General features: G+C 40.9%; 2 protein-coding genes and 1 long non-coding RNA gene across 3 annotated transcripts in view; 2 read left to right on the forward strand and 1 right to left on the reverse strand.

Annotated features, from left to right (window-relative positions):
* Positions 1 to 6,754: 6,754 nt before the first annotated feature.
* Positions 6,755 to 45,339, reverse strand: LOC144086527 (aryl hydrocarbon receptor-like). Its single transcript, XM_077616398.1, has 12 exons — positions 45,201 to 45,339; positions 44,583 to 44,877; positions 39,455 to 39,645; positions 22,744 to 22,847; positions 20,254 to 20,343; positions 20,027 to 20,135; positions 19,658 to 19,776; positions 19,366 to 19,568; positions 19,173 to 19,282; positions 18,903 to 19,044; positions 13,498 to 14,897; positions 6,755 to 9,567 (listed from the first exon to the last, which is right to left on the reverse strand). The coding sequence occupies exons 2-11, from the start codon at positions 44,639 to 44,641 to the stop codon at positions 13,529 to 13,531; spliced, it is 2,496 nt and encodes an 831-aa protein (XP_077472524.1). The 5' UTR covers positions 44,642 to 44,877; positions 45,201 to 45,339; the 3' UTR covers positions 6,755 to 9,567; positions 13,498 to 13,528.
* On the forward strand, positions 44,406 to 53,716 carry LOC144086528 (uncharacterized). Its single transcript, XR_013304506.1, has 2 exons — positions 44,406 to 44,858; positions 53,215 to 53,716. It is a non-coding gene; the product is annotated as an uncharacterized LOC144086528 (long non-coding RNA).
* A 2,795-nt stretch (positions 53,717 to 56,511) lies between these two features.
* The window catches only part of ndufa10 (NADH:ubiquinone oxidoreductase subunit A10), a 26,399-nt gene continuing 10,821 nt past the window's right edge, over positions 56,512 to 72,089 (forward strand). The window contains exons 1-5 of the mRNA XM_077616570.1: positions 56,512 to 56,690; positions 59,979 to 60,147; positions 68,333 to 68,548; positions 69,449 to 69,535; positions 69,615 to 69,736. Coding sequence (XP_077472696.1) covers positions 56,616 to 56,690; positions 59,979 to 60,147; positions 68,333 to 68,548; positions 69,449 to 69,535; positions 69,615 to 69,736 — 669 coding nt within the window. The 5' untranslated portion in view covers positions 56,512 to 56,615. The remainder of the gene's footprint in view (positions 56,691 to 59,978; positions 60,148 to 68,332; positions 68,549 to 69,448; positions 69,536 to 69,614; positions 69,737 to 72,089) is intronic.

The raw sequence follows: 72,089 nt of genomic DNA on the forward strand, positions 1-72,089 counted from the left end.
TACGCTGGAAGCACGGCAGCAGACAGAAAGGCCATGCAGAGAGTTATCAACACTGCCCAGAAGATCATCGGCTGCTCTCTGCCCTCACTGGATGACTTTGCCAGCCCCCGCTACCTCAGCAGAGCCAGGAACATTATCAGGGACCAATACCACCCTGGTCACAACCTGTTCCAGCTGCTGCCCTCCAGCAGACGGTACAGGTCTCACAAAGCATGGACAAATAGACTTAAGGACAGTTTCTTTCCCACAGCCATCAGGACTCTGAACTTGCGTTAGCACGACACACAATCCCTTCTGTGCAATAACTTCAGGGTGTGCAATAACAATGTGCAATATCTTAGATTGTGGAATATTTTAGAATATACCTAGCCCGGATGTGACTTTTTATACTTTTATATTACTATTTATGTTTTTTTAACTGGGAAAACGCACTTTCTGGAGTAGCACCACCAATTTTGTTATACGCAGCTGTGTATGATGACAATAAAGGCTTTTGATTTGATTTGATTTGACAATTTGTATGGTCAGCCAAATAAAATCTGTTGGAAAATTTCAACCCAGTTAAAGAAAACATCTACCAACGTCAACTAAGTAAGCATGAATGACTGCTGTCAGTGGCTGTGATTAACCCTTTGTTTGCCAATAATGCACTAATTGGCAAAATCGCGACAAATTGAAAACACCAACACACACACACACACACACACACACACACACACAAACAAACATACAAATAACGTTTGTATGAATTGTATTCTCCTTGTTTGCCTTAAGTTATACACCTTTGTTAATGCTATCAGTTTAGCTGTTTGTGCATAGAAATGAGGTGGTAATAGTTCTGCTTCAAAAAAATTAGTAGCGGTCAATATATTGTATCCTGTTCAGGTTTTGCCCATTCCATTAATTCTTAGATAACCCGTCTACATAAAGAATTTTGCATTACTCAGAGGTTTATATTTTATAATTTGGAAGTATACTAATGTTGACCAGGGCGGCCCAGCCACTAAGTGGTTATTGCGTCGGCCTCACAGTGGGATACCTGGGTTCAAATCCATGTCGGTCCACCTGTGTGGAGTTTTCATGTATCTACATACTCGTTACATTTATACTCTAACATTTAGCTAAATTAAACTCTGTAATTGCAATGCCAAGTCTATAAGTTTTGACTGAAGTTCTCTGAATTTATATGCCTCAAAGCACTAGAAACAGGTATTTTTTTTATTTGTTCCAAAGGGAATTGGGGAAGTCCATTTCAGTAATTGGAGTAGGGGGGAATGGTCCTGATCAAGCCATTCATTCTCCATCTATTAGTGTAGGAATTAATGTACTTTAGGAATCTGTGTTGGGGATGAGTTCTGTTTTCTTTTTGGGAGCTTTATCTTCAGAGTCTGTCTCATGATGTTGCTTTGATTGATTGTTTGCTGTCCCCTTTGTGTTTCAATGGTGCCGGCCATCTGCTATATGTATCCCTGTGTTTTGTGAATGAGTTAGTCTACGTTGTCTTGTCTAAGTGCAACCATGCTGACGACTGCATAATAAAACTCTGCTGGCTTACAAACCTCCCTGTTTTTTTGCCACACCCACAATTTTTGGTGAAACATGCTTGGAGTGCTATGCACAGCATGTCCCAATGATACATTTTACGTTTGATAAAATGACTCACAAATTATTGCCAGTATGCGATAATAATAGTCCGTTTTCTCTTCCCTTTTTTCTCTAACCAACTAATCACTAATGTTAAGGCATTTTTAATAAACCACCCATTCAAAAACATTATTAATAAATATTGTTATCACCCAAAAGCTAGTTTAGCATTAAATATGAAATAGGTGGAAAACTCAATGTAAGTTTTGCTTACTCCTTCTAAGAGCCCTTTGAAATCAACAAACTGGTCCAAAATGACTGACTGTCTTGCTCTGTTCCCAATTTTGAATCCAAGTTAACCAATCTTCCACCAAACACTTTTTATTACCTACATATTCTTGTGTAAAATCTGAATTTTTTTTAAGTAACCGCAGAACCCTGCAATTCCTGCAGACCATGATTTGCTCTTACTTTGACATGTTCAACAAAAGCGCGCTCTTTAGACTCGCTGCCAAAAGCAGAATTTCTTCTAACACACAGTTTATCTGTCATACATTTATTCTTTGATGTTTTGCTCTATTTACAAATGCCTCCCCAGTTAGCTATCATGTTTGAAATGTCACTTTTTAGACACAAGCAATGTTCCCTCTAAGCTGCGCACGTCTTCTCCGCGCACAGCAATCATAGGGAGCGCACAAAATAAAATCCAACCTTTTTTTTTCTTCCCATGATGGCGCCGTTCATGCGGCAGCCAGTGGCAGTAGCTCTGTCCACCTCTTTTGTTTTTCGTGTTTTACAGCCCTTCTATCTTTTTTTAAATTACATTTTAATATTTCTTAATATATTGCTTTTCACTTTACTGTGCAAATAGAAGAACAAGCGGTGAAATTGGGTGAGAACTGTCTAAATCTGCTGTGTGTGGTTGTGTGCATGCGTGTGTGTCTAGTATGTTTGATCGTTTGTCTTCAACCTACACAATGGACTATAAATGGAAATTAGCCCTTGGCTACAATCTTGCCTATATATGTTCATTAACATGAATATAAATATGTTCATTAATATGTGCTATCCCTTATTAAAAAAATCTATGCAAAATCATGGAATAGTATTGCATATAAACGGAAACTTGACTATCTCAAGTGACACATTCAGCAGAAAAGTCATTTGAACGAGAATGCCAATCCGCAACAGAATATTGACCAACAAACGCTATTGCTCAAATTCGAATATATCTGGGTGCAAACTAACCAGCGTCAAAATTGTGTTTACTTTTCCAGAAGTGACCACTCAAATAACAGCGTTTTTCCACAATTTAACAATACGTTTTTAACATTTTTATTTTCCACACAGTCCTAAGCAAATCATACGTTTACGGCACGCTTTGTTATATTTATCGCCTTAATTCTTCTTTGCCTGTCATCTGCTAAAGACACGCACGCACGGCAATTTAAACTCTTTGAGTTGTAGTGTACATTAATACACACAATTATTTAGTCAGTTCTCATGTCGTCTTTATGACTAATTTCTCAAATACAAGCTGTCTTGGACACTCATAGGTGGGTTGACTCGAACCCACAAATTATTTTTAGGCGCAAACCAGGATTGATGGTGCGTTTCCTTCTGACGCATTTTTGGGGGTTGTGACTACAATTTCACCGACGCGCTACACATGAAGTAACGTTCAAACAGACATTACAATTAAATTACAGTCGATGGCTTCATCTAACCATTTAACACTTTTACATTAGCTTCTGGACCAAAAGCACTCAAGTTTTCCCATGAGACAAGCAACTCAGGGTGACGGCCGTGAGCCAGATGCCCTCTTTTCGAAACTATTTTATTTTCTTCCGAGATTCCAATTAGCTGTGTAACAGCTTGACTCAAGTTTTATTTTTTTAAATAAAACACACGGAGACTTTTGGTCTCTCTGCGAGTAAGGTCTTTCCTCCTATCTTTTTCACCACAGGTCCTTTTCGCCTGGGAAGTTTAGAACTACAGCATTGACACCAGCCACTCACACATACACTGTATGGCCAATCAAATGGTAAGAAATATTACCTTTTTTACGGCCGTAGATTCGAAATACGGTGCGCGTGGAGCAGCCAGCATTCAACGCCTCTCCCTTCGGCTCCCGATTCAGTGACACCATTTATTGGAGTTTGAACAAAATGCAAAATAGGTTCTGGTTCCAGGCAGGAGGCAAAACCTACTTTATTGCACAACTTGGTGTCTTTTATAAGAGGAGCAGAGCACAGTGAAAACATGAAGGACATCTGACCTCCTTTGTCATCATCATCTGCTGTTTTGACCCTGGCTAATAAATGATGCTATCTGCGACTCACGGCCACCTGGTAATTCCACAATAGGTGTTAGACTAACGGGCACGACAATATTCCACAATAATTACAAGATTCCTTAAAAAAGTATTGTAATCGTCCTATAATGCTCGCTCATGCAAATTAAAAACTTTGCCTGGGCCATTAACAGTCAGATTTTGACTTAGGTGGATGACACACTGCTCCATAATAAATACAAATTCAACATGAAAAGTCTAATTGATTACTAAATTTATCTACAAAATATTGAGCAATATTATGATGATGTTGCAGAAGCGTAATTTTTGGAACACATGTTGTTCTGGGGTCGTAAGTTACGGGTCCTCACTGAGTGAAGTTTGCATGCTCTCCCCAGGCTAACCCAGATCCCCAAAATATGCAGGCTAGGCTGGTTGAACAATCTGAATTGCCCTAGGTATTAGTGTGAGCGTGAATGGTTGTCCGTCTCCTTGTGCCCTGCGATTGGCTGGTGCCAAATAAGGGTGTCCCCCACCTGGTGGGATTGGCTTCAGCACCTCCCACAACCCTTGAGAGGATACGCGGTACAGAAAAGGAATGAATGAACTAAATTGGGAAATGACTAACTTGTGTTCACAAAGAGGAATTAAAAGCCTTTTGTGAGCATAAGCAAATCTTGACATTGAGCCAATCGGAATTGTAGTCGTAATATTGTGTTATAAAACCTCTGTGGTTGAGTGCCATTTGTAATTATGTTAGTACAGGTTTATTAACTTGGTTCTTGTTTTGAAGGGTCACTATATAATGCATTACAAATGATTAAAATTGTTGTATCCTAAAATATAACTGTATTATAATGGAATTTTGAGTTTACTTTTATGTCATGATGTTTATCACAGGGCAGCGGCAGCTGAGTGGTTAGCGCGTCGGCCTCACAGCTCTGGGGTCCTGGGTTCAAATCTAGGTCATTCCTCCTATCCCAGAACCACACGGGGGGACCTAGTGAATGACCTACAGAGATCTGGCACCACAGTAACAAAGGCTACTATCAGTAACACAATGCACCGCCAGGGACTCAAATCCTGCACTGCCAGACGTGTCCCCCTGCTGAAGCCAGTACACATCCAGGCCCATCTGCGGTTCGGTAGAGAGCATTTGGATGATCCAGAAGAGGACTTGGAGAATGTGTTATGGTCAGATGAAACCAAAATAGAAGTTTTTGGTAGAAACACAGGTTCTCGTGTTTGGAGGACAAAGAATACTGAATTGCATCCGAAGAACACCATACCCACTGTGAAGCATGGGGGTGGAAACATCATGCTTTGGGGCTGTTTTTCTGCAAAGGTACCAGGACGACTGATCTGTGTAAAGGAAAGAATGAATGGGGCCATGTATCGAGAGATTTTGAGTGAAAATATCCTTCCATCAGCAAGGACATTGAAGATGAGACGTGGCTGCGTCTTTCCGCATGACAATTATCCCAAATACACAGCCAGGGAAACAAAGGAGTGCCTTCATAAGAAGCATTTCAAGGTCCTGGAGTGGCCTGGCCAGTTTCCAGATCTCAACTCCATAGAAAATCTGTGGAGGGAGTTGAAAGTCTGTGTTGCCTAACGACAGCCTCAAAACATCACTGCTCTAGAGGAGCATGGAGGAATGGGCCAAAATACCAGCAAGTGTGTGAAAAGCTTGTGAAGAGTTAACGAAAACGTTTGGCCTCCGTTATTGCTAACAAAGGGTACATAACAACATATTGAGAGGAATTTTGGTATTGACCAAATACTTATTTTCCACCATGATTTGCAAATAAATTATTTTAAAATCAAACAGTGATTTTCAGTTTTTCCCCCCACATTCAGTCTCTCATGGTTGAGGTTTACCCATGTTGACAATTACAGACCTCTCTAATCTTTTCAAGTAGGATAACCTGCACAATTGGTGGTTGACTAAATACTTATTTGCCCTACTGTATGCATCATCACTGGTTGAGGAGTTATGCTCTGTTTGCTAATCTGGGACAGTCTTTATTATGTGATGAACTTTCATTGGGTTCCATCTCGCTTTGCATTGTGATTGTTTTCTGTCTATGGATATGGAACGGGATTGGCTTGGAAAATGATTTAATTTGGGCGGCCCGTCGGATGAGTGGTTAGCACGTCAGCCTCACAGTTCTGGGAGTTGCGGGCTCTCAATAGTCCCTACTTGCAATATGGGGCCCTTGAGAAAAAATATTATAGAATTATGTATTAAGCCGTCAAAATGAAAACAAAAAAATTAAAGAATAAAGATTCAAAAACATTTTCTATTGTTGAAGGGTGAGTGCATAGGTAAAAGGAGGAAGCAAACAGTTTAGCACACTCAAAAAATATAAAAATAAAATAAAAACTTCATGAATCACCATGTTGGAACTCCATAAGGACCAATGTCAAAAGCAACACAAAAATGGAGTAGCAGCTGCCTTCGAGGCAATGGGACACTAGTCGGGTGTTAGGGGACAGTCAATGGGAGGCCACCAAGGTGTTAGGAGCAACTCAATCACAGCAATCTCAAATAAAATACAGGAAGTGTATTCATATTTCAGTGAGTTTTTTTTAGATTTTTCATTTTGTAACCTGATTTTTTTTTGTATCAAGAGACAAAATTTTCCCATCAAGGAGTTTCGCAATCTGATTATTTCATATGTAGAAGTACGACTGTATTTGAATTGTACACCTTGGCAATTATATTTTTTGCATGTCTGCATTTTTTAGGGCTGCCTTTGTCAAAGGGTGAAATAGCCCCCTCATTTTGGCTTGTGACTCTCAGAAAGAGAACTTCTTGATTAATCAGAGAAATTTATGTTATTAAATGGTGTATAAAAAAGTCACACTACGCCATTTTCAAATGACCGTATGTATTCATATTTATTACAAATGTCATACAGTAGGAAAAAGTTTGCCATTCCTTGATACAGACATGAATATAACTGTATTGAATAAAAAAGTGAAGCAGATTAAACATATATTTGGCTGAGGTGTCTTAAGTGGCTCGAGTCTCCTAACAGGATGTCCCTTAGCTGTAGGTTTTCATTTTAAATATGGGATCACACATCAACATGTTGTTCCTCCATCTTGCGCATACACACTGAGATGGGGATGGATAGCTAACTACCTTATTTATTCTAGTATAACGTGCACCCATGTATAATGCGCACCCATAATTCGTGACTAAAATTGGTATAAACATTTTTTTTTAGTTTTTCTCAGATCACACCAAGGTTTGCACCAGAACTGGTAAGTGGCAAATGAGGAACACGTCGCTATGACAAAACATTTATTCACAACATATGATATGGAAACCTGGTAAAACAATCTACTACCAATATTAATTCAATTCTCAAATGGAATATACAATTTTAAATCCTTAAAGTCTAATTCATCATCATAATATTTAAACTTTTTCAAAGTCTGATTGATCATCATCAGATTCACCAAACAATTGATTCCATTCTTCTTGAGCAAGGATAGCGCTCCCTGAGCAGACTCGTTTCCCTGCACTAAAGTTTTATTTTTTACAACCCTATACGCATTATCCTATAAACTTCCCAAGGCTATTTGGGAGAGGGCCGGCTTTTGTAAAAGGTAGACTGTTGCCATCTGGCGGACAAAGACAGGTTCTACGTCTCCTCTTATTCATAACGGATGCGTGGGGGCTTTTTCACCGGCAGAGAGCAGTGTTTCACCAGGATTAGTGTATAACGCGAACGCGAACTTTGCTAGTTTTTTTGGTACAACATTTGGCGCGTTATACTCAAATAAATACGGTAGATAGATGGATACTCCAATTCAATACTGGTCAAAGCTGCCTTGTTGTATGAGTACATTCACAGTGGGATGCATAATGGGGAGTTCTGGCATATTACTCGCCAATTCTTGCTAGTGCAAAAGCCAATGAAGAAAATGTTCCCTTATTGAAGTCTACAAAGGCAAAGTGTTCTTGCCTTGGCCACTGGTGAACACTATACGTACTGTATATTATGCATAAATTTCTCTAACATGAAGGCAAAAGCGAAAAAAAGGCATAGCGTGTCAAGTAACACTAATTTAAATGTACTAGCATGATTATTTACTATAAAAGATCGCATCGCAATAGTAGAATGACTAAAACACATAGTTTGAACTATTTCTTGTTAGTACATTTCTATCATCCTGCCACTGCACATGGGAATGTCAGCTTTTATACAAGCAGAACAACTACCACTTATGCTACAATAGTGAGGCAAAACTATACTAGTTGCTACTTAAAATGTGCTGGATGACTTTAGGTAATTTCATATCACCAGTAGTGCTAGTTTTAGTGTAGTTATCAACTCGTGCAGAGTTTAGCATCAGTAATGGTGTCTGAATAGTATGGCAAAGATATTCTACTAGTTCAGAACAATAGCACTGCCATACCTGGTGGACCTTAAGTTGAATATCATATGCTTGCATAATGCTGTTTGGGCATTTCTTGCAGGGGGAAAGGACAACACAGACTTGCCTATCTTGTACATGGCAAAGATCAAGCTTATAGACCTCCCACTTCAGATGTTCTTAAGTGGACTGTACGCTAAGTGCAGCATTGCTTCAGGCATTTTAGGCATTTGGATGGATAGCTATAAATGCGGTCATGCTCATATATTGAAATTATGCACTAATACATATATAAGATACTTACACACCATACAATATATTTGTACGCATGTACATGCATATAAGTATAGACACAGTGTGCACTTAAAGTCCGGGTGCACTGTGATTGTGTTAAAATTGGCATAAATTATTAGAATTTTTATTTACCCACCGTAGTTTTGAGCGATAGCAATTGTATACAATTTTGAATATTTTTTTTGTTGAATTAAAAAAAAAATCGTTAAAAATACGATGTGTGTGCATAGTATGTACAGGTTACTAAACTCCCTTAAAGCTGGCCTTACTGCTGGCACGTGATTTTTGGACTCATAGTTGGCATGTTTGCGTCCCATAATTCAAAATATGCACATATTTAAAAACTCTTGAATGTATTTGTCTGTTTGACTACATGCTCTGTGGGATGGACTGGCAAACAGAACATACTCCAGATTGTAAACTCCCTCGCACCCAGTCAAAACAAATAGCTTGAGCCAACACATGACCCCAATTAGATGCACCACTGTAGAAAACGGACAGCTGGAGGGATACATGCTTTTTAACATTTTTTTTCCCAGGAAGTTAAGGAAACTTTTAATGATGAGATTGAAAAATGTTGTATGTATATTTTTAGGAAGAATCAATTGTCCCATGTTAAGTGTAGGAACAAAGTTGCAACAAATGCTGGTTATCACTTGTATAAACAAAAACAAAAAAACTACAACAAAAAAACTAAATCTTTGGTTGTTTCTGTTCACTTCTTCACACTTCATTCCTATTATAAGGCAGTTTCAAGATAGTTCATCTGAGCTAGACACAAGAGTGGTTATATATATATATATATATATATATATATATATATATATATATATATATATATATATATATATATATATATATATATATATATATATATATATATGTGACAGTAAGTGTGAGGCTCAAGAAATAAGCGCTGATACTGCATAAAAGGTGCTGCTGGTCGGTTGCCATGGCAAATCACCGGCAGATGCATCGACGACAAGCAAAAACTGCCTCATCATCTATGAAGAAGAAGAAAAAAAGTTAGTTTTCAAAGCACATTATTACCGCTCAATGTAAACTGCTACCTGATTGCTACGTGCAACTAAAAAACACCCCTGGTAGGGTAATAAAACAAAAAAACATTCCAAATTCAGCAAGCGTATTAAGAAGAGTTATGAAGAAGGGACAGCTGGTTTTCTTACAAAACTGTTCAAGCGGACAGCTTTTTTTGGTGTATTACAAGTTTATCAGTTGACTAGAATCATGTGCAGCTTGTTTCAGCAGAAACCTATCTCTTTATGCATTTTCAACACTGCTTTGCTATGTTAGGGTCACAGGGTGCTAGGGCAGATCCCAGCTGATTTCTGGCTAAAGACGGACTACCCTCTAAAATAATCATCGGTCAGATGTAGGCCACAAGCGCGGAAACAAACTAGCAAGTGGGAATCGATCCCACATTGCCCACACTAAAGTCAGGCGAAAGAAAGAAGAACTGCACCATATAGTGGTGAGCTTTTGGTACCCGTTTCGTCAACGGTCACTTGGTCCCTGGACGTTTGGTCGAACGGACGTTTGGTCGAACGGACGTTTGGTCGAACGGACGTTTGGTCGAACGGACGTTTGGTCGAACGGACGTTTGGTCGAACGGACGTTTGGTCGAACGGACGTTTGGTCGAACGGACGTTAGGTCGACGGACAGTTTGTCGAACGGACGTTTCGTCGAACGGATGTTTGTCAATGGCAGCCGGACGTCCGGGTGCCATTGGCGGTGGTAGACGTCCGATTCATGTTGACTGTTGCGTTATATATCCACTTGATGGATGTCTAATAACAGAAATAGCATCTGCACCTCAGTCAACATGAATCGGACGTCTACCGCTGTCAATGGCACCCGGACGTCCGGCTGCCATTGACGGTGGTAGACGTCCGATTCATGTTGACTGTTGCGTGATATATCCACTTGATGGAGCTCTAATAACAGAAATAGCATCTGCACCTCAGTCAACACGAATCGGACGTCTACCGCCGTCAATGGCAGCGTATTGATAATGTGTTTATTTGGGACGATAATAGAATAAAAGAGGCAAGTTTGTCTATACCAGAGGTGGGCAAACTTTTTGACTTGCGGGCCAGAATGGATACTAAAATTTGACAGCATTTGGACACGCAATGTAATTTATCAAACCTGGGGATTGAAATGTAAGAAAAAAGACACAATTGAAGGTGAACATTTATTTTCAAATTTACTTTCAACATTAAGAACATATTATTTAACGAAAGAAAGCAGTCTTTAAATTGAGAGTGACGAGCGGCATGTTGTTCTCCAAGTTACACTCCAACAAAGGTCTAGACTAGTGCGTCATCTATCGGGGAAACGAGGGTATTCAGGGCAAAGGGAAATGAATGAGGTCATTGATTTTTACTGTAATTTGGACAACGTCGGCGGGCCGGATTAAAAAGCCTAGTATATGGTCCGCGGGCCGTAGTTTTAAAAACATGTACACGCCAAGACGACCGAATCCGGCGACGAATAACATGTACACACACGCCAATAATACGCAACTTATTGATAATTTTGATATTAGATATTTAGATATTAATGCTCTGACATTTACAAAGTCTCTCTCTCTCATGATTATAATTTTGAGAGCGAGCGAATCCGGCGACGAATAACATGTATACACAAGCCAATAATATGAAACTTATTTACAATTTTGAGAGCGAGCGAATCCGGGAGCGAGCGAGGGAATGCGGCGACGAATAACATGTACACACAAGCCAATAATACGCAACGTATTGATAATTTTGAGAGCGAGCGAATCCGGTGACGGATAACATGTACACACGCCAATAATACGCAATTTACTGATCATTTTGAGAGCGAGCGAATCCGGCGACGGATAACATGTACACACGCCAATAATACGCAACTTATTGTTAATTTTGATATTAGATATTTAGATATTAATGCTCTTACATTATCAATGCAATTACAAACTCACTCTCTCTCTCTCTCTCTCTCTCTCTCTCTCTCATGATTATAATTTTGAGAGCGAGAGATTACCTGGTTGATTGCTTTCAACAGTAAACTCTCTGTCTCTCTCTCACAATAATAATTTTGAGGGCGAGCGAATCTGGCGACGAGACGTCCGTTCGACGAGACGTCCGTTCGACGAGACGTCCGTTCGACGAGACGTCCGTTCGACGAGACGTCCGTTCGACGAGACGTCCGTTCGACGAGACGTCCGTTCGACGAGACGTCCGTTCGACGAGACGTCCGTTCGACGAGACGTCCGTTCGACGAGACGTCCGTTCGACGAGACGTCCGTTCGACGAGACGTCCGTTCGACGAGACGTCCGTTCGACGAGACGTCCGTTCGACGAGACGTCCGTTCGACGAGACGTCCGTTCGACGAGACGTCCGTTCGACGAGACGTCCGTTCGACGAGACGTCCGTTCGACGAGACGTCCGTTCGACGAGACGTCCGTTCGACGAGACGTCCGTTCGACGAGACGTCCGTTCGACGAGACGTCCGTTCGACGAGACGTCCGTTCGACGAGACGTCCGTTCGACGAGACGTCCGTTCGACGAGACGTCCGTTCGACGAGACGTCCGTTCGACGAGACGTCCGTTCGACGAGACGTCCGTTCGACGAGACGTCCGTTCGACGAGACGTCCGTTCGACGAGACGTCCGTTCGACGAACCGTCCGTCGACCAAACGTCCGTTCGACCAAACGTCCGGTCACAGAGCTTTTATTCAGAACTTCAAAATGTGACAGGTCATTGCACTGAAAATAAAATGATCAGCTTTCATCTCTCTGGCAGAAAAAATAGTCAATTTGGGAAATAAAAGACAAGAATAAGAATAAAGAATGAATAAAATAAGGCAAATAAGTCTGTTTCACCTGTTGAGGATGACAACCTCGAGTGCCTCACACTACAATCATTACCGTACTTTTCACACTATAAGACGCAACTAGGAGACTTAAATTTCTCAAAAGCTAGCAGTGCGCCTTATAACAGGCAACAGCCTCGGCTATTGTTTACGACCTGTCACAGCTCCCTGTTAATGCTTCCCTTTGATGTTGGTTCTTCATTTTGGCCCACTTTGTTGTTAATCACGCGTCTGAGCTGCCCTCCTAGCGAGTGCCGACAATCCACCCTTCCCTATATAAAATAAATAAATACATAAGAAGCCATTACAGACCTCAGCAAAGGCTCAAATTTTAACACAATAGTTAACAAATAATAAAAAACAACTAGTTTTTCTTGTTAGCTAGCTTTCTAGTGCTTGTAGTTTAAAACGTTAGGGCAGTGCTTCTTAACTTTGTTGGAGCTACCGAACCCAGCCAGTTTCATTTGCACATTCACCGAAAACCACTAGTTTCATATGCGTATTCACCGAACCCTACAAAGTATCCCTATAAATTCCTCGCAGCACTGATTGGCCAAGCATCTGCACATGATCATCTGCAAACTGTGATGGTCAAGCGGGGAATGCTATGATGTATAGATATGATGTGTCGATCTGTCTTGACATCCGCGGCAGAGGCTCCATCAAACCCCAGAGACCGACTCACCAAAACCCTAGGATTCAATCGAAACCAGGTTAAGAACCATTGCGCAAGGGTATTCTCATTTAGGGTTTCACTCAGAACTATGTACCACTCTCAAAGTATATTCTCTTTTGCTCTAACCATCGATTTTAAAACATCATGAAGTGCCATGTTTTCTTCTCTGTTCTGTCCGTTTGAATGTTTGTTTTTTAGGCTACTTTCTGATTATTGGAGGACGACATTAGACAGTTTGACATATTAGTGTTGCCCCAGATTGAAATACAAATATATTACATGAATAAATCCCATCACCAAACTCATAAGAGCAGGTAACCTCTGCCAAACTGATGTATTCAACAAATGCAAGATGTGCCGAAGCAAGGATTTATACCTGTGCATATAGTTCCTGGTAGCATTGAAGATTATAGACTCTCCGTTGTAGGTAGAAAGGTGGAAGATGCTGCCATCGGACTGATGTTGGTGTTGTCCTCACTGATGGCCAACGTTCCCACCACAGGTTGAGGGCTATCCCATTGAATGTAACAGCTGCCATGTGGGTGACGCTGGTGGGAGGATTGCACATGCGTCAGGGGCAATGAGTACATGCAGCTGCTTTGATCTGCCTGGTCGTATGCCTGCCCAGCCTGCTTTGCATTGTGTGGCCCACTAACGACCCTTGTTGGGCTTTTTAAAACAGGATTGTTGTGCGAGATAGCCTGATGGGGAACCTTGTACTGGCTATGTGACCACGGCGAATGAAAAGTCTTAAGGTTGGATACTACAGCATTTTGGTTATTAAAATCATTGCAAGGAACTGGTGGCACCATAGAGTAGCTATTATTTTTATGGTGTTGAACCGGCTGCAGCTGCTGCTGTCCGTAGCCTGAAAAGGGAACCGGACCACCAATAGCGGACATATCAGGCACGATAATTTCTGGGAGTTCAATTTCTTGGCTGAAAATGTTATGGAGTTGTAGTTGTTGATGAGCCTTGAGCTCGATTGGAGGAACTGGCAGGGGCTGACAGTGGGAAAGTTCCTTTGCACTGATGAATGTCCGAGCTGATTCTGCCAAGTTTTGCTCCAAGTAGAAATTATTTTTTTCTGGAAAAATCTCATTTTGTGGTGTTGTCGGGAACTGCTGTGGTTGCAGCATGATGGCATCTTGCTTCAGGCAAGTAGAAGGGCCCTCCTGGCCCTCCTTGTACAAAACAGCATCAATGTAGTCAAATATCTCACACAGGAGGACGTTGTCCAGCTCAGGCCGCATGCTCTCTTGTTGGTCACCCTCCTTACCCAACTGCATGAGAGACTCTTTAATCTGCATCAACTCAGAATCGTCTAACACCAGGTCCTTCAGAGTCCTGTTAAAGTCACCCTTATGTGCCATATCCTGCAGGCTGTCAATCACAGCCATCACTGAATGCTTGGCCTCCTCTTTAATTATGGATGGGGCGCTAGAAGTGGCTGCCAAACCAGTTTCTTGCCAAGCGTTGCAAGGGACACTCACTAGCGCTCCACTCTCCCTGAAGATCTCATCGACTGCTAAGGTCATCTCTTCTGTCTGCCTGTAGGCAGACTCGTCCTGCCTGAGGAAGCAGTCCAATAGTGAGCGGGGGAACTCCGTGTCCTTGCCGGCGTCCATGTCATCATTATTGTTGAAATGTTTGTTGAATTGTGTCTGTGCGAGGTTTATCATTGGGCCACTGTTGTAAAGCACTGCCTCGCCTGTGGTGAAGCTAAAGGGCAGCATCAACCTCCTCTGGCGGAGGTACTCCTCCCCCTCGGCGTTGCTAGAACACAGAGCATGTTAAATGTTCAAATAATTATTTTACAAAGGCATCTTAAACTGGACAAATGGAGGAATTAAATCAAACGGCATTATAAACAACCTATTTCTTCTGCCAACAGAGTTTTGCAGACAGCTAAAGATAAACTTGTCAAACCCTGAATTTAACACAAAAGCTGAATTTCGCACTGCGCAAATCACCTGTGGAGAAATACTATACTTTTGAGTCGCCGTTGAAAATGCCTACTTAATATTGACGTTCCTTAATATGCTAAAGGCTTAGCACGCCATTACGGCATTAATGAATCTACACTGTGGCATTTTTTAGTACATAATTCAGCTGGTAGGAACCGTGTTATTGTTAATGGGCTTCGCTATGCGGTTAAGAGTGAGACACACGGGAAGTGAATGTTATTCCCCTCTGGAGATGCATGCATGCTGTGGCCTCTTAAGCCTCAGTGAAGCCTAAAAAATGTATATTACCGTATTTTCTCGCATAATATCCGCCTACGCGAATAAGCCGTACCCTGAATCACATTTCTCACCTCCATAGTCATGGTTTTAATAGGGATTAGAAATGTGTTACCTTGAAGGGAAAATCTTAAGAAAAATAATCGCACGTGGTATTTCTGAGATACTGTATGAATCAAAAGGATCGTCTGCTGGATTGAACATTCCAAAAGGCTGTTGCCTACACGTAGACAAATTCAAAAAGGAAGTCACATGAGCAGTACAACCAGTAAGTGTGTCTAAAGCAATCTAGTTTGCCATCCCTTGGTAAGATGGCGGCGCCCTGAGCGAGCAATGGCAGGCAAAAGTAAGTGAGTTTTTTTCACGTTTTATGGAAGATACGATTAATTTTTTTCTTGAATTTCATTCACAGACAAAATAAATTGTTTTTAGCGTTTTATCTTTTTATCTTTTCTCCGTTTTGAAATAAATGACTGTATCGGTTTCTTTGTCTTGCGTTATGCCGTTTTGTCTTTGTCACCTTGCAGTTTTGTGCGTGCCAAGTCTAAATTGTGCGCATATACGCTGTTCCCTTGATTCAGTCATCATTTTTTAGCGACAACTACGGCGTGTATGCGAGAAAATACGGTAATCCAAAAGGCGCGGCAACCAGCCAGTGTATTAACACCAATTAATAAGTCCACTTTGTTATGTCCCTGTAGATTAGCTACACAACCGCCTAATCATATAGTCATAGTAAACAGTCACGTGCACTCATGTTTACATTAGCACGGCTAATATTGTCATCGTATCTAAACGGTACACCAAATTATTGCACTTCAATCCGGTTTCTTCAGAATGAATAAACTTACCGCATTTACTCGCATATAAGCCGCATTTGTAGTTCAAAAAAATGATGACTGAATCGAGGGTATGGCTTATAAGCGCATAAAAAGGCGCCATGATCCAAGACAATGCGGCCGATACGGACATTTATTTCAAAATAGAACAAAGATAAACAGATAAAACACTGAACAAAATATATTTTGTGCCTGCACTGCACACTCAGGGCAAAAATGTCAAAATTCATGCTGGAACTTGCAAGAAGAAGATGGGAGGAAAAAAAGGCGGCAGTTAGGGCTCCGCTTCTTCGGGGCTGAATTGGGCGACACGCAGCGCTGAAGAAGCCATATTTCACCATAGAAGAAGAATGATATAAACAAAGTCGAGAGGGAAGACATCTTGCCTTCTCCTGTTTTGTTGCGAGTGAATTTCCCTTTGCGCACTTCACCTGTAGAGAAAGACTACGCCGAGCCCATTCCAACTTTGTTTGGATTTTCAGTCACCGTTGAAAGTGCCTCCTAAGCGTCCTGGCTTCCAATGAGCTCAGGAAAAAATGAGACACATGACAATGACCAAAAAAGTGACGTTACTACATATGCTAAAGGCGTAGCACGCCATTGCGGCATAAATGAATCTACTATGCGTTTTATCAAGAAAGAAGAAGCGAACATTCCAAGACGGCCACAATGTCCTTATCCAAGGATACTTAGCGAGTGGTAACCACTATGAATTAAATAATGAGCCAGCATTATGAGGGAGTTACGACGTAGATAAGTGAAGCTGGCATGATGAGAGGACGTCAACACAGGAGTGCGGAAGAAGAGGCAGCAGACAAGGACGAGGATGAGGATGAAGAACGTGGTCTTCCTTCTGCAGGAAATCTTCAACTGGTGCAGACTTAAACAACAGTTCACGGAGAATGATGACAACATGGTCTGTGCCATTGAATTTGGCAATTGTCTTGACAGTGTCATGTCCTTGTACAAAGCCTATTTATGGCGGTCGCCATGTTCCTTGTGCACCGAAAACCGCTCACAGAAAGAAGCTCCTCCTGCTCCATAAATGATCCAAAGCCTCTCGAATCTGATGGACTTGACCTAAAGATGCCAATAACCTGTTAATTTTTCATTATTATTTAAATCAAGCGGAGGAACTATTTTTACTGGAAGTACAGTACTTAAAGTATGTGCAATATTTTGTAATTAATAGATATATTTAGATATCAATACATGACAGACTTTTCATATACCCATATTTGTAATATTTAATGAATAGACTTCTTGATAATTGTACTTTTGTACCTGTATTTTGTATAGGCGCAAAACATGTATGTTATGTAGTGATAATAGGAGTGAGCCCACTTTGCGGTTTTTCAATTATCGCGGTCATGTCTGGTCTACATTATCCGCGATATTCGAGCGATTACTGTATACATATTAGTCCCCAAATGCGTAACATCAAATAAATCACCAGTATATAACAATAGCAAACATAGGGAAAAGCTCTTTTTGTAGTTTTCGATTTAGTACTTAATAGTAAATAAAAAAAGTGATTCAAAGTACATAAATAGTAGCGAAACTTCGCAAAGTTTGCCTCATTTGATTGATTTTAAGTAGGGAAGAAAACATATTTCACTGAAAACCCAATGTGCATGATATAACCAATATTTTCTTTCAGAAAACATACTATCCTATGTCATATTTCGTCAAATGGCGAACAAGAATATTGACTGTTATGTCTTATCTACAATTTATCCATAATTAAAAAGGAGCCAATATTTTCATGCCTCTAGCGTGCACTCAAAAGTCTAAATTTTTCTCTACAATGAGCCCAATCAGTTGGTGCGCCTTGTGTATGGACTAAATTGAACATTTTGTTTGACCCCAATCGCTTTTAACCCTCAAAAACACTCAATAGTCAAAGAAAAAATACCTATACAGAGGAAATGACTGACGTAAACGACAACATAATGCGGGTGTGAACGCTTGGAAGATGGACTCAAGCCATGGATCGATACCAAAAGAACAGTCAAGAGAAGCAGCGTTGCGAACGGCTGGAGCTATGGATGTCGGATGAGAAACATAGAAGTTTCATACAAAGACAGGCCGGCAGCGCCGCACAAGTTAAGTGACGATTTAGAATGGATCGTCGATGCCTGGGCCAAAGCAAGCACTGTAGTTGGAACTTTCGGCGACGCTGGAATCACCATTATGAAACCCCACGGCGACAACTCTGACCCTGACAATGAGATGAAACCCACCATTGTTGGCGTCAAAGCCCCGGCTGATGCCGCGAGCACGGGCCGCCGAAGCTCCGGCTGACACCGCGGGCCGCCAAAGCCCCGGCTGACGCTGCGGGCACGGGCCGCCAAAGCCCGGGCCGACGCTGCGGGTAGGGGCCGACGAAGCCCCGGCCAACGCCGCCGGCAGGGGCCACCAAAGTCCCGGCCGACACCGCGGGCACGGGGCGCCGAAGACCCGGCCGACGCCGTGGGCATGGGCCGCTGACCCCGCAGGTAGGGGCTGTTTTTCCAATATCGCGGGCATGTCTGGTCCACATTAACCGCGATATTCGAGGGATTACTGTAAATTATTTTAATGTTACTATTATTTTGTTTTGGAAAAATGTTCTAAAACCTATAACATAATAGAACATAAATCTGCATTACAGAGTATAATTTGTACTGTGAAGTAGTACAAAGTAAAGCAACACTCACAGCATCGCTCGCTGATAAGCGATGATGAACTCAGGTCTTCCTCCTTTGTAGATCAACTTGGCGTTAGATTTGACCCAAATCCAACTTCCTGACTTAGTCAGGAGACGAAAAACTGTCAGGCCACTTTCACCAGTTTTTATCACTATAAAATGTGCAAATGCAAACACACAGACACACAAACACCCAAACAGTTTTCTGAAGTTAGAAATTGCATCAATATAAGTCTGTTCTAATCCAAGTTGCAAAATTGCTGGAAAATGTCTGACATACTACGTGTGTGATTGTCAGCAACGTGCATCATGTCGGCTGCATGGATAAACTGGTAGCCTGAGCCTTTCATGCAGAGCTCCGTCTCTGAGTAGCCCAAAATAATCTTACCCCTGCAGAGAAAGATCCAAGGTCAACATTTCCCAAACGAAATGTACAAACAAAAAGCTTCAGGAACTGACGCATTCTATGCCACCTGTTGTCGACACCCATGGGCGTAAAATCCAGTTTGTGCTTTGTTTGAAAAAGCAACATTTTTGAACGTATCTCCACAATGGATGGAGACTGGACGGGCATGGCGATGGAGAAGAGTGCGAGCTGCGGTTTACTGTGTGACCCATTGTCCCTGAAAACACTTTGGCCATGCAGGTACTTGAGTCGACCTTGGAACTTGAGAGCCTGGCGGAAAGATGATATAATGCAACCATACAATTACCATGAATAAAGCTACAGTGTTCAGGATCTTTGCATCTGATGGCGTTTCTCACCAAAAAACCAGACGAGTTGTCCAGGAGACAACGAAAGCGACACACAAAGGTCCTTTCCAGAAATGAGGAGTTCTCTGGAGGAAGTTGTTCAGGATTGTAGTACTCTCTACTCAAGCAGTCTTCGAAGCCCGTCAATGCAAGAAAACAAGCAAACAAACAAACAAACAAAAAAGTTACATTTCCAGTTTACAATATAACAATTAAACTTTGTTAAAAATTGTACCATTATACTTCTAAAATTCCATCAAAAGTTGTAAAATAGATACAAAATAATCTTTGCAATATAACAGCCTCCTAATCTCTCGAAATACAAAAGTTCTCATGCAAATTCTTGTGCCTGATCATTTTAAAAGATTCAAGGTCACGTACCTTCTCCAACAGTGTCAGGTGGGTTTAGTGCAAAGCGGAGGTTCTGCCTGAATGTAGTGCGGTCATCCGTGTGGATGAGCTCATACACGCTCTGGTGGACGACGTCCGACTGTAGAGGGAACGACTTCAGACATAGTCTACCTAATTCTCTACTACACCCTTGGTCAAAAGGTTTGAGACTCTCTCATTCAACTGAATGTGGGTAGTTACAAGAGCTTTACATCTACCTGCTGGAAGCCCAGGTACTCCTTGATGGTGGATGACGTGTAGAACACGAACCCCTCAGATGTGACCACCAACACAAACCCATTCAGCGCCTGTGACGTTAACCGTTATAAGTTAAAAGATGTCATGTCTTGTGGACATTCTACAGTTAATCAGATGTGACCACCAACACAAAGCCATTCAGCGCATGCGACGTTAACCGTTATAAGTTAGATGTCATGCTTTGTGATATTCCACAGTTTATTACCGTATTTACTCGCATATAAGCCACTTTTGTCGGACAAAACAAATGATGACCGAATCGAGGGTACGGCATATGCGCATAAAAACACGACATGCACGAAACTGCAAGTTGACGACGCCATGACGCGATGACATCATGCGGCCGATACAGACATTTATTTCAAAATAGAGAAAAGATAAACAGATAAAATGCTAAACAAAATGTATTTTGACCTCTATAAATATAATTCAAGGAAAAAATAAACCATATCTTGCATAAAACAGCTCACTTGTGCCGGTCACTACTCGCTCAAGGCATCGCCATCTTATCGTAGTTAAACGTGCTCTGACTGGCCAGACGCGAGTACATTTACTTGTGCCTGCTATTGCTCGCTCAGGGCTCCACCATATTACCGCAGTAAAACGTGCTCTTACCGTAGCGTTGATCATGTCAGCACATCCCAATATTTAAGGCTGATCGTTAAAATATAAACCTTGATACATGCTTAATGTGTATGCTATTATCGCATCCAGAGACTTGGTGAACACTATGTATGGGCATATTTCCTGGTTGAGCTTACATTACTTCCTTTTTGAATTTGTCTACGTGCAGACAACACCCTCCCTTTCGGAACACAGAAAGGAAATGATTGTACATTTGTGATTTTGAAATAAAACAAAATTCCGCTCTGATTTTCTTCTTTGTATTTCTTGTTCAAAAGAGACAACTATTGCAGTAATATGAACTTCGAAAAAACTTGAGATATTTCGACGTTAGAAGCATTTTGGCTGCCACAACATCTTAAACTTCTGGTAAGAAAATTGTAATTTATGTCATTAAAAAGCATCGGGTTCTCATCAAGATAGACTTTTCTTTTTTCAAATTGAATAATTTGATATTTTGCATTACAAAGACAGTCATATTAACTTATGATATTGACCCTAATAATATGCTTTTGATTCATACAGTATATAAGAAATACCACGTGTCATGATTTTTCTTAAAAATTTCCATTCAAAGTAACACAATTGTAATCCCTAATAAAACCATAAATATGGAGGTGATAATTGTGAATCAGGGGGCGGCTTATAAATTAGAAATTATAAAGTTTAACAATTTTAAGGGTGCGGCTTATACGCGCATGCGGCTTATTTGAGAGTAAATACGGTAAGTAAAGACCTTTACCAAGACAATGCACGGTTTTAACTCACACTGTCAAAGAAGTATTTCTTTTTGCTAAATAAGGTACCCACATTATCAAACTACAGTACTTTATTTTATTAAGAAAGTTTATTATAGAGCTCTAGAGCTAGACAGATATACTCTAAAATCCCATACAGTGAAACCTTGACATACGAGTGCCCTGACATACGAGCAATTTGAGATACGAGTAAAATTCCGGGCAAATATTTGTATTGAGATACGAGACAAATTTTGATACGAGCATACAGCGGATGCGAGAGGCTGCTCATAAGAACATAATGGGCACTGTCTTTCTGGTCACAACTCCCACGTGTAATATCTCTACGAGCACTGGCCGGAGCATTGCATTTTTTCAGTGTTTTTTTCCCGTTAGTCAGTGCGAATGGCGGAGCTTGTTCGCTAATACGACAGGAGTACTACTTGCCGGGCAAGTTGGCAAGTGGCCGTGCGTTATCCTATTGTGAGGACATTTGTGTGCATCATTTTGAGAATACTTTGAAGGGAAGACAAAAGCAAACAACCTTCGATAGGTTTCATCTGAAAGTCAGGGTGGAGGCGGGCAAATAGAGCCAACCCGGGAGAAGAAAGGTATAAAAATGTAAACCAAAATTAGAATTGAGTTTAGTGTAAGGTTAGATTGAATTTATTTTGAGTGTGTCTGCATCGTAATCCAAGGTCATTTAAATTTGTTTGTTATGTTACGAGGGCGTTGCCGTGCAAAAAAATCCCCCCCACCCCCCTCTCTGTCACTCTGTCTCTCCCCTACACGAAATCCATCTAATTTTAGTACCATTAAACACATTTTAGTACTATTAAACCACTAGTTATTTGTTACTTTGTTACTAGATGTTGAATTAAAACAAATAAAAATGTTTTTCCAATCCAATATCCTGTTTTGGGTGTTTTGTCAGAGGTTTGGAACGAATTAATTTGTTTTTGGTTCATTTTTATGGGAAACATTCATTTGAGTTACGAGTAAATCGACATACGAGCTCAGTCCCGGAACGAATTAAGCTCGTATCTCGAGGTACCACTGTATTGGCAAAACCTACAATCCGTTGATTACCTGGAGCAGAAGGTCTGTTTCAGAAAAGCCTCTGGTGACCAAATTGTTGCTAGTAGTTCCATTGCCTCCTTGAAATCCATGGCTGCTGCTGTTCTTTATTGTCGCTAAAAGAGAGGGAAGGGTATAAGTCACTGGGGGGTGTGTATAAAGGCTGTAATGTTTTTTTCCAACCTGACTTGAGTTTTGAAATTCAAAGATTATGACCGCTTGTATAGTTATTGTGATTATCCAGGCACTGCCAGGAGGATAAAAATGTGCCTTGACTTGTTTGGAAAAAAAAACTTGTCTTTCAAGGGATATCTTAAAATGAGATTACGAGCAACATCTGACTAAAACTTTGCATGCGTTTTTACTGTTACCCATTGAAACCAATGTCATTGGCACGTTGTATCACTATTGTAAAATACGTTCACCACTGTTATACTGTACGTCCTGTTATACTATACTGTGGTGCTGCTTATATGTTCATTTGAAGGACTTCTCATAAATTCAAAAGACTATTGTAACTTGCAGAACACAGAGATATGTGCGTATCCTCCACAAAGCACAATGCTTTGTGTTTTGATAACCATAAACCGACGGCTGAGTTTTACATCATGCCCCCAAGCTCAGCGAAGTTAGGCAAGCGGTGAACAAGGCAAAGAACTCATCAGCACCAAGCCCCAATGGAGTAGTTATTGCAATTTTGTTGTTTTATCACAGAAGATTGGTTAATTTACATTTCAAAAACCAGAAGCCATTCATTTACTGATTACACTTTAGTTTTCATATTTAATTGTTCAGATATGAAGATGTGATAGACAGATTTTGTGTGATATGAATGAGGAAAAAATCATGTTTTTTCTTGATTGTAATGTTATATTAATTTTATTCAGATGTAGTGTTATTTATTATTATTATTTTGTGAATAAAAATTGAATTTGGTGTTTGAAAACTCTTTTTTTTCAAAATTGAGTCTTGAAAAAGAGGGGTTCATTTTATATTTGGCCAAATACGGTAAATTCTGTAATTCCTTTCAGGGTCCTCAAAAAACTACCAACTATATTAATGTATTACAATGAATAACAAGCATGCAAAAACATGTTCTATTCGTGCAGTAGTACAGTACAGGAAGGAGGAAGCTAACGTTAGCAAAAGAACACATGCACATGCATTTTCTATTCTTGCAGGTGCAGTAAAGAGGAAGTTATTGTTAGGCAACAGACAAAGCACATGAACACATTCACATGAAGACACATTGAATTGGATTGGATAACTTTATTCATCCCGTATTCGGGAAATTTCATTTTCACAGTAGCAAGAGGGTGAGGATGCAGATACAGGAAAGGCATTTTAGAGATAAATATTTAGGTAATAAGTAAATAAATAAATACATGAATATATAAATAAATAAGCGTGTTGCTGAAAAAATATACATATACGCATACATACATATATAAATATACATACATACATATAGATGTACATGAATACAAACGTTAGGTCTTCACATTCAGCCATTTGTTTTGTTAAAGAGCCTGACAGCTGATGGGAGGAAGGATCTGCGGAAGCGCTCCTTCCTGCAATGAGGGTGCAGCAGTCTATTGCTGAAAGAGCTTCGGAGGGACTCCACAGACTCATGTGGGGGGTGGGAGGTGCTGTCCATGATGGACATCTTCCTGGTCAGCATCCTCCTCTCTTCCATTTCCTCCACAGAGTCCGAAGGACAGCCCAGAACAGAGCTGGCCCTCCTGACCAGCTTATTCAGCCTGGTCCTGTCCCTCTCCGTTCTCCCGCATCTCCAACAGACCACTGCATAAAACACTGTAGATGCCACCACAGTGTCGTAAAAGGTCCTCAGCAGTGTCCTGCATACTCCAAAGGACTTGGAATTCAGTTTTGTGTAGTTACATTAAACATGTGTTTGAGTGGGTCTGTATATATTAATCCAAGTTAATTTAAATTTGTTTGTTCGGTTACGAGTGCATTGCCATGGAAAGTCCCCCCCATGTCACTCTCTGTACCCTCCGCGAAATCTGTCTAATTTTAGTTCTATTAAACACATTTTATTAATATTAAACCACTTGTTGTGTTACTTTGTTAATAGATTGTGCATTAGAAGAAATAAAACATTTTTTACAATCCAATATCCTGTTTTTGGTGTTTTTTCAGAGGGTTGGAACGAATTAATTTGTTTTTAGTTCATTTCAATGGGAAACGTTCGTTCGAGTTATGAGAAGATCGACATACGAGCTCAGTCCCGGAACGAATTAGGCTCATATGTAGATGTCAGGAGTGGCCTGTTTTGTCCCTCCTGACGTGCCGTCAGGGAAGCAGCTGCAGTCAATCTGCTGATTGCTTCCTGGCTTTATTATTTAAGGAGCAATGTGTCAGAGGACCATGGCCGGATCGTCTCTTTTGTTTGTGCGTGCGCGTAGTATGCTGCCGTTCTGTTCCAGGCCATTGTGGATTTGTAGACCTTTGTTTATTCATTAAAGAATGTAGTTAGAAGTGAACTGGCTCGAGTCAACTCGCGTCTCCTGCGCATGGGTCCCCTAAGATATTCCCGATCGCGCCGCGTCGATGCAGCGTAGAGGTACCACTGTACCGTATTTTTCGGAGTATAAGTCGCACTGCAGTATAAGTTGCAACAGCCAAAAAAAATGCATAATTAGGAGGGAAAAAAAACATATATAAGTCGCATTTTTGGGGGAAATTTATTTGATGAAATCCAACACCAAAACATACGTCATCGTGGAAGGCAATTTAAAATTGAAATAAAATAGAGAACAACAACAATAATAACGTACCTGGTAATGTCAGTCTTGATTGGATTGGATAACTTTATTCATCCCGTATTCGGGAAATTTCGTTGTCACAGTAGCAAGAGGGTGAGGATGCAGGAATAGGGAAGGCATTTTAGACATAAATAGATAGGCAATAAGTAAGTTAATAAATAAATACATGAATAAATATATAAATAAATAAGCGCGTTGCTTAGCACATATATACATACATACACAAATGTACATGCATGCATATGGTAGGTCTTAACACTCAGCCATTTTTTTGTTAAAAAAATCATTGAATCCAACAAAATCTTCATCCTCTGTGTCACTTTTAAACAACTCCCCCAACTCGGGAGGTAGACGATGCGCCGCTTCCTCTTCTAAGTCGCTTACGTCAGATTCATCGTCATGCTTTGTCGATTCATTCAATGACTTCCAGGAAAGTTGCATGGCGCATTCTCCCGGTTGCCGTGAAGGCTAGAGTATCCAACCTTCCTTTCTGCTGCTTGATTGCTGTTTTCGGCTGCATATTTTACTATTTCCAATTTATAATCTGCAGAATAAGATTTTCTTTTCGGTGACATTTTTGTTCAGCCTTTCCAAGTTGTTGTTTTTCTATATTGCTGGCAATGTTGAAATTACAAGAGGTGACATTTGGATGCACTTGGACGGTCCAAGGTAAGTATTATTAAGGCTGACTAAACCACCAGTCTAATTTTTGAAACAAATCCTGTTGTTCTAAAGGAAGTAGGCGTACAGAGCACTGGTAAGTCAATGACAATAAAGCTTTCAATTCAATTCAGTATACCTCCTTGGAACAAGTGCACAATGGATCGCAATTTTGATGAAAATGTAAAGAAATCCTATCCCAGCTGACTCCGGGCCAGAGGCGAGGGACACCCTGAATCGGTGGCCAGCCGATCGGAGGGCACAAGGAGACGGACAACCACGCACACTCACACACATACCTAGGGGCAATTTAGAGTGTCCAATCAGCCTACCAAGCATGTCTTTGGAATGTGGGAGGAAACCAGAGTACCTGGAGGAAACCCACGCAGGCCCCGAGGAGAACATGCAAACTCCACACAGATGGACATAACCTGGATTTGAACCCAGGACCCTAGAGCTGTGAGGCCAACGCGCTAACCACTCGCTGCACCGGGCCACCCTTTGAATTTTATTTTTTTTTTTGCCGTGGGCTTTATCCACGGCAACAATGCACTCGTAAATGAACAAATTTAAATTAACTTGGATAACTATATACAGACACTCAACGTTTAATGTAACTTCAAACAAAACTAAATTCTAAATTTGTTGTAATCTTTTTTACCTTACGTAGTTCTACGGGTTGACACCACCTGGCCGCTCCGCCGATGTCTTCAAAACGAACGCATCAAGAGTTGTTTGTTTTGGTCCACCCTTCAAAATATTTCGATGCCGCATACAAATGTCATCACAATAGGATAACGCACGACCACTTGCCAACGAGAAATAGTCTTTAAAGAACGATCGCGCGAGCATCTTTCCTTAGAAAGAATAACAGGAAATACAATAGTTGAGCTTACCCACGTATTGATTGTGGGTAATAAAGTTTTATTCTGAGAAAGGTTGCCATTGCCTATGGGTGTTGTGTGCACGAGTATACTTCATTACCCAGAAAGCCCTCTTTTAGACCCGCGCGTTGTGCGTTTCCTGGTCGTATGAGAAACTTGTCTGAATTAATCGTTCCGTGCTCGTAGATATTGTTATACACGAAAGATATGCAAAAAAGACCTGGCTTGGTCGCATCACGAAATTTTGATCGCATGACGGGCGAATTATTCGATCGAAATTTCCCTCGTAAGACGAGAATTTTGTATGACGAGCGGTCGTATGACGAGGTACCACTGTATAGAACAGTCAGCTGTTGTTCTCTGAATGTTCGCAAGTTGGGAACTAGGATACACATTTGGGCAACAAAACATGACAAATACTATATCCAACAGCATCGTGGACGAATAATACCATTGTAATCCAACGTTGCTAATTCAGAAAAAGTATAATTTACATTGAATTCCCTTCTGTTATTATTCATGCATCAGTTAAACAATACATATGTATTTTCCATGATTTTCAGCCAAGACCCCACAAGACAGGCAAAGACATATTTATTACCATAGAACTGTAAACATATAATACCTTAAGTTCTACGTCAAATAAGAGGTTCAAAGTCAACCAAAAGCGAATGAAGACCTTTTTTTTAAATTGCGTTCTGAAATTTTATTGTGGCTTCCTACCCTCAAATGAATCTAGAATATAAGAACACCAAATTGCTGATGTGATTTTAATGAACAGTCGATCATATAAGCAAATTGTGCAGTATTTTTAATAGTGATACTATCTTTTCTGAAACTGGGACAAAAGGAGAGTCAGAAGATGAGAAGTGGGGAGGGACAAGGGGGAGGAAATGCAGTCACGGCCTGGAGTTCTGCCAAACTGCAAGCAAGTATAAAGCATGCCGGCAATGTAAAGAGGGATATTATCTTGATTTGAAAACATTTAGTTCCAGCTGATCCTGTACAGAGATTTCTTTTCTCACGCATATGTTTAAGGAAAAGCCTACAAATTGTCGACAGCTCTGTGACTGGTCACTCGTCCTACATATATCCACCCTCCCTTAAATCATTTGAAAAATTAGACCAGATTTTGGAATGACAAACAAGTTTTACTTTTGGTGATTTCACAAGAGTGTCATGCAGTCGTGTCAAAAAAGACTGGGGGGGGATAGGAGTGTTTATATTGTTCCAATTTCCTCTAGTATGAACCATTTTCAGATAAAATGCTATAAATTCTTGAAAAAAAAGAACCCTAAAAACGCTGGTCGCCATAGTAATGAACACTATCGGAAGAGAATGTGGTGCGTGAAAACATCATCCGTCTGTGACGTCACTCAGTAGTAGTACTGTAGTATTCTGGCTAATAGCGAAATTGGATTAAAACTGTTTTTGAAGCTTTTTTTGTTTATTTCATAAACACAAGAACTACCTGGTTGTAGCTCAGCGAAGTCCAAACTATCGTATTCATTGAAGTACCCCTCCAAACATAATACAGTGTCTGTCTGACAAGACATTCAGCTAGAGCTGTCCCGACTAGTCGACGTTGTTGATGACGTAACTGTGTCGGCGACCAAAATATAATGTCAATAATTGATGATGCAAATACATTTCAACGTTAAGTTAATGCGTTTGCAAAGCTAAAATGTTCAGGATATCAGCGTTTTGGGTGATTTGGCACAATCCATTTGAGCTGGCAGGTTTGGTTAATACCTAAAACTCCTCCAATTTATATTAAAATTACCAATTTCTTTTAATTTTTGCAGGCACTGGATGCACAAAAAAGAATCCTGCAGGGGAGCATTTTTCCCGGCCAATGCCAGGAAAAGCCATGTCCAATATTAAAATATTTTAATTAATTGTAAATATATATAAATAAACTACTTGCAGCGAAACTGTTTGGTTGCCCATTGGACTTCCTTGTATTCTTCAGGTACTTACCCTTATGGTTTAGCTTGATAGTGTATACTTAGTGTTTAAAAAAGATTACCGTATTTTCACGACTATAAGGCGCACATAAAAGCCTGAAATTTTCTCCAAAATAGACAGGGCGCCTTATAATCCAGTGCGCTTTATATATGGACCAATACTAAAATTGTTATCACGATAAAATAAAATAAATCAGTCGATAGGACAACTATGGCAAACAGCCCCCGACTCTACTATTTTCCCGTAGATAAAGTACTGCGCAGTGACTGCTGGGATATGTAGTTTTTTTTGTCAATACACCCAATGGATTGTGGCCTGCATATCGGCATCAATACTAGTTAGCTACTATTTGCAAATGGATTGTGGCCTGGCGATCGGCATCAACACAGTTGCGAAGGATGGAAGACAGCCTTGGAATACTAGTTACGCTAGCTACTAGCTAGCTACTATTTGTGAATGGATTGTGGCCTGGCGATCGGCATCAACACAGTTGCGAGCCATGGAAGACAGCCTTGGAATAGTTACGCTAGCTACTAGCTAGCTACCATTTGCGAATGAATTGTGGCCGCCTGGACGAACGTATTAAACTCAGCGTTTTCGATGGACAATTGTTCAATTCGGACACAGAAAATGAGGACTTTGATGGTTTTGTGGGTGATGATGACGTAAGTACATTGTAAAATGGCTAAATAAAGTACAACCGAACTCAGTCTTGCTTCCGTTGCCTTTTTAAAAGCGTGTTCTTAGCGTGCGGGTGTAGCGTGCATTTGGTACATGTAGCACCAAATTAGTGTGTTCGCCGTTGTAGTATATTTATACTATAAGTACAAAGTTATCACAGCCGTCAACCTGGGTGTGTATTGACAAAAGGACTATTTATCCCAGCAGTCACTGCGCACCGGAAATAGCGTCTGGGGCTGCTTTCGTAGACAGCGCTATTACGGTTCGATAATCATCCATAAAACGAAAAGTGGCAGGCAGCGCCGGTCTTCTTACGCTACGATTTGTGAATGGATTGTGGCCGCCTGGGCGAACGTGTCTGCTTGCACGGTTGTTCGAGCTTTTGCCAAAGCCGGCATCATTTCTAAGGAGCCACATGGAAATGACGGTGACTCTGAGAACGAAGAGAGGGGACCCGGCTTTTGGGAAGGCTCGTTTGGGCAATTGTTTAATCCGGACACAGAAAATGAGGACTTTGGGGGATTTGTGGGTGATGATGACGCGAGTGAGTTGTAAAAGGTCTAAATAAAGTAGAACCGAACTCAGTTTTGCTTCCATTGCCTTTTTAAAAGTGTTTTTAGCATGTGGGTGTAGCGTGCAAGAACTATATTTCCCAGCAGTCACTGCGCACCAGAACCCGGAAATAGGCTGCTTCCGGTAGCTAGCGCTATTGCGTTTCGATGTTCATCCATATATAATATATATGCGTCTAATAAAACGGTGCATGCTTTGTGTGTTTAAAATACAGAAATAGCACTTGTTACTGACACTGCGGCTTAAAATACGATGCGCCGAATAGTCGTGAAAATACGGTAGATCTTTTCTCTATTTTGAAATAAATGACCGTATCGGCTGCATTGTCTTGCGTTATAGCGTTTCGTCCTTGTCACATTCTAGTTTTGTTGTGTGCATATGAGCCGTACCCTCGATTCAGTCATCATTTTTTAGCGACAAATACGGTGTATGAGAGAAAATACGGTAAGTGGAAAAAGCTGTTTTGAAATCCAAAGCAAAGTAATCAAGTATCATAGAAATTATTTAATTTGACTGTATCGCCCGAACTGAAATAACTAACAAAAAAAATATTTTTGTCTTTCAATAACAAACTTCTTAAACCCTCAAATTGGGGCTGGCAAGAATGTGGAGTAAGCAGGCTGACCGTAAGCATCCTCCACACAATGGGTGTATGGAAACAATGAAAACATGATTAGAAGTACAGCGGTACCTCGACATACGAGTGCCCCGAAAGACGAGCGATTTGAGATACGAGTAAATTTTTGGGCAAATATTTATCTTGAGATATGAGACAAATTTTGATATACAAGCATACAGCGGACGCGAGAGGCTTCTCATAAGAACATCATGGGCACTGTCTTTCTGGTCGCAACTCCCTCGTGTAATGTCTCTACGAGCACTGGGCGGAGCATTGCATTTTTTTCAGTGTTTTTTTTCCCCATTACACAGTGCGAATGGCGGAGCGATCGCGGGGAGTAAATACTACGAGAGGAGTTTATACTACTTCTCGTTGGCAAGTGGTCGTGCGTTATCCTTTTGTGAGGACATTTGTGTGCATAATTTTCGGAATATATTGAAGGGAATACAAAAGCAAACAACCCTCGTTGCATCTGAAAGTCAGGGTGGAGGCGGGACAAAAGAAAGGTATCAAAATTTAAAACAAAATTAGAATTAAGTTTAGTGTAAGTTTAGATTATACTTATTTTGGAGTGTCTGCATCGTAATCCAAGTTCATTTAAATTTGTTTGTTATGTTACGAGCGCGTTGCTGTGCAAAAAGTCCCCCCCTCTCTCCTTCCGTCTCTCTCTGTCCAGCTCTCTAACCTTCGTGAAATCTGTCTAATTTTAGTACTATTAAACACATTTTAGTACCAAACTACTAGTTATTTGATACTGTTAATAGATGGCGAATTAGAACCAATAAGAGTTTTTTTCAATCCAATATCCTGGTTTTGGTGTTTTTTCTGAGGGTTGGAACGAATGAATTTGTTTTTAGTTCATTTCTATGGGAAACATTCATTTGAGTTACGGGTAAATCGTCATACGAACTCAGTCAAATTAACAAATTAAGCCCGTATCTCGAGGTACCACTGTATTTACTTGCATTCTTACGCCATCCTGAAAAAGTCATGAATTAAGAGGAAACCCCGTTACTGGAAGTTCTGGGAATTTACAGCATTTTCAAGCTACATCTCCACAGAGTGGGCTTCTCCCTGTACACCTCCCTCCAAAGAGCCACCAGTACAAAACAAACTGCTCTTTATTTCTGTTTCCATCTGTACATGTTTCAGATATCCCAAACACCAGCGCACAAGGCTCTGTTACCACATTGTCTCCGATTGTTAACAGGCCCTAGATGTTTTAAATCACACTTTTTTTCTTCTCTTTTAACACAAATATCTCAGCAGCAGCGAGCCACAGATTTTCAAGTCTTTACAAAGTTTACAGCCAAACAAGGTGGTCGTACACTATAGTTCTTCTAATCTCCAGCATGTCAGCCGCATCTCTCCTTTATTTTCCCACTTAGCAGTTTTGCAAAATGTTAGTTTGAGGTTTCAGACATGTCCCCACATGAGCACACACCCATGGCTAGTGATTTGACCAGATAGCAGTATCGTGGAAGGGGAGATACTGTATATCTTAAGACCAGTCTTATATTTCCCCCATGTTAAAGCCTTATTACATATACTAAGGAATGTTTGTATTATTGAAAATTTGATAGGTTTGTTAACAACACTCTTTTCTTTGGCACATTAAACTAACACTGCCAAACAAATTTTGAATTCACTGACTGATTTAAAATCTTCCATCAGTATTTTATTTTGCTTTCGTTTTCATGCAAGTGGCATTTATGATATAATTATACAGTAATACCTTGACTTACGAGTGTCCCAACATACGAGAAATTTGAGATACGAGGAAAATTCTGAGTAAATTTTTGCCTTGAGATAGGAGACAAATTTGAGATACAAGCATACGAGAAGGATTCGGAAGCCCCCGCCCGGGTGGCCGAGTATGAGAGAGACTGCTTATGAGAACAGCATCACTGTCTTTTTCGCTGCATCTCCCTCGTTGCAGGTTGCATTTGTTTAGGAGATAGCGTGACTGAGTTGCTAATCTGTGAAAAAGCCAGCAGAATCTACATGACCCTAAAAGCAAAGCAAGCATATGAAAAAGACACCAGCGAAACGCTTCAAAGAGAGTCGTGGCTGGTTTGATAATTTTAAAAAACGAACTGGGATACGCTCGGTTTGGAGGCATGGAGTCTCTGGGTGCAATAATAGCATACACATTACGCAGGTATCAAGATCCGCAAAACCTTCGATCAGCCTAAACTATTGTGATGTGATGACATGGTAAACGCTACGGTCTGAGCACGTTGAACTACGGTAAGATGGCCGTGCCCCGAGCGAGCATTGACGGGAACGTGAGTTTTTTCACGTTTTATGCAAGATCCGGTTTATTTTTTCCTTGAATTAAATTCATAGACGTCAAAATACATTTTGTTTAGCGTTTTATTTGTTTATCTTTTCTTTATTTTGAAATAAATGACCGTATCGGCCACAATACTGTAAATAAAGTTAAAAATAATAATTCTCTACCTCCAAGAAAGGCTTTATTGCATTAATATATGCAATTGAATATAGTGGATACATGAAATGCTGTGGCACATCATCGCATTGCTAATAAAACTGTTGAATTCTTGCTTGTAATATGACTGACTTTTGGCTTATTCCCTGAAGGGTTGGCCACAGTGAAACAGTCCATCTGCATGATAGATTTGGCACAAGTTTTATACCGGATGCCCTTCCTGACACAACTAACAGAAGCTGGAATTTAGTGGTACAGTAATCCCTCAAATATCGCGGATAATGTAGACCAGACATGGCCACGATGATCGAAAAAAAGTACAATCAATCCTATTATTAGTACCATACTACAGTCATACCTCTACTTACGAATGCCTCTAGGTACGAAACTTTCAGGTTACGAAAGCTTTTTATATGCAAACGAGTGCCTCGAGATACGAAAAAGATCCAAGTTCCGAAATTCCCCAAAAACTAAATGCATTCCTTGTCCGTTATTTTATTTTGAAAATATTGTCGCGGATGCATTGATTCTAGAGGTGAGGGTTCGGGTCGGGCCGGGCCGAGCTTCTCGTTCGCTGAAAAAATTAAAGTATACTAAAATGATGTGTGGTCTCTCTCGCTGACTTTATAAAAAAAATAAATGTATGTTTATAAAAATGTATACTAAAACGACGCAGGGATACTAAACTATGGAATACTTGTTATAAAAAAAAAAACTTTGAAGAAAACAGAGAAGGCGCTGTAATGTAATTGGAATTGGAGCCACAGAGCCAGCATGCTCTTCCCCTCCGCAAATCCGCATTTATTTTGACTTAGAGCAAGAAGTTAAGGATAAACTCAATACAGGAGAACTGAAAAGACAAACACGCACCGTTAAGAGTGAGGTGTGGAAAAGCTTCAAATTGATTGTTGAATATGCTAGAGCAGTGGTCTCAAACTCGATTTACCTGGGGGCCGCTAGAGGCCAAGTCTGGGTGAGACTGGGCCGCATCAGGATTTCCACAAGAAAAGCGCTGAGAAAACATTCCAACGTTATCAAATATCTTTATTTTTTGAAAAAAAATAATGAATTAAATAAATTAACTTAAAGATGAATAAAAAATAAATCAATCAGTAATACAAAAATAAAATAATAATAATGAGCATACAGTAGATATACACTGGCTGGCTAAGTAGAGAAAATGAATTATTTTTATTCCGTTTCAAATGTCTGTATTAACAGCTCTTTAACCTTAAACTTTCTGAACTTGAATGTAACATTGAACATGAAATATTCTGAACACGGCTTCTCTTGCCTACTTCTTGCTGCTAGAGACCTGGCAGCGCTTCTTCTCACATAGCTGAGTCATTTGGCTTGAGGGAGGAAGCAGTGGAGACCCTCAGTAGAGCTTGAATATGCTCATCAGTAAGTCTGGACCTGTACTTGGACTTATTGAAGTTCAAGGTGGAGAAGAGCTTCTCACACAAGTATGTGCTCCCAAAAAGGCACATGGTCCGCTTGAACATTCGGGAAAGTTCAGGGAAGCTGGGGGTCAACTCTCTCAAAAATTACCCAAGCTTGTCTGCTTCTCCACTCACCTCCCTGAACTTGGCTTTGAGTGCAGAGTTGCACTGCAGGTCAATGAGCTCCATTTGAAGCTCAGGAGGGGCATCTTGCACATCAAAGGAGAAGGGGTCCGCAAAAATTTGAAATGTGGCTTTGTGTGTCTTGAAGTCTGCAAATCTGTGATCAAATTCCTCCTGTAGCTTCGAAATGGCCTCAACATACTTCTCACCACTGAATGGTGTGCCTGCATCCACGAGAGCCTTGCATGCTGGGAAATGGCAAAGGTTTGTCTGAGAGAGCTGGGCTTTCCATAACACAAGTTTAGTGCAGAATGCTCTCACGTTGTCATAGGCAGCACTGACAAGTTGCCCCTGGCCTTGTAGCTTCTTGTTCAGTACATTAAGCTCATGTGTGATATCAACAAGAAAAGCTAAGTCCATGAGCCATTTGGGATCACTTAGCACAGGAACAGCAACCCCGTCTATCTCCATGAAGTCTTTTACTTCTGCTCTCAACTCAAAAAATCTCTTCAACATGTTTGCCCTGCTGAGCCAACGTACCTCAGTGAAGTAGAGCACATCCCCATAGTCTGACTCCATTTCCTCTAAAAAAGCACGGAACCTTCTGTGCTTTAAGCCCCTGGATCTGATTTGGTTGATGCATTTCACAACGACAGACATCACATTGTCAAACTTCAGGCATCTGCTGCAAAGGGCCTGATGATGGATAATGTAGTGCAGAGCTATGGCCTCCTCCACACCCTCCTCTTCCAGTTTTTTTTGAACAAGTGCTACCAGTCCATTCTTCCTCCCTGTCATTGATGGGGCTCCATCGGTTGTTATTCCAACAAAGCTCTTCCATGGCAAACCGGCATTCTCAATGGCATCACACAGCTGGTGAAATATTTCCTTAGCGGTGGTCTGGCCATGCATTGGAATTACTGTGAGCAACTCCTCCATTACTTCAAAATTGTCATCAACACTACGGACATATATATTGCGAGCTGGGCAGTGTCTGTGATGTCTGTGGTCTCATCAAGAGCCACTGAATATACACTGAAACATTGTGCTTTCTCACACATTTGATCATAAATGTCACTTGACAGGTGAGAAATGCGCTCTGCCACGGTGTTGGCAGAAAGGCTGGTGTGGTTGAACTGACTTTCCTTTTCTGGACAGACAATATGTGCAACCTGTAATATGCACTTTTTGATGAATTCACCTTCTGTGAATGGCTTTCCTGCTTTAGCAATCAACTCACAAATGGCATAGCTAGCTTCGACTGCTGCATTACTGTCTTTGGTAGCCTTCTTGAAGAAATCCTGTTGCCTCAGAAGACGTGTTGTAAGACTGGCAACCTGGTTGGCTCTCTCATCTCCTTGGTATTTTTCGTACTCCTCAGCATGTCTCGTAGTATAATGACGTTTCAAATTGTATTCCTTGTGCACCGCAACTTTTTCAGTGCAAATGAGACACGTCGAGGTGCCCGTGTTCAACAAAGAAATATTGCACTCCCCACTTTTCTTGAAACTGTCTGTGCTCATCACTGACCTTTCTCTTCACGGCAGGCTTTGAAAGAGACATCTCTGGGGCTCTGTAATATGTGTTTCCACTTGGAATGAGTCTCGGGTTGAACTTAACTTTCAGTCGCGCGGGTCTGTGGCGCATGCACACTTTCGCTCTCCGATCGTATTGGATTACGGCAGTTCTCCAAATTTCTCAAGTGTCATGTTAACACACTTACTGTTAAGTTTAAGTTTCACTCGCGGAGATGGCTACTGACACTGACACAGGTTGGATCACGGATCATAGCGCCTCATTCAGTTCTATGCTGAGAGCAGCGGAGGAGTGTGCGCGCCGAGCGGAGTGATCGGCTTCATGTATTCTCCTCCGCCCAGCTGATTGGAGGAATGAGTGAGTGAGCGAGGCACTGGACAGCCTGGCCGATGTCCCGCCCTCCAGAGCCGTATACCTCACCGTGATTGGTCCATTCAGCTCCGAACACAACAAGTGTCATTCATATCAATCTTGCGGGCCACACGAACATTAATCTTTCATATTACGACGGGGGCCGCAAATTATCGTCCCGAGGGCCGCAATTGGCCCGCGGGCCGCGAGTTTGAGACCCCTGTGCTAGAGAAACTTCCTTTGGCTTTGCTGAATGTAGTCAATGTTGCGCTTTGCTTTAATACGCGAGCAAAAAGATCGGGACCTCGACATTGAGCAGGCATTTAAACAGCTGAACCCGCAAAAGTGATGGTCGTCAAACATCTATATTATCATATAATTTTTTATAAAAGATGTCAATGTTTATACAGTCTTGTTTAAATAGATTTCGTTACAAAAGACAGGCTTTAATTTGTTGTCATAATTCACGCCTCCTCCTCCCGACTCGGGAGTTCCGAGTCCTCCCAAATAAGATATGAATTTTCGGAATTGCTTCGGGCTCAGTCCAGAATATCAATTAAATTTGCCGGGCTCGGGCCGGATTTTTTTGGCCCGATCTTTGCTCTAATTGATTCTCACTTTAGAACATCGCTACACTCTACTGGTCTCTCATTGGCTGTCTCACAACAACCCTCCATGTTTCTTGGACCCGTTGTCTGCTTGAACTTGGAAGAAGCTGAAGCCGAGTGCCTTCGATGGACTCACAGTCGACAACAACTCTTCATGTTTCAAGATTCTCTTATGGTTTTTTCACCGCGATTTCGTCGTCTTTTTCCTGGAGGAGCCTCAACCTGAAACGCAGCTTGCAGTCGGCGAAATTGGGTTGCGGAGGCACGCGATGGTGCTTTTGGTCAGTAAGGAGGACGTTGACGAGTTGGTCGAGGGGGACCAAAACGAAATCTCAACGGTGCAGGAGTAAATGCAACGCTCGGCAATACACGAGGAATTCAACGAGAAGGCGGCTGAGGAATCAGCCACCATTCCAGGAGCGGGGGAGACTTTTTGCACCGGTGAATCATAATATAACATAACAAATTTAAATGAACTTGGATTACGATGCAGATACTAAAAAATAAGTTCAATCTAACCTTACACTAAACTTAATTCTAATTTTGTTTTACATTTTTATACCATTCTTCCGGCCGGGTTGGCTCTGTTTGCCCCGCCTCCAACCTGACTTTTAACATCGATGGGCTGTTTGCTGTTGTATTGCCTTCAAAATATTCCGAAAATGATGCACACAAATATCCTCACAATAGGATAACGCACGACCACTTATCAACAAGAAGTAGTCTTGAATTAGCGATAGCTCCGCCAACAGGAGCTAACAGGTTAAGGGGGGGAAAACACTGAAAAAAATGCAACGCTCCGCCCATTGCTCGCAGAGACATTACAAAGAGGGAGTTGCGACCAGAAATATTACACGAGGAGTTGGAGCCAGTGCCATATGAGCAGCCAACGAGAAGTAATATTTACCCCATATTAGCAATCGCTCCAGCATTCGCGCTGAGTGACGGAAAAAAATACTGAAAAAAATGCAACGCTCCGCCCAGTGCTCGTAGATATCTGTTATACATGAAAGAGATGCGGCAAAAAGATACAATGATAAACAGCCTTTCATGTCTTGGCCACCTGGCTTTCTCGCACCTTAAAATTTTTCTCGTATCTAGAGATAATTATTTGCTCAAAAATTTACTCGTATCTCAAAATGCTCGTATCTAGGGGTGCTCGTACGTCGAGGTACCACTGTACTTGGATTTCTGTATAGGCGCAAAAACATGTAATTATGGTAGTAATAATAGGGGGATCCTACTTCACGTTTTTTCCATTATCTGGTCTACATTATCCGCGAAATTTGAGGACTGACTGTATAGTAGTAATACATTCACTATAGGGAAAGAATTGTAGGGCGGTTAGCCTGTGATATTACATGAGAACACATTTTCCCTTATTTTGTCTTCTACATGAACAGTGCCAGTAATTGATGACGGATATACACATGCACATCTCAGTAATGTTGGTAAAACATTTTGTCATGGCCTAAATTCCAGAGAGAGTTGACAAGCAATCAAAAATGTTTCAGCATTGATGTAGACTTTGCGTCATGTCATGTTGTTCTTTAGATAGCAAACTAATGAAAACTATCAACAGCTATTCAGCTAGTTACAAGCAAACCATTGATTGACTATGTCGAGGTGGCTGTGTGTACTGTACATTGACACATGTCAGACTCCTGCCATGAGATTTCCGCAGTGGTGGGTCTAATAGGTGATTGATCCCCAGAGAAGGGAGAAACACGCGAGGGACAGATACATCCGCATGAATAAGCAAAATCCAGGTGCTCCACGTTTTAGCAGAAACCTCAAATTTTATGTGCTGCATCGGTTGGACCAAAAAACAGGACCTGTGCAGCCACTTGAGGAGCTATGGTGGTGGACAGTAATTTAGCTCCAAGAGCTACATTTTTGTGGCATCTCTTAAGACCGCCATTAAATTCAGCAAAAAGCAATTATTCATGCGACGTATCTTCCAAAAATCTTGCTTAATTGATACCAAGAGACTAAATAAAAATAATTGTAAAACTACATATGAAACCAAGAAATTACCATTGAAATAGCTTTTGACTCGCAGGTATCCCACGCTGAGTCGAAGGACAGACAGTTTGTCGAGACAGGAACGAACGTCCTCAGAAAAGGGAAGCAGGTCTGTTAGTCGGTCCAGCTCCCCATTCAGCCGGTCTCGGTGGCGCTTGGAAGGGTTGGATTTAATTACTTCATTTCCTTCCTTCACCCTTTTTCTGTGGAAAAAGAAAAGGACCAAAACGTGTAGTTGGTGATTTTTTTGTTTCATTTTCTAAACCGTTTATCCTCACAAGGTTCGCGGTGGGTGCTGAACCTATCCTAGCTGAGTTCGGGCACCATGAAATGGTGGCCAGTCAATTGGAGGGCACGAGGCGACAGACAACCATACACGCTCGTGCTCATACCTAGGCCAATTTAGTGTTCAGCCAGCCTACCATGCAAGTTTTTGGAATGTGGGAGCAAACCGGAGTACCTCGAGAAAACCCACACAAGACTGGGGAGAACATGCAAACTCCATGTAGTAGGATCATCTTTATTTTCCCTTCCAACCAAGAGTTGCTGTACATATATGCAATAAATAAAATAATCAACTGAAGACATCATCACCATTGGCAAAAATACTTTTTTGAGCCTTACAAAAAGAAACTATGTGGTCACATGTGGTCATTTAAAAAAATAAAATAAAAAAATTGGATGACATTAACACATTTTAACCCAAGTTAACAAGTTAACTGCATAGAAAGGGCAAGGTGCATCACAAAAGACAATTCACATCCCAGGTTCCAACTCTTCAACCTGTTGCCCTCTGGCCCTCTCTACGAGCACTGGGCAGAACGTTTTATTTTTTCAGTTTTTTTGCATTATTCAGTGCAGAACTAAGGGAAACACAATGGAGCCAAAGCAAGCTGGTTCAATGAAGGGTAGTAAGAAGAAAAGGCGTATGATGACAGCCGCGGTGTAGTACATTAACCTATTTGCCTTGGTTATTGCACCAGGTTTAAATTTAGTGTAACATGACATTAAAACATTTTTAAGAGTGTGTGTAGGAATAGTATAGGAATCTAAGTTCATTTAAGTTAAATTTAATGTTTATGTTACGTTACGAGCGCATCCGTCAAGTGACTCTCTCTCGCTCTGTCTCCCCCATCCACGAACTCCCCGTTGAATAAAATAATGCCTCATTCTATTATCAAAGATCATAACCACTAGTTATTTGTTACTCTGTTAGTAGATGGTGATTTAAAACATTAGAACACATAAAATATGTATTTCCATTGTTAATATCCTGTTTTTTGGTGTTTTTTTCAGAGGGTGGGAACGAATTTTTTGTATTTAGTTCATTTCTATGGGAAACGTTGATTTGAGATACGAGTAAATCGACATTCGGGCTCAGTCCCGGAACGCATTAAGCTCGTATCTCAAGGTACCACTGTACTACTAATTTATTATGTTGACTACTTATTTTTAGATTACTTATTTATTGATTATCTGTTTGTTTGTTTTGTTATTGTGTTGACGATTTATTTATTTATTGTCATTATTTATTGATTATTTATTTGTCTGTTTGTTTGTTGTTGTTCGTGCACGGTAAAGCTTAAAATCTCATTATACTTGTATAATGACAATAAAAGCATTCAATTCAATTTTAGATTTTTCAACATTGTCATAAAATGGGGAAACTCCTTGATATCAAGTAGGAAAAGAATTACAGGTTGTACTCATATGACGAGATTACTGAGGCTTCAGTACATCGCGTATTTTGATATTAAGTATAAAAAAAATCATAAAAATATCAAAATTCTGTGAGACTCGCAAGAAGACAATGGATAACAAATGGCAGAAGTCAGGGCCCTGCTTCTTCGGCACTGAATTGGGTGGCACTCAGCGCTGAAGAAGCGATATTTCACCATAGAAGAACGACCCGCCAGATAACAAAAAAGGCAGAGAAGGACGACGTCTTGCCATTTCCTGTTGTGTTGCAAGTGAATTTCGCATCACACACATCACCTGTATAGAAAGACTACGCTGAGCCTATTCCAGCTTTGTTTGGATTTTGAGTCACCGTTAAAAATGCCTCTTAAGCGTCTTGGGCCATCTAAGGCACCCAATGAGCCCGAGAAAAAATGAGGCATTACGATTGACCAAAAAAATCACGTTCATAGTTATCCTTAAGGGGTAGCACACCATTCCGGAGTAAATTACCGTATATACTTGCATATAAGCCGCCCGCACGTATAAGCCTCACCCTGAAAGTTGCCTTGAAAATTTGGAATTTTACAATTTCTCGCGTATAAGCCGCCCCCCTGATCCCCAATTTGCACCTTCATATTCATGGTTTTAATAGGGAGTACAAATGTGTTACTTTGAAGAGAAAATCTTAATCTTGGTATTTCTGAGATACTGTATGAATCAAATGCACATTATTAGGGTCAATATCATAAGGAAGTTAATATGCCTGTCTTTGTAAATGCAAAATATCAAATTATTCAATTTCGAAAAAAGAAAAAGGCTATCTTGATGAGAACTGATGCTTTCTAATTACAGAAATTACAATTTTCTTGCCAGAAGTTTAAGATGTTATGGCAGCAATATTGCTTCTAATGTCAAAACATCTCAATGATTTCGATGATTCATGTCATTATTATGTTTCTCATTATGGTTTTCATTATTATTACTCATGTTATTAGTCTTACATTATTATATATTTGCTCGCAATGAAGAATGCTTTGCTTTACTTAGCTTATTAGTCTTACATTATTATATATTTGCTCGCAATGAAGAACGCTTTGCTTTACTTAGCATATTAATATTAGAAAAGTCATTTTACTCCAATAGTTGTTATAACCTGAGTAAATAATGCATGCTTACTACGCTTAAGTTTCAGAACATTTTAGTAAACAAAACACTTAATCATTTACAATCAGTGGCGGGAATCAGCCAATCGTTACATCATAACAGTGATGTGGAGAAACTGTGGCAAACACTTAAGGGGTACATTCTTACTGTGACACAATCACAGTCTATAACAGTTGTCACTTTCGGACAAGAAATAAAACAAAACAAAAAAATCAAGGTGGAATTTTGTTTCATTTCAAAATCAAGGCTACTCGTGTCTGGCAGCGCTCACTAAGATGGCTGCTCCCCGACCTCCCTAAAATGGCCTTGCCCCGACCTCGCTAAGAAGGCTGCACCCCACAACCTCACTAAGATGGCTGTGCCCCGAGCGAGCAGTGAAGGGAACGTTTTGTGTTTTATGCAAGATACGTTTGTTTTCATGAATTTCATTCATAGACGTCAAAATAAATTTTGTTTAGCGTTTTATCTGTTTATCTTTTCTCTATTTTGAAATAAATGACCGTATCGACATTCGCTTGCGTCGTGACGTCACGGCGCATGCGTGGGCGCCATTTTGAAGTGATGTCATTGTGTCGCGTCATCGTGTCATGCCGCTGTCAAATTGCAGTTTTGTTTGTAAGTCGTGTTTTTATGTGTATATAAGCCGTACCCTTGATGTAGTCATCATTTTTTGTCCGACAAAAGCGGCTTATATGCGAGTAAATACGGTAATCTCCTATGCGTTATACCACAAAAGAAGAAGCGAACATTAGGAAAATGGCAACAATATCCTTTTCCTTTTCCAAGGACACCAAGCGAGTGGTAACCACTAGAAAAAAAAAGAAAAAAAACATGAACCAGCATTATGAGGGATTTATGCCGTAGATAAGACCATGAAGCTGACATGACAAGAGGACATCAACACACTGCTCGAGATACATTATTAACCCCCCCAATTGATGAGGACCTCATCAAAATCCCATCGGGGAGTGAGGAAGAAGAGGCAGCGGACAATGATGAGGATTGAAGATGAAGTAGTGGTCTTCCTTTAAGACATCTGCATGAGTTCTTCAACATGGTACACAGTTTGCAACAACGGGTCGATGGGGGTTGATGACAACATGCTCGGAGCCATTGAATTTGGCAATCATGTCGTTGTACAGAACCATATTTTACAATAAAGGAAACAGCGGTCACCATGTTCCTTGTGCGCCTAAAACCTCTCACAGAAAGAAGCTGCTCCCGTTGCCCCTACGGCACCCCCTGAAATTCCATCAATAATCCAATGCCTCTCAAACCTGACAAAGAGGACTTAGACAAAACCTCATTATAAGCTGTTTTTTTTTTAAATAAGCAAAGAGGAACTATTTTCACTGAGTACAGTACTTAAACTATTTAGGTTTTTTATCGATTATATTTAAATATTGATACATTACAGTCTTTTCACATGCCACGCCAGGATTTTTTTAAGCAGCATTAGCCCAAATCCAATGAAATTGTACATTAGAGGTAGACCGATTTTTGTTTACACTTTACAGCGAGAGAGAGTCAAGTCAAAAAACTACTGCGATGACGCCGCGTGTTTATTATTATTTGTTAAAACGGTTACTGCACTATAAAGGTTAAGAGTACTTTTAAAGGCAAGGAAGAGGAAGTGGATAATACTCAAAGAAAGTTGAAGCATAGAAGAGGGAGAGGTTTGGAGGGGGCACATATCAGATTACAATAACAGAGCGAAAAGCTCGAGACGGGCCCGCCCTTCCCGGTGCATCGCGTGAGAGCAGTGGTCTACTGACTCTCCAACTTGATTGTGATGAATGCGCTAGCCAGGGCAACACTCCATTCCTAAACCGAGCAGCGCACATTCTTAAGGTGCTAGGCCTCAACGTTACTATCCACAGTCGTTTTAACTCAAACCAACTAACATGACTTATTTAATCGTAAACACAAATATGCCAAATGAATAAAGTCAACCGGTGAGACTAATTATTTTTTTTCTTGTTTATACTGAGGAGCAGAGCTGACAGAAACCTTCCGTCCACCCCATTACGGTTCTTCCTTGCAGCGACCAGGGCGCCTGGACATAACCCCCATGTGTAAAAACACCTTTTACACTTAAGATGTATCTAACTGGTAAATAAATATAAACAATGATAACATTTCAGAGAGCTACGGCTGCAGTGGTGTGCAGTTTTATCAACTTTCACTTAAATGTCATGCGCATATACTATATAACCTCCAGACTCAAAATGTCTGCCTGTAGTTTCGTAACTTAGCGTTGACAACAACAAAGTTCACTTGACGGAGCTGGACCTACTGTTTGAGGACAGGTTTCTTCCTCTTCTTGTTGGCGTATGTCCCAGAAGTAGCCAACATTTCTTAGCCGCTTGCCACGCAAGCCACTCCAAGTAATTCTGCTCGGCGTCGAGGCGAGTTTTACTCCCGCAATAAGGACGCGATCGTCTCGCCGGAGTGTAAAAGGTCACTCCCGACGGTATCCACCCGCCATGTTTGGAGAGGTTTGTGGAAAAAAAGTGAACACGGTGGTTTCCTCCGTCGTTTAAAGAGGCTTGTCGTGAAAGGCAGTTCTGTGGTGAGTTGAAACAGAATGGCTGTTGCCGAAATGAAGGAGGAGGCAAAAATAGGAGGAAGGAATTAGAATACATGTTCAGCCCCCCTTTCCTCTTACGTACTTATCATAACTGCATAGCACGATCTTCTTAAATCAATCTGTTTTATTTATGCTACAAAATAGACTATACTTTTCATGCTTGCGACTGCTAATGCTGAATTTTGCGTATCAATGTTTCACAAAGTTCAGCCCAAGACCAATAAAATGTCATTTTGCTGCTATCTTGAAGTTACACTTGTACATTTAAATATATGCAGGATATGAATTAAAGAAGTTGGAGCTTCCTCCATTTTATTAACTTACATGGCGCTTGTTACCTCTGGACAACCCTTTTGTTTACTTATTGCTGTGTTCCAGCCGTTTCAATCAACCTTTTGGAAGTAGCAATCAATTTTTAGGGAGCAATACATAGTACTTAATTTTCATTCATTCATCTTCCATCACTATTATCCTCACAAGGGTCCCGGGAGGGAAGGGGGGGGGGTGCTGGAGCCTATCCCAGCCAACCACAGCTCAGCAGGTGGGGCACCCTAAATTGGTTGCCAGCCAATCGAAGGCCACAAGGAAGCAAATAACCAGTTATGCTCACAATCGCATTACCTGTCAACTTACACGTTTTCCCTCATTTTACACATTTCTTGATCATTTCAAATTGTGTACACCATATAACAAAAAAATGTTTTTAAAACAGTATATGTTTTTTTGTAAAACTGATCTCGTCTTCCCCATCTAATCCGGATCGTCTCGGTCACTGGTAGCAGACGGAAAACGTCACCGTCGATTGCTAATGTTGTCATGTTTTGAGCATGATCTGCACACACGCGTCAGTCACTTCTGCCTTTTCACTATATAAATATAGTGCGTCAGCAAGCAATGTGCCCAGACAGTGAAGCTGTCAGTGACATCTACAGAATTTTGAATTTAGTGCATGCAAAAGGTGCACTGGATGAGTGGGCACCCTTTAATAACCATTTTGTCTTGTTTGTATAATAACTCAAATCATGTATGTATTCACAATTACCGTATTCTCACGACTATAAGGCACACTTAAAAGTCTTACATTTTCTCCAAAATAGACAGGGCGCCTTATAATCCAGTGCGCTTTATATATGGACCAATACTAAAATTGTTATCACAATAAAATAAAATAAATCAGTCGATAGGGTACACCATCCTCTACAGCTCTCACAACTACGGCAAGTAGCCCCCGATTCTACTATTTTCCCCTAGAAAAAGTACTGCGCAGTGACTGCTGGGATATATAGTTCTTTTGTCAATACACCCAGTATGACGGCGAGCACACTAATTTGGTGCTCGCCGTCATTCCGGCTGGTTTTACAAAAGAACTCCTGCCGCTAGATGTTGGTGTCAACAGAGCATTCTAAGCTAGACTGCGAACTATATATATATATACAGACGCTCCCCTACTTACGAACATTCAACTTACGAACAACGGTACATACGAACATGTCTGCAAATTGCGTTTAAGTCCAAAAATGTTCGCAAGTCCAATTTTGTATTTCGCGTCTTTTTCGGAGTAGTACTTCTTTCCGCCGCTAATACCGACGCCTGGCGCTGTGAGAGCTCAGCTCACCCAGCATCTACCTTCTTCGTTGCAATGCGGAAGTGCGTGAATGTATCTCCAGTGTGCAAAGAACCTTTTTCATTTGTATCATTAAATATCTCATGCATCCAATATTGAATATGGTTGGTAAAAAGCTAAAGGCTTCTATTGAGGGAGTTGCAAGGAAGAGGCAAGCCATTTCATTTGAAACGAGTGGCAATAATAACGAAGCTTGATGCGCGTCAGAAAGTGGTGAGCGTTGCACATTCAGTACCATTTATAAACAGAAAGATCGAGCAGCAGGACCCAAATATTGAACGTTGCACAAAGTTTGCAAATCAATTGAATGATGCCATACAGTGCTACTGCATCATTTATGATGAAAAAAAGAAGAAAACTGCAATCGTCATTAGGTCGCTTCTTTTGGCCAGTTTCTAATACATAAATCTATCTCTCTACAGTACTGTACATATTCTCTCCATTTTATTAAATGTTTTTTTTTTCAGTACAAACCAATGCGTGTTACTTATACAAGCATTAAACATACAAATGCACTTATATAAACCTTCAATATACTTATATAGGCCTTAAACATAAATTATAATACAAAATATAGCACTAAATCAACTTACAAACAAATTCAACTTATGAACAATCGCTCGGAACCAATTGCGTTCGTAAGTTGAGGAGTGTCTGTATATCAGCATTCACCGCGCAACGGAAATAGTAGTTGCCAGAGCTGTTGCGGCTCAATATTTATCCATATTTTATATATATATATAAAATATGGATAAATATTGAGCCGCAACAGCTCTGGCAACTACGGCAAGCAGCCCCAGACTCTATTTCCGTTGCGCGGTGAATGCTGAGAAATATAAAACAGCGTTGCATTTCGGTTGAGCTCAATGTAGCACATTAATTCTATGTTCGTCGTCATTCACAGTGGAAGTTTCAACTATGGTCCGAGCTTTCAGGAAGGCAGAAATTACTGACTCGATTAATGACGACTTTGGTGAGATGCCCACCTGTTCAACATGAGTTATTATGCTATTGCTGTGTCACAAAAATAATAATACTTTAACCTCGGAGAAAATAAAAAAAACTGTTGTTTATTCATGTTGAGAGTGAATGGAGTTGTCAGAAAGCTGATTTGTAATCTATTAATAAAGTTAGGCTGACCTATCTGACTGTTTTGTTGACATTCCCTTTAGCGCAGCACCATCTAGTGGTAATGCGGAGCGGTGTGCCTTTAAAAGCGGTGCGTCCAGTGTGGGTCAAATACAGAAATAGCACTCGTTACTGACACTGCGCCTTTAAATGCGATGCGCCATATAGTCGTGAAAATACGGTATATTTTAATGCCTAATCTTTGTAGCTGCTTCTCAACACAGTGCTCCTTTTTTCGGCAAATTCAACCTCGTATCATAGGGCTCATAATTCTTCTTCTGGAGATCTGGTTGTCTCAAGCTTGAGATGGGGTGGATCCTGGGATGTTCCACCTCTGGCCTTGGACCTGGATACGATGAGAAGGACTGTGCCATTATTCTCAAGCACCGGAGCGATAGAAAATAACTTTATATTTGGATGTTCCTTCTAAAATGAAACATGGCCACTAATATTCAAAGTAGCGCCCACTTTTGCCTGCTGGAAAGGAGAAATATACGGTAGTCCGATGTCAAATCATGGGTGCTTCTTTCGTTAAAGCCTTGCTGATGTGTCTTAACGTACCCTGACACTCAGTTTTCATTGTGTTCTCTATTTATCTTCATATAACCCAGAACAGGAAATGAGCATGTGGCGTTGAGGGTACGAGGTCAAGAGGCAACGCTAATATGACCGACTTCCCATATTTGAGGCCGGTATAGTATTTTCCAAAAATAGCTTATATATAGTATATGAACTTACAAGTCGGTGGCCCATTTGGCTTCACACACACTGATCAAAGTGTTTGATAATATTATTATTCAGTTTGCATAGCATGCCACATGTATGTGGGACTGCTGGATGTGGCCCAGTTGTTTTCTTTCTAAACAATTGTTCCTGTGTTCTACTGTTATAATATAAACTTCAAAGCTTAGCAGGGGACCAATATCATAAAACTCTTCTTAACTCCAAGTGAGGGGGACGGTCTAATTGCCCGGACAAGCTAGCCACAGGAAAGAACATACTTTGGAAAGTTTGTTCTAAACTGAATAATGCCCACTGATGTTGAGGTTAACGCTCACTTTTGCTTTTTAACAGAGGATTTAAAAACTGAGTCAGATATCAGAGGTTGTCATTCTTGCAATAAAACCATGTGGGTGTGTGTCTTGTATGTCTCTGTCTGTCTTCCAAAAAAAAAACAGAACACAAAACGAGCTTGCGGCATTGTAGTTACGAGGTCAAAGAAATAAATGCTAATAGGTGACCACCAAGAAGGTGATGTTCTGGGGCAGGGGTAGGGAACCCATGGCTCGGGAGCCATATGTGGCTCTTCTGATGGGTGCATGTGGCTCTTCTAAAATATGTATATAAACTGCTGGTGACAGAGGGCATTAATTATGACTAAATAATAATTCACAGTTTGTATTTAGGGAATTTGAGCAACGATTTAAATGGTAATTATCAATAACCTTCCAGGCGAGCAAAAGACCGGCGAGCAAAAGACCGGCGACCAAAAGACCGGCGACCAAAAGACCGGCGACCAAACAACCGAGTACCAAAAAGTCACATCTCAGTTTCACATGTTTACTCTTAAATTCTGAGTATGGCTCTCAAAGAAATACAATTTGAAAATAGGAATTGTTTACGGCTCTCCGTGTCAAAAAGGTTCCCGACCCCTGTTCTGGGGGTTCAGGATGGAACAATGTTCTCATCCGCAGACTTTTGGCACGTCAAAAAATAGGTAATCACAATTTACACAAAGATCCAAATTTTAGTAGAATCTGGGGAATGATCTGAGATTGTCGTCCTGGTGAGAAAAGATTGTTTGTCACAGAATTGTATTTTTGTGTCCTTTGTTGGAAGTCTACATTACAAATTTGTAAATAAAGTCGCTGATATGTTTTGTCCCCGCTAAAAGTCGCAGATGTGTTTGTCCCTGTGCAAATTTGTGAATACAGTTGTGGATGTGTTTTGTCCCCGCGCTCGTACATGTGTCTGTCCCTGCGGTACGTGAGTGAGTTCTGCGCCCCACGCGATAAGGCCCTTGTAGAAAGAGGTTGCAGATGTTTGTCCCTGTGCTACGTGGGTGTGTTCTGTACCCCACAAACTAAGGCCTTTGGAGGAATAGATGTAGTTTTGAACTGATCTATAATAACCCTTATAGCGTGATTTATGGGTGTGGGTGTGTTCTGTACCCCACAAACTAAGGCCTTTGGAGGAATAGATTTAGTTTTGAACTGATCTATAATAACCCTTATAGCGTGATTTATGGGTGCGTGTGTGTGTGTGCGTGCGTGCGTGTGCGTGCGTGCGTGCGTGTGCGTGCGTGCGTGTGCGTGCGTGCGCGTGTGTGTGTGCTTGTTAAAATTCTCTCGATACGTTTGTCCAAACCATGCAACATAGAGAGTTGATTTGTTTTTATGGTGGCCAGAAACGGCTGTTGAATTTCTTCACCTTCTCTAAATGTGTAAACTAAACTTTTATTTGTTGAAGCTGAAATCAGAGTTGATGTATGAATCGTTGTTTTTACATGATGTGCCATAAATGCACCGAGTGGCTGATTGGTCGTGTCGTAGGATGCCTTTCCACGTCATTTACAAATGCAATTTTTGGAAGAATTTCCACCAGCGATTTTCCAGGTGCTCCCTGGAACACTTTTTTTTCTGTCGTAACGGGAGTTATAAAACATCCACCCATCCATAAATCATGCTTTATCTATTCGTTAATCCCTATAAAGCGTGATTTATGGATGGATGTGTGCACCTGGAAACCACACTGGAGTGCTTCCGCTTAGTCATTTCCGCTTGAATTTAGTTGCATGAACTACGCAACAGCACCGCCATTGTGTGAGTTTTTATTTTCATCATATTTTCAGTTTGGTTTACAATGTTTTACCAAAAATAACACCCAAACATTGCTTAAATAGGTAAAATTCATCAGCCTTTCTTTTGAAATTGACTGTCAGTTTTCCTTAATTTCTCTTAAAAAGCATACTCATGCTTCCGTATATATTATACATTCATTTTTTGCATACTTCACATACGTTTGGACTGTCACTTTTCACCAATTATGCCAAAAAGGAGTTCTCATTTCGTATCGAGTTGGGAAAGGTGTAAACAATTGAAGCGCACCAAGATGGCAGTGCAATCTTCTGCATTCCAAAGTGGTGTCGGTGGGCATCGATACTCCTTATAAAGCGTGATTTATGGATGGGTGTGTGTGTATGTTAAGATTCTCTCGCTACATTTGTCCAAACCGTGAAACGTAGAGCTGAAACTTTATATGGTGGCCAGAAACTGCTGTCAGATCCTAATAGACGAGTGATTGAATTTCTTCACCTTCTCTAAGTGTGTATACTCATCTTTTATTTGTTAAACACCCATTTTTCAAAAGAGAATTTTTTAAATAGCGCAACAATTGTCTTTTGGCTCTAAACAACCAGGGGGGCCTTTGCCCGGGCCCCCTGCTTGTTGTAAATAAATAAAGGATCCACATGTACTAACATTTGTGTTTGTCTGTCCGTGTGACTGCCAAAGAGAAAGAAAGAGACAGAGAGGGAGAGAAAAAAGAAAGTTGCTCTTTGTTGAAAGAGAAAGTATGTGCGTCCATGTGTGTGTGTGTGTGTGTGTGTGTGTGTGTGTGTGTGTGTGTGTGTCACCTTAAGCGAGCCCGGACGATCTTTAGGAATAGAGGACTGCTTTCGAAACTATAGTGTGCGGATATATTGCGGATTGCAATATGGGACTCTTGACGGTGTTTGCCAATGTTTCCTCTAACCTGCCCAACTGCGCAATTCCACACTGGTCGCACACTCTCAGCATGTCATACTCCTGTTTGGCTATCTCCAATCAGACGGATGTGGCTCCAATGACACCGCAATCTCCAACAAATGAGACACCACTAGCTTCCTAACCCTGTGTGCGTGGTCCTCGGATACCGATCCATGCTGGCCAGTGGGGATGTGTAAAAAAACCCAGTACTACTCAGGCAAAAACTGGCAAGGTGACTCCATCAATCGTATCCCCTAAATGAAGTGAAGTCTGCATAATCCATGGCGAACCATCAGTGGACGACTGGTTTAGAATGACTACAGGTATAACAGCAGTATCTAACAATTGGCTGTTAATGGCAGAGCTAGCTGCCAGCGAAACCCAAGATGATTGTCTCGTGTGTATGGGTGCTCGACCCGTACTCCGCATTGTTTCGGCCCCAGTCGACAATGAATGTATTGTGGACCTCCTAAAAAACACCAATCCGACGATTAATTGTTCCAAGTACGATTCGATATTCCCACTTGCCCAAGAGGATAAAGAAAAACTAATTTTTGACAAATCAGTAGCCCGCCAAAATTTTACCTGTCTCAAATTAAACGGGACGGGAAAATCATTGGGAAGCATTCCATCTGACTGGTGTGTAGTAAATATGTCCTTTCCGGCACCACACTCCTTATCCCGAGCTGACATCTGGTTATGGTGTGGAGGCGATAAGTTGTATGATAGATTACCCACAAATGCTTCTGGTGTGTGTTCTTCTGTGTCTTTGTTGCTTCCGGTTTCTGTTTCCCCAGTGGATCTCACCACTGAAATACGATTACCTTCAAACCTGAAGGATGTCTTGCATCGCAATAAGAGACCATCACCCACCTGGATGGGTAACTCCGACCCCACCTATATTGACGCCATAGGCGTCCCATGTGGCGTTCCTGATGAGTATAAACTGGTTGATCAGGTTTCAGCAGGATTTGAAAGTCTTCTAATTTGGATCACCCCTAACAAAAATGTTGATCGCATTAATTATGTTCATTACAATGTCCAACGACTTGGCAATTACACTGTTGAGTCGTTTGAGGCGGTACATGAACAGTTAGCGGCAACATCTCTCATGGCTTTCCAAGATCGTATAGCATTAGACATGTTATTGGCTGAGAAGGGTGGTGTGTGTGCTATCTTTGGTGATGCCTGTTGCACTTTCATCCCTAATGACACTGCTCCAAATGGACGACTCACCAAAGCCTTAGAAGGCCTCCGAATCCTGACTAATAAGAAGGCAGACCATTCAGGTGTGGGTGCCTCAATCTGGGACCAATGGATGAATCATTTCGGTGCCTGGAAAGGTTTGGTGGGCAACCTTCTCATCTGTTGCTGTTTTCACCGCTTTACTTATTCTTTGTGGCTGTTGCATCCTCCCCTTAGCTCGTATTCTGGTTGTTCGTTTGATCGATAGGGCAGTGGGACCACTCCCTAAAGGTCAGTATGCTCAGCTGCTTCAAACTGACCCCTCTGCACCCCCCGCTGAGCATGTGTTCATGGATACACTATTATAGTGCTTCTTCGTTTCTCTTCTTACTAATCTGTGTGTTGTTTGTCGGTATGGTCTCTTTGGGAGACCAAGAGAGGGAATGAAGACTATAACATATTTTAACCATATAATCTAGTGAAGACTATGACATATTTTACTCATATATTTTATTACAGCTACTTCATCTTTATATATTATTATTGTATGATTAAACAATTGTTTTAACTCGATTACCACACAATTGGAAGGTTCCCCTATAAATGCTTGTACAATACACAAAAGCTCTCTGTCCAAAATCCTTGTGAGTTACAGCCAGCAGAGATAAGGAGGCGAGCGGAGAGGAGCCTCAAGGCCGAGCCGAGCGGAGAGGAGCCCCAAGGCCAGCCGAGCGGAGCAGAGGGAGATAAGGAACAATGCACAGCTGAAAATCCAAAAGAGGCACCCTTCAAGACAGTTGTGTCAGTGAATGAATATTCATCTTTGATATACTATAACTGGGCAAACGCGGGTTTGGACTTCAGTCTCTTTAATCCTCCACTGAAGCACGGCGATGCTCAGCTGGTTTTATATTTGGCAAAGGGACCCGGAGCTCTGTAAGGATCAATATTAGGAATAAATAATCTGTGGAGTAACTCGCAAACCCTGGTCTCTTCCTTCGATGCTGAACACGCACAGTTGTTAGACGGGATCAGACTGAGTTAAGGAATTAGGGATAGGTGCTAAAACTGTACGTCTAACAGTTCTAAACAACCAGGGGGGCCTTTGCCCAGGCCCCCTGCTTGTTGTAAATAAATAAAGGATCCACATGTACTAACATTTGTGTTTGTCTGTCCGTGTGCCAAAGAGAAAGGAAGAGACAGAGAGGGAGAGAGAAAAGAAAGTTGCTCTTTGTTGAAAGAGAAAGTATGTGCGTCCATGTGTGTGTGTGTCACCTTAAGCGAGCCCGGACGATCTTTAGGAATAGAGGACTGCTTTCGAAACTATAGTGTGCGGATATACAGACGCTCCCCTACTTACGAACATACGACTTACGAACAACGGTACATATGAACATGTCTGCAAATTGCGTTTATGTCGAAAAATGTTCGTAAGTTCGATTTTGTATTTTTTTCCGAGTAATGCTTCTTTCCGCCGCTAATACCGACGCCTGGCGCTGTGAGGGCTCAGCTCACCCAGTATCTACCTTCTTCTGTCCAATTCGTTGCAATGCGGAAGTGCGTGAACGTATCTCCAGTGCGCAAAGAACCTTTTTCATTTGTATCATTAAATATCTTGTGCATCCATTATTGAATATGGTTGGTAAAAAGCGAAAGGCTTCTATTGAGGGAGTTGCAAGGAAGAGGCAAGCCATTTCATTTGAAACGAGTGGCAATAATAACGAAGCTTGATGCGCGTGAGAGTGGTGAGCGTTGCACATATACAACTTGAATCGTTCGACCGTCAGTACCATTTATAAACAGAAAGATCGAGCAGCAGGACCCAAATATTGAACGTTGCACAAAGTTTGCAAATCAATTGAATGATGCCATACAGTGCTACCGCATCATTTTAGATGAAAAAAAGAAGAAAACTGTGCAATCGTCGTTAGATCGCTTCTTTCGGCCAGTTTCTAATACATAAATCTCTCTCTATACAGTACTGTAAATATTCTCTCCATTTTATTAAAGGTTTTTTTCAGTACAAACCAATGCATGTTACTTATACAAGCCTTAAACATACAAATGCACTTATATAAACCTTCAATATACTTATATAGGCCTTAAACATAAATTCTAATACAAAATATAGCACTGAATCAACTTACAAACAAATTCAACTTATGAACAATCGCTCGGAACCTAACTCGTTTGTAAGTAGCGGAGCGTCTGTATTGCGGATTGCAATATGGGACTCTTGACGGTGTTTGCCAATGTTTCCTCTAAACTGCCCAACTGCGCAATTCCACACTGGTCGCACACTCTCGGCACTCTTCCCGCACAACAAAACCTATCCAGCGCATAGGATAGTTAATGCAAATTAATTAGATATGTATAACTTTTTTTTCTGTATCATTTTGCTTTACGACCCAATTACGCTAAGCTGCCAATCACAGCAAGGGCAGAACTTGCGCATGAGGCTAAAGCTAACTCTGCTAAAGTGAGTGTGATACATTGATTCCCCAACCCAGAGTAAAAAACGGCATCTTTTAAGTTGGAATGGCTTTCAGAGTATGTGCAAATAGAAGAACAAGCGGTGAAACTGGGAGACAGCGTTATTTTTCAAGTGAGAAAGTTCTGTTCTGCAAAACAGTTTAAGGGAAAAATATGGACTAAATGGAAGCTAGACTACCTCAAGCGACACATTCAGCAGAAAAGTCAATGAATGAGTGAGAATGACGTGCTATCGCAGGGATGGGCAAAATATTCCACAAAGGGCCGCAGTGGGTGCGGGTTTTCATTCCAACGCATAGAGAGGACACCTTCTGGTGTCCTACAAGTGCAATCAGTGGATTTTAGTCAGGTGTTTCTTGTTTTCTCCAGAAATCTCATTGGTTAAAATGTCTGTGCTGGATTGGTTGGAACAAACACCTGCCGGGCTGCCCGATTACAATTAGATGCCACTAAATGGGGTATTGCATTTTTTTTATAAATTAGTAAATGTTTCATGGGCGGCCCGGCGGCTTCGGTGGTTAGCACATGGGCCTCACAGCTCTGGGGTCCTGGGTTCCATCCCAGGTCGGTCCTCAATGTATGGAGTTTGCATGTTCTCCCCGGGCCTGCGTGGGTTTTATCCAAGTACTCCGGTTTCCTCCCACATTCCAAAGACATGCATGGTAGGCTGATTGGGCACTCTAAATTGCTCCTAGGTATGGGTGTGAGTGTGAATGGTTGTCCGTCTGCTTGTTCTCTGCATTCGGCTGGCTGTGGGAGGAAACCGGAGTACCTGGAGAAAACCCACGCAGGCTCGGGGAGAACATGCAAACTCCACACAGGTGGACGTGACCTGGATTTGAACCCAGGACCTCAGAGCTGTGAGGCCGATGCGCTAACCACTCGCCCCACCGGGCCGCCCTGTTTCGGTGTAGGTATTTCAAATGAAACGCTCCTTTGATTATAGTGCCATGTCTACAGAATATTTCTTACTCTAAATAGTCTTTGATATGGGATATCTTTGATTCATTCATTCATTCATCTTCCATACCGCCCATCCTCGAAAAGGTTGCAGGGGTTGCCTAACCCAGCTGTTTCAGGCGAAAGGCAGACTACACCCCAGACTGGTCACCAGTCAGCCGTAGGGCACACAGAGAGACAAACGACCATCTTACACCATAAGATGGAGGATATCTTTGATTTAATGAGCTAGAGTCGCACACAAAGAAGTACCCGCTCTCTAAATAAATAAATACTACCACCTGTTGTCTAAAAAGGATAAATCACTAATATTGCTTCTAATCATTTTATAATGCTAATAGTCTTTATGGCACCAAAATAACTTAGCATATTATTTGTTCTGTATTACATACTTTTCTTGCATAATACTAAATAGATTTTGAGAAGCAGTTTGCCGGAGAAATAAAAAACGCAACAAAAATGAATCAGGCGGTGAGACATCCTACGTACATTTTCTGAGACACAACTTGTGTTAGGCCCCTTTTTCGTGACGTCAATCATTGACGATTTAGCTCTGTTTTACTGTTGGGGTCAGGTCGTAGGCGTTCTGGAATACACTTGATCATGACCCTGCGGGCGATCCAGTTGTTTTTCCCATCGGTGGCCAAGGCTATGAAAACGGCAAATGCTCTTCAGAAGGTACTGACACAAAATGCACTAACACTGGTTCTTGCTGGCGTCCGCTGTTACAAGGACATGCTAAGCTAGCATCCTGGCTTATACTTGTCTATCCAGTAGCACTATAGACTGTAAAAACAAAATCATCGTCACAACATAAAATGTTGTCAAAATGCTATTTGAAGTCTGAACTTCTATTATTGCTGGTGCTTATAAGTACAACGAAGCCTATTAAGTCGTTAACTGTGTTATTTTTATACAGACCTGGTAAAATAAATGTGTTCCTCAGCTACTTTCCGAATACAATATTGTTCTGGTACCCTCATTTATTATTATTATTATTACTTTTTTTTTACTAATAAAGTCTAAAATACTAAAAAGTAACGCCTTTTCATCCATTTTTTTTTGCATTTCGATGCATTCATGGCCATGTTATATACAGTGGGGCAAGTAAGTATTTAGTCAACCACCAATTGTGCAAGTTATCCTACTTGAAAAGATTAGAGAGGCCTGTAATTGTTTTCAACATGGGTAAACCTCAACCATGAGAGACAGAATGTGGAATTGTGCTGCCATCTTGGTGTGCTTCAATTGTTTACGCCTTTCCCAACTCGATATTTTTTGGCATAATTGGTGTAAAGTGGGCGGCCCGTTGGGGCGAGTGGTTAGTGTTCTGCACAGTTCTGGGGTCCTGGGTTCAAATCCAGCTGTGTGGAGTTTGGATGCTCTCCTCGGGCCTGCGTGGGTTTCCTCCAGGTACTCTGGTTTCCTACCACATTCCAAAAACATGCACGATAGGCTGATTGACACTCTAAATTGCCCCTTGGTATGAGTGTGTGTGTGCATGGTTGTCCGTCTCCTTGTGCCCTGCGATCGGCTGGCCACCGATTCAGGCCCGGAGACAGCTGGGATTGGCTCCAGCACCCCCATGACCCTAATGAGGATAAAAGTGCTTCAGAAAATGAGATGAGATGGTGAAAAGTGACGGTGGAAACGTATGTAAAGTATGCAAAAAGGAATGTATAAAATATACAGATGTAGGAGTATGCCCTTTAGGAAAAAGTAAGGAAAACTGATGGTCAATTTCTAAAGAAAGTCTGACGAATTTTACCTATTTAAGCAATGTTTGGGGGTTATTTTTGGTAAAACATTGTAAACCAAAGTGAAAATATGACGAAAATAACTCACACAATGGTGGTGCTGTTGCCTAGTTCATGCAACTAACTTCAAGCAGAAATGACTAAGCGGAAGCACTCCAGCGTGGTTTCCAGGTGCACCCACACATCCATCCATCCATATATCACGCTTTATAAGGATTATAGAATAGATAGTGTGATTTATGGATGGGTGGATGTTTTATAACTCCCGTCACGACAGAAAAAAGAGTGTTCCGGGGAGCACCGAGAAACTCGCTGGCGGAAATTCTTCCGAAAATGACGTTAGCAAATGAAGTGGAAAGGCGTTGTACCTTACAAATAAATTGGGTCAGCGCAGCCAGCAGCATCGTGTCTCGTCAAATCTTCCCATAACGACAGGGGGAAAATGTTTCGGGGAGCACCGGGAAACTCGCTGATGGAAAGGCGTCCTTCGTTACGACCAATCAGCATTTGTGCATTTAGGGCACATCATGTAAAAACAACGATTCATACATCAACTCTGCTTTCAGCTTTAACAAATAAAAGTTGAGTTCAAACACTTAGAAGGTGAAGAAATTAAATCACTCGTCTATTAGGATCCGACAGCCATTTCTGACCAACATTAAAAAAATCAACCTCTCTACATTGCACGGTTTGGAAAAATGTAGCGAGAGAATCTTAACATACACACACTCACACACTCATAAATCATGCTTTATAAGGATTATAGATCAATTCCACAGTTTTTTTTTTTCAAATATGATGTATTGACACAGACTTGTTCAAAGCAGCATGCTCCGATGTCAGTTTTTTGAAAAGATTCCTAAAATGTAGATATTGTATAACATATTAAAATGCCTTTCCAACCAATTTAATATTTTAAATAAATGGAACACCCCTTATTTTAATGTGATGTTCTGAACAAAATAAAAGTATAGTTTTAGCTGCCGTCTATGTTTAAAAAAGATTCTATAAAGATTATTATTTTAGAATGTATAATTATAAATCATATTTATGATGGATTAAAAGTTAAAATTTAGCAATAGAAGTAACAGTTTAAGTACAATTTTGACAATATTTATATTCTGGGAAAATATTTCTAATGGTTGGTGAAAGCAGCACAAGGTTGTCACAGGAAATTGGTTTGAAACTCAACAGAATGCAGAATAAATTAAACGAAAAAATACAGTCTGACGCATTTTAATGTTATGTAATTTCAGATTTTTTTGTTGAATTTGTACTTATGAAGAAGAAACTACATTCAGTTCGCAGGGATGTTGCAATTGTGATGCCAAATTAGAGTACAGCGACGCCTCGACATACGAGTGCCCCGACATACGAGTGCCCCGACATACGAACAATTTGAGATACGAGTAAAGTTTCGGGCAAATATTTATCTTAAGACTCGAGACAAATTTTGATAAACGAGCATACAGCGGACGCGAGAGGCTGCTCATAAGAACATGCTAGGCACTGTCTTTCTGTTTGCAACTCCCTCATGTAATGTCTCTACAAGCACTGAGCAGAGCGTTGCATTTTTTTCAGTGTTTTTCCCCGTTAGTCAGCGCGAATGGCGGAGCGATCGCTAATACGAGCAGTACATACTACTTCTCGTTGGCAAGTGGTCGTGCGTTATCCTATTGTGAGGACATTTGTGTGCATAATTTTCAGAATATTTTGGAGGGAATACAAAAGCAAACAACCCTTAATAGGTTGCATCTGAAAGTCAGGGTGGAGGCGAGGCAAATAAAGCCAACCCGGGAGAAGAAAGGTATCAACATTTAAAACAAAATTAGAATTAAGTTTAGTGTAAGGTTAGATTAAACTTATTTTTGTGTGTCTGCATTGTAATCCAAGTTCATTAAAATTTCTTTGTTATATTACGAGCGCGTTGCCGTGCAAAATTCTTTCATGACCCAAGTCTTTGAAAATTCACCAGATGAAGGGGTAATACGACCAATCTGGCAACCGTGGTCTGGATCCTTCTAGGATGCGTTCTCCGTTAAAGGCGGACCCTGCTTTATGCTGTTGACCGAGGATCCTCCTCCTTGGGAAGTTGTGTTGCCATATTTTGTGTGTTCCTTTACAACTGGGATATTTTCAAAGACTCAAGGTGAGAGAGAAATGCACTCAGCAGCTTGATGAAATATGGGCTATACCTTTGTCATCCAAGGTGTCCCTGCACATGACAGCTGCAAGAAGGCTGGAGTACGGTTGGTGGGCCTACATGCTGGGAGAGAGGACCACGCCTCGATTGAAACCATCCAGCAAGATTATTTCAGTGGATGCCAATTTAGCATCAGGAAAAGGAGCATTGGCACAGAAGCTGGCTAACAAACTAGGTATGTACTGTCTTGATATGATCACAACAGCAAAGACTATGGGTGTTACATTTAGCATAGATACATTTAACTGTTTTGGCTCTGTTCGCTTGCGTCCTGCTTCCTTTAAAGGTTGTAATTAGTATTAGTACCTTCGTGCTGAACCTGAGTTTCTGCACCGATGCGTGTAGTATCAGAAATTAGGGTTCTGAATGAATAGTGTTTGTAGGCATGAAAAGGGACATAATGAGAAATTCAAGCTAGAAGCCCGAGCATCCTCTTTTCTCACAACCAATGGGACGGCATGCTTCAAGCAGCAGGAAGTGCAGCGATGGACGCTACTGCCATTACCTGCACGGGGAAAACTTTTTGCTATCCGTGTTGAAGCATGATATGTGCACGCACATTTTCCTTTGACCCGACAGCGTCAGAAAGCCGTCCCCTTTGTAGTACATTTTAGACTTTTACGTGCGTGTGTGCGCAAATATGTGCCGCGTTGCAATTGTACGTTTTTTATCACATTCAGCCAAGTTGGAGAGGACATGATGTTCGCACGCGCATTCCCCTTTGAGCCGTGCACCGCAGAAAGCCAGCCACTTTGTAGTACATTTCAGACTTTTATAGTGAGGATACAGCGGTTCAGAAAATTAATGAATGAATGAACGTGTGTGTGTACAGTGGTACCTCGTCATACAAAATTCTCGTCTTACGAGGGAAATTTCGATCGAATAATTCGCCCGTCATGCGATCAAAATTTCGTGATGCGACCAAGCCAGGTCTTTTTTGCATATCTTTCGTGTATAACAATATCTACGAGCACGGAACGATTAATTCAGACGAGTTTCTCATACGACCAGGAAACGTACAACGCGCGGGCAAAAAGAGGGCTTTCTGGGTAATGAAGTATACTCGTGCACACAACACCCATAGGCAATGGCAACCTTTCTCAGAATAAAACTTCATTACCCACAATCAATACGTGGGTAAGCTCAACTATTGTATTTCCTGTTATTCTTTCTAAGGAAAGAAGGTCCTGCGATCGTTCTTTAAAGACTATTTCTCGTTGGCAAGTGGTCGTGCGTTATCCTATTGTGATGACATTTGTATGCGACATTATCGAAATATTTTGAAGGGTAGACAAAAACAAACAACTCTTGATGCGTTCGTTTTGAAGACTTTGGCGGAGCGGCCAGGTGGTGTCAACCCGTAGAACTACGTAAAGTAAAAAAGATTACAACAAATTTAAAATTTAGTTTTGTTTGAAGTTACATTAAACGTTGAGTGTCTGTATATAGTTATCCAAGTTAATTTAAATTTGTTTGTTCGTTAAAGAGTGCATTGTTGCCGTGGATCAGGGGTCACCAAACTACGGCCCGCGGGCCGGATACGGCCCGCCGGCACATTTGGACCGGCCCTCTGAACAATACCAGAGACGCTATCGGTTTTTTTTCCTATTTGGCCTTGAAGACTGGGACGTTTTAATCTTGTGTTTGGTTCATTGCACCCCTGCTGAGCCAACAAATCATCCCAGTGAAGCGGGCCTTCGCATTGCTTCTTTGGTGACACGCGCGGGGAGAGTGGTTCCCTTTGATGCATGGGGCACTTCCACCGTTGCATGCGCGAGCAGAATGTTAGCGAGACATCTGGACGATCGCAGGTGAGGGCGGAGCCCTGGGGCCATCGCTATTGCGATGCTATTCAAGCATATAAAAACTGTGCAACCTGAACCTGTTTGAGAACGGAATAATGGCGAAAAGGTTAGTTAAGAGAAAAATTGATTCAGAATGCAGGGTATTTAACCTGCAGTGGACAAACGATTATTATTTTGTTCAATGCAAAGAAAAGGCTGTTTGTCTCATCTGTCAAGAGACGGTGGCAGTATTCAAAGAATACAATCTTCGCCGGCACTATGAATCCCGTCACAAAGACAAGTACAACAGCGTGCAAGGCCAAATACGAGCAGACAAACTCTTAAAGCTAAAAGTTGGACTATTATCTCAGCAGACTACATTTCTACGCCAAGCTCAGCTGAACCAGGCATCCGTTCGGGCCAGCTTTCGGGTTGCTAAACTGATACCAAGCAACGGTAAGCCTTTCACTGACGGAGAGTTTTTTAAGAAATGTATGGATGTTGTCGTGGAGGAAGTGTGTCCCGAGAAGAAAGATGCATTTAATGCCGTAAGTCTGTCGGTGAGTACAATGACCAGACGCGTTGAAGAAATCGGGAGTAATGTATATGCCCAGCTGCAGCAGAAGACGAAAGAATTTGACTTTTTTTCATTAGCACTGGATGAAAGCACGGACGTGCAAGACACAGCACAACTGCTCATTTTTATTCGTGGAGTTAGCGCAAACTTTGAGATTTGCGAGGATCTGGCAGCCCTCCAAAGTCTCAAAGGGACTACAACGGGAGAGGATATTTTTTACAAAGTGTGCCAAATCATGGAGAAGTTGGACCTGGACTGGTTAAAGCTAGCTAGCATCATGACTGACGGGGCTCCTAGCATGGTGGGCGAAACTCGCGGTCTAATAATGGGACGCATGAACCGGGAGTTGGAAAAAAGGGGTCTCACCGCCCCGCTACGAGTCCACTGCCGAATTCACCAGCAAGCACTGTGCTGCAAAATGTTGATGTGGGATTCTGTAATGACGGTTGTGGTGTCGTGCATAAACTTCAGAACAAAGGGAGAAGATTGTGCATGGCACAACAGAAAGTTAATGTTCCATGGCTTTTTTTTTCTATGAAGAACCCAGAGAGAGTTATTTAGTTATTATTTATTTCATTAATAGTGTTATTATTTGTTTCCTGACTTTTTTTCTTTAAAGAACCTGTAAAGGGTTATTTGGTTATGTGTGGCTTTCTTGAAAACAATAAATTTTTTAAGCTTCCCTACCATCGTCACACTTTTTCTATTACAAACTGACACCGGCCCCCCATCAGAGAAGGGAAAAGTTATGTGGCCCTCACAGGAAAAAGTTTGGGGACCCCTGCCGTGGATAAAGCCCCCCCGAACAGCCCCCCCCCCTCCGTGTGTATGTCGTTCCCTTCCCCTCCGCGAAATGCGTCTAATTTTACTTCTATTAAACACATTTTATTACTATCAAACCACTCGTTATTTATTACTTTGTCAATATATGGCGAATTATAAGAAATAAAACATTTTTTTCAATCCAATATCCTGTTTTTGGTGAGAGTTGGAACGAATTAATTTGTTTCCCATTCATTTCAATGGGAAACTTCCGCTCGAGTTACGAGAATCTTGTCATACGAGCTCAGTCCCGGAACGGATTAAGCTCGTATCTCGAGGTACCACTGTATTTGTAAATATGTACCGCGTTGCATTTGTTCGGTTTTTCACGGTTAATAAGGGGAATTTCAATCGTTAATAAGGAGAACATTTAGCCGAGGCTGACAGGTATGTAAGAGAGAATCTTGAAACATAGATAGTGGTTGTTGTGAGACAGCCAATGAGAGCCCAGTAGTGTGTAGCGAGGTTCTAAAGTGAGACTCAATGCATCCGCGACAATATTTTCAAAATAAAATAACGGATAAGGAAATGCATTTACTTTTTGGGGGATTTTGTAACTTGGATCTATTTTTGTATCTAGAGGCACTCATTTGCATATTAAAAGGTTTCGTTACCTGAAAATTTTGTACCTAGATGCATTTGTAAGTAGAGGTATGACTGTATATATCTATATACAGACGCTCCCCTACTTACGAACATTCAACTTACGAACAACGGTACATACGAACATGTCTGCAAATTGCGTTTAAGTCCAAAAATGTTCGCAAGTCCAATTTTGTATTTCGCGTCTTTTTCGGAGTAGTACTTCTTTCCGCCGCTAATACCGACGCCTGGCGCTGTGAGAGCTCAGCTCACCCAGCATCTACCTTCTTCGTTGCAATGCGGAAGTGCGTGAATGTATCTCCAGTGTGCAAAGAACCTTTTTCATTTGTATCATTAAATATCTCATGCATCCAATATTGAATATGGTTGGTAAAAAGCTAAAGGCTTCTATTGAGGGAGTTGCAAGGAAGAGGCAAGCCATTTCATTTGAAACGAGTGGCAATAATAACGAAGCTTGATGCGCGTCAGAAAGTGGTGAGCGTTGCACATTCAGTACCATTTATAAACAGAAAGATCGAGCAGCAGGACCCAAATATTGAACGTTGCACAAAGTTTGCAAATCAATTGAATGATGCCATACAGTGCTACTGCATCATTTATGATGAAAAAAAGAAGAAAACTGTGCAATCGTCATTAGGTCGCTTCTTCTGGCCAGTTTCTAATACATAAATCTATCTCTCTCTCTACAGTACTGTACATATTCTCTCCATTTTATTAAATGTTTTTTTTTTCAGTACAAACCAATGCGTGTTACTTATACAAGCCTTAAACATACAAATGCACTTATATAAACCTTCAATATACTTATATAGGCCTTAAACATAAATTATAATACAAAATATAGCACTAAATCAACTTACAAACAAATTCAACTTATGAACAATCGCTCGGAACCAATTGCGTTCGTAAGTTGAGGAGTGTCTGTATTGAATGGAATAGAATTGAATGCTTTTATGAGATATAAAGCTTTCACCACGTACTGCACAAATAACAACAAACAGACAAATAAATGATCAATAAATAAGAAGTAAATAAATAAGTAGTCCAAGTGAGGTCAGCAGAGCGGAGCAGGCTTGTTCCGTCTGCAGACCAGGAGTTTTGGAGACGTTCAGCGCTAAGTCGCACCACTTGCTGCGTCTATGGACGCGACAACAAACAAGCAAACACAGAATATCAATGTATAGTAATGATAAATAAATAATCACTAGATAGTAATAGATAAATAAGTGGTCAACATAATAAGTACAGTGGTACCTCGATATACGAGTGCCCCAACATACGAGCAATTTGAGAGTAAAATTTTGAGCAAATATTTATCTTGAGATACGAGACAAATTTTAATATACGAGCAGACAGCGGAAGCGAGAGCCTGCCCATAAGAACATCATGGGCACTGTCTCTCTCCCCGCAACTCCCTCGTGTAATGTCTTTTCGAGCACTGGGCTGAGCGTTGCATTTTTTCCGTTTTTTTCCCCCCGTTAGTCAATGCGAATGGCGTATATACTACCTCTCCTTGGCAAGTGGTCGTGCGTTATCCTATTGTGAGGACATTTGTGTGCATCATTTTCAGAATAAATATTTTGAAGGGAATACAAAAGCAAACACCCCTCGATAGGTTGCATCTGAAAGTCAGGGTGGAGACGGGGCAAATAGAGCCAACCCGGGGAAGAAATGAATCAAAATTTAAAACAAAATTAGAATTAAGTTTACTATAAGGTTAGATGTATTTTTGGGCTGTATTGATCACCCTCTGCAGGTTGGTGTTCAGTTGATCCTTTCTGAGTAATCTCAGGAAATGTAGCCTCTGCTGTGCCTTCTTGATGAGTGCTGTGGTGTTTGCCGCCCAAGTGAGATCAGCAGAGATGTGGACTCCTAGGAATTTGAAAGTCTCTACTTGCTCCACATATTCACCATTAATATACAGGGGTGTCAGAAGTCCAAGATGAGTTCTCTGGTTTTGGAGATGTTCAGCACCAAGTTGCGCACCACTCGCTGAGTCTAAGGACCTCATCTTTTTAGGCCATCTTATTCTCCCCCGTGATCCTTCCCACCACTGTTATATCGTCCGCAAATTTCACTATGATGTTCTCAGAGTGCATGGGTCTGCTGTCGTGTGTGTAGAGCGCATAGAGTAGTGGATTCAGCACACAGCCTTGGGGCGAGCCGGTGCTGAGCGCTCGGGCAGATGAGAGAGGTGCCAACCCAGCTTCACGTGCTGGGGTCGGTAGATCAGAAATTACTCAATCCAGGAGCATGTGGAAGGTAGGAGCCCCAGGTTGGCCAACTTGGGGATAAGAATATCCGGTCTTATGGTGTTACGCACACAAGTTTCAGACCATGAAATCAATTTTCAAATGACACAGAGTTAGAGCTGGGCGATATGACACATTTGTTTATCACGATTAAAAAAATAATAATAAAAATAAAAAAATCAGTCTATCAATGATTATCACAATAGCTATCACATTCTTTGGTTTGAAATTTGAAACTTCAAACTTCTGTGAATGAGTTAATAAATTACTTTTTCTCCTTATTCAAATATGAAATTAACTATGTTACCTTACTTTATAATAAAAGAGAATATGAAATATGATGATTTTTAGTATATTTGTTGTTCTGTTGTGCAATGAAGTTAAGACGACTTCCTCCTTACACTATAAAAAGTAAAGAATAAAACCTGCAGAAATTTTGACAGGCGTCTTTATTTTCATAGATTTGCCTTCAAACCAAAAGTTGCAATATGAAATAAATAAAATAATCAACTGAAGACATCACCATTGGCAAGCAGACTATTTTCAGCCTAAAGAAGAAAGAGTAAATTTACCTCAAATGGCCATTTACAAAAAAAGTTGGATTAACTTTTTTTCATTCATTCATTTTCTGAACCGCTTTATCCTCATTAGGGTCGCAGGGGGTGCTGAAGCCTATCCCCGCTGACTCCGGGCCAGAGGCGGGGGGACACCCTAAATCGATGGCCAGCCGATCGTAGGGCACATGGAGATGGGCAACCATTCACACTCACACTCATAACTAGGGCAGAAGTGCTAACCTCTGTCGACCCAATTTAAGGAGTACCCTTGTCCCACTTCCGGAGTTTTTCCAGAGTGAATGCATTTCACGCAAAATCGATATAAAATGTAAAAAATAAAAATAACATAGGACAATTTAAATAAAACTGTTATTATCATGTTTTTACATTAATTGAAATACAGTCAAATCTCACCACTATGCCACCCGTCGGAACCAAGCAAAAGTGGCATAGTAACGAGAGTGGCATAGTAACGAAGGTTTTTAAAAACGGCTTTATTTTCTCATGTTATCCATCTTTTGCACGGAAAAGCCCTCGTAACGTAACATAAACAAATTTAAATGAACTTTTATTACGATGCAGACACTCAAAAATAAGTTTAATCGAACCTAAACCTAACCTTAATTCTAATTTTGTTTGACATTTTGAGATCGTTCTTCCGGGTTGGCTCTTTTCCCCCCGCCTCCACACTGACTTTCACATGCAACCTAGATGTTTGCTTTTGTATTCCCTTCAAAATATTCCCAAAATGATGCACACAAATGTCCTCACAATTGGATAACGCATGACCACTTGCCAACGAGAAGTAGCATATATAACTCTGTATTAGCGATCACCTCGCAATGACTAATGGTAAAAAAAAACCACTGAAAAAATGCAATGCTCCGCCCAGTGCTCGCAGAGACATTACAAAGAGGGAGTTGCGACCAGACACATTACACGATGGAGTTGCGGGGGGAGAGACAGTGCCCATGATGTTCTTATGAGCAGCATCTCGCGTCCGCTGTCTGCTCTTATATCGAAATTTGTCTCGTATCTCGAGATAATTATTTGCTCGAAATTTTACTCGTATCTCGAATTGCTCATATGTCGGGGTGCTCGTATGTCGAGGTACCACTGTATATACACCGTAAAACCTCTATTTCAACGGCCTGCCATTCTATTTTTCAAACTTTCCCCTGTAGTGCCGTTCAATTAGAGGGTGCCGCACTATTTTTCAACTAGCTGGTCAGAATTTTGAGAAGATGCGGTAAATTTTATGGAAGAAAAGAGAAACCAGGGCCATGATATTCTTATGAGCAGCCTCTCGCGTCCGCTGTATGCTCGTATATCAAAATTTGTCTCGTATCTCAAGATAAATATTTGTTCGAAATTTTACTCGTATCTCAAATTCCTCGTATGTCGAGGCATCATCCTGTGCTGGGAATGGCTCCATATATTGTTTGGGAGAAAATTGGTGAATTTCAGTTACAACTTGAAAAAAGAAGCCACTATAGCGAACGAATCCCTTATTTTAGACCACATTTACCCTGTACTTTAGCGTTTAAGGTTGGGCAATATAGGAACTATTTTTTTTTTTGAGGAATTCACGACCTTGCTAATTTTGTTGGGTTTACTAGACTAAATTTACTATCTCATTACCACCACAGTGCCTCTATACTTGTGTTGTTATTTTTTATCCACAACAAAATATAGTTCTGTATAAATGGAATAGAAATTTGTTTTCTTTGCCCCAATTGACTAACATTAGGTGTGTTTTCCTCAGGGATGCTCTACATGCCCGAAGCTGACACCTTCTACTTGGACAAGATGTCTGGAAATAAGGAGCCCCTCCCAGTCGACTTCAATGGGATGTGCAGCCTGGAGAAGTTTTACACTAACCCGAAAGCCACTGATGGAAATGCATACAGGCTGCGGGTGTGGATGTACAACATGCGCCTGCTGCAGTACTCAGACGCAGTTGAACATCTTCTTACTACAGGTTCCCAGATATCCACATACCGTATTCACTCGCATACAAGCCACACCCTTAAAATTGCCTTAAAATTTTAGAATTTTACAATATATCGCGTATAAGCCACCCCCTGATTCCCAATTTTCACCTCCTTGTTCATGATTTTTATACGAATGTGTTACTTTGAAGGGAAAAAGTTAATATGCCTGTCTTTGTGAGTGCAAAATATATATTTGTTCAATATGAAAAAAGAAATAAGTCTATTTTGATGAGAACCTGATACTTTCTAATTTCAGAAAATAAAATTTTGTTACCAGAAGTTTAAAATGTTGTGGCAGCCATATTGCTTCTAATGTCAAAATATCTCAATTCTTTCGATGGTTCATATTGCTCCAATAGTTGTCACTTTCGAACAAGAAATAAAACGAAAAAAAATCTAAATGAAATTTTGTTTTATTTCATAATCAAGGCTACTTGCGTCTGGCCAGTCAGAGCACGTTTAACTAGGTTTAGATGGCAGCGCCCTAGTTAAGATGGCTGCCCCAGGACCTAGGTAAGATGGCTGTGCCCCGAGCGAGCAGTGACGGGAACGGGAGTTTTTTCACATTTTATGCAAGATACGCATGTTTTTTTTCTTGAATTTCATTCATAGATGTCAAAATAAATTAAGTTTAGATTTTTATCTGTTTATCTTTTCTCTATTTTGCAATAAATGACCGTTCGGCCGCACTCGATTGCGTCGTGACGTCATAGTGTCATGGCGTCGTCAACTTGCAGTTTTGTGCATGTCGTATTTTTTATGCGCATGTAAGCCGTATCCTTGATTCAGTCATTTATTTTGTCCGACAAAGGCGACTTGTATGCGAGTAAATACGGTAACTGTAATTTTGTTCTTTCACACTTAAGCAAATAACTCTGTTTTTAAAGGCCAAGGTGTCATCCTGGAACGTTCACCCTTCAGCGATATGGTGTTTCTGGATGCCATGTTTAAACAGGGCTACATCAGGAAAGAATGTAAGCACTGCTTTGTTCTTGATGTCATTCTAACATATACCACATTCTCGTGTAGACAACACAACCTTTCCACTCATAGGTGTGCAGCACTATAATGAAATCAAACATAATAGCATCTGCGAGTTCCTGCCTCCACACCTTGTCATCTATGTGGACATTCCCATTGAGGAAGTACAGAAGAACCTGCTTCAAAGCGGCAAGGTGTGATTCACTCTTTCACTCATTCCCTCTTCCAACTTATGATCAGAAATCATTCCTGATCATGAAGTTCTTAGCACAGTTTTAGATGTTATTAAGTAAAAATATTGAAACCTTAGTTGTACAGCACCTACTTCCTAAACTATCCCAAAATTAAATAAATAACTCATATTATATTCTGTTACAGGACCTGCACGTTAGGCTGTACTCCCTATTTCCCCCTATGTACAGGCATGGAGTCTATGCACAGTAGATGGCATGACTTACATCCAAGATTTCAAAGATAGTTGGCTATTTTCGGCTCACTTTATTAGCTTGAGTTGTACCCGTCAACACAACCTATAAAACGCACCGTCTGATAGGGCGCACTCTCATTTGCAGGTATATTTTCTGTTTTTTGTCAATACATAGGGCGACTTGTCGGATAAAGCGCTAGCATGACACTAGGTTAGTATATGTTAGGCTAGCCACTAGTGTACCTGTTATGCTAGCCACTAGCGTATGTTATGCTAGCTGCAAGCCTATGTTAGGCTAGCTGCTAGCGTGTTTTTTAAAGACAGCACGAGCAAAACTAAGTTTGATAGAGCTTTGTTGAGGTAAAAGGTACACAAGTTAATAGAAGTTAAAGCAGTTAAATATCTACAAAACCGTCAAACTCCTCATCTTCTGTATTTGATAAAAATAGTTCGGCGTTCAACATGTTGTGTATTCCCGGAACTTGATTCCAGCTTTCACAATAGCTCGAACAACAGTGCTGGCCGACACTTGAGCCCAGTCATCCATAATCCATTGTAACTTGCGACATGTATCACTCCCAAACCTTTGATTCTCCTCGCTGTTATATCGCCATCGAAAATTCATTCCAAATTGTCACGTAACTCGTGCGGCGCTGGCTGCCCGAACTACAATGTTGGCGATCCGTTTGCAATCCGTTAGCAAAGCTGTTAAATTGCGTTCGACCCCTGCCTTCAGTCCATTTTCCAAGCGTTCACACCCGCGTTGTGGTCTCATTCACGCCTGGCATTTCCTCTGTATAAAGCTCTGATATGCTATTTCTTTAAGTATTGATAGTGTTTTTGAGGGTTAAAAGCACTGCAAGCACACAAAGTCAAATGCCTTGCCACTCCCCTGGGATGTTTTGAATGGATTTACCGTAATGCTTGGAATGCGTGGGGAGGCTATTTTTAGCGTGAACGTACGCTGGGTTAATCGCAATAAGTTGCGTGCTGGCAAGAAATAAAGCCAGTCACTCAAGCGGTCAGGGCCATACAAAAATTGAGTTTAGTGCACAGACAAAACGCACCGACTGTTTGGCCGCATCGACCATTTTAGAGAAAATTTTAGACTTAAGTGCGCCCGATAGGTGTGAAAATACGGTACTTGTCTGCTATTGTTCACTCAGGGCGCAAAGTTAAATGTGCTCTGACCATAGCGTTTAGCATGTCAGCACATCACTGTAGTTAAGACTGATTGAAGATCTTGCGGTCGACTGTTAAAATATAAACCCGTAAGTAAATATGGTAATTACAAATACAACGACTTGTAGACATTTACTCTTTTAATTTTCAATGACTTTAGGTCTGTCCTTTACCCGAAATCCCCTGACTCGCAGGTCATGTCTGAAAAAAGAACAAAATCAATCATGTCTAATTCACTTTTATATCAATCATAGTGATGGTCATCAACCTTACCACAAGTAGAGCAAATTCTCATTTCTAATACTGTTTCATAGTGGTCACAACTCACATTGTTATTTATTTATAAGTGATTTATGCCATGATGGAAAATAATCTAAGTTCCATTATGACCGAGATGTTGTCTTGGAATAAAGCATTATGAAGTGTCACTGTATTTTAAGTTGACTGAAAGTGTAAATGCCTCATGGAGCTTCATTAGAATATCTGAACATTATTGTGACCATAAGTGGTTGTTGTTCTGTTCTTGATGTTACATTCTTTTTTTCTGGTTGTGTTGACAGGCTAATATTGCCAGAAATAGCCAAGCATCCGTTAAATGGTTGCCGGATGTCCCGCCTTCTTCTGCGCATAGAGCTGATTGTTGAACACAGGCTGTCCACATTTAGAGCTAGCCGAGCCTGCTCCCTCACTTGACCTAATGAATGTACATGCTGGAGTAATTTTTATTTTATATTTTTTTTACCTAAAATAAATTCATTTAAAATAATATTAGTAAACAGTAACATTTTTCCACTGTCTTTTGGCAAAGTCAAAATCGTTACATCCAGCCTGCAGAGTTAACACATTGCCACTGACATAGTATAACATTGTTAAATAAAGTGAACGTAATATTCCACATTTTGAAATAATTATTATTTATTTTTCATATTTTTATTTTT

Source organism: Stigmatopora argus, chromosome 13 (genome assembly GCF_051989625.1).
Source record: "Stigmatopora argus isolate UIUO_Sarg chromosome 13, RoL_Sarg_1.0, whole genome shotgun sequence".
NCBI lineage: Eukaryota > Metazoa > Chordata > Actinopteri > Syngnathiformes > Syngnathidae > Stigmatopora > Stigmatopora argus.

Bases quoted from the DNA above. Each gene is read 5' to 3' on its own strand.
- LOC144086527 (XM_077616398.1), bottom strand. From the start codon at position 44,641: ATGTTGGCTACTTCTGGGACATACGCCAACAAGAAGAGGAAGAAACCT. The intron at 20,344-22,743 runs GTAATCAACGGA...TTAACGTCACAG, and splicing joins AAACAGACCTTCTGCTCCAG to GCGCTGAATGGGTTTGTGTT. The intron at 20,136-20,253 runs GTAGATGTAAAG...TTCCCTCTACAG, and splicing joins AGTACCTGGGCTTCCAGCAG to TCGGACGTCGTCCACCAGAG.